Source organism: Anser brachyrhynchus (assembly GCF_964034855.1).
Source record: "Anser brachyrhynchus genome assembly, chromosome: 1".
NCBI classification, from domain to species: domain Eukaryota; kingdom Metazoa; phylum Chordata; class Aves; order Anseriformes; family Anatidae; genus Anser; species Anser brachyrhynchus.
Window position 1 is genome coordinate 199,002,143 of NC_137694.1, and position 72,089 is coordinate 199,074,231.

The following is a 72,089-nucleotide window of genomic DNA, read 5'->3' on the forward strand; positions in this document are numbered from 1 at the left end:
AGTCCTTTGATCATCTTTGTGTCCCTCCTCTGAACCTGCTCTAACAGGTCCATGTTCTTATGTTGGGGGTCCCGGAGCCTCAATGCAGTACTTCAGGTTGGGGTCTCACAAGAGTGGAGCAGAAGGGAAGAGTCAATCCCTCAGCCTGCTAGCTACAGATCAATCATATAGATTGAATAATATGTATCTATGAGTTTTGAAAGAAATACTAATAGCTCTATAAATAGAGCTGTAAGATATATGAAATATCTTCAGCCTGTTCTGTTTGTCAAAATTGCAAGGCAGTTGGTATCATAGATTACTTATATTTTAGTTGCAGATACTGATCATGAGGCTAAACTATCCTGGAACAGCAATATTTAGGCAAGTTTAATTTAACAGGGTCAGGTTCACAATATTTGTATACAGGAGAATTATGCATATGTTGCTTAAGAGTTTTCTTTAAGTAACTTAAAAACACAAGAAGTTAATGTAGACCTGTAAATACACACACACACACACACATACACGTATTTCTTTTTGATGAAGTCCCTCCTCAAAGGTTAGGGACATAAATAGCTATAGGAAAATAGGTAGACAATGTTCTGTCATAATTTAAAATGCTTAATGGAATTCAAAGAAAAAAAAAAAAAGGAGGAATTTAAGGAAGGAAGGAAGGAAGGAAGGAAGGAAGGAAGGAAGGAAGGAAGGAAGGAGGGAAGGAAGGAAGGAAGGAAGGAAGGAAGGAAGGACGGAAGGAAGGAAGGAAGGAAGGAAGGAAGGAAGGAAGGAAGGAAGGAAGGAAAACACATTTAAGCTTATATTGGTAGAAACGCTTTTCTTGTGATGAGTGCTTTTAGGTATTTCACATATTCCCAAAAAAGCTGAAATGTCCTGTCCACTGAAAATAATAATAATAAAAAGATGTTTTTATTGTATAATTCCTTTTTTTTTTTTTTTTTTTAAATGAAAAGAACCCCATAACTTTTTTATTACTTATTTAAGGTCAAAGAGGAATAAAATGGAAAAACGGAAGTAAAGACACTGACACAGAATCATAGAATCATTAAGGTTGTAAAAGACCTCCAAGATCATTTAGTCCAACTGTCCCCTACCACCAATATTGCCCCTAAACCATGTCCCTAAGTACCACATCCAACCTTCCCTTAAACACCCCCAGGGACAGTGACTCCACCACCTCCCTGAACAACACATTTCCAATGCCTGACTAATCTTTCTGAGAAGAAATGTCTCCTAATTTCTGACCTGAACCTCTCCTGGTGCAACTTGAGGCCATTCCCTCTAGTCCTATCACTGCTTACCTGTGAGAAGAGGCCAACCCCAGCTCCCCACCACCTTCCTTTCAGTTAGTTGTAGAGAGCAATAAGGTCTCCCCTGAGCCTCCTCTTCTCCAGACTAAACTACCCCAGTTCCCTCAGCCGCTCCTCATATAGGACTTGTGTTCCAGGCCCTTCACCAGCTTCATAGCCCTTCTCTGGACACAGTCCAGACTTCACCGGACATGCTCCAGGGCCTCGATGTCCTGTAGTGAGGGGCCCAGAACTGAACACAGTACTCAAGGTGCAGCCTCACCAGGGCGGAGTAAAGGGGGACAATCACCTCCCTGGCCCTGCTGGCTGCACTTTTCCTGATACAAGCCAGGATGCCGTTGGCCTTCTTGACCACCTGGGCACACTGCTGGCTCATGTTCAGCTGAATATCGACCAACACGCTCAGGTCCTTTTCCTCTGCACCGCTTTCCAGCCGCTGTGCCCCAAGCCTGAAGCTCTGCATGGAGTTGTTGTGACCAAAGTGCAGAACCTGACATTTAGCCATGTTCAACCTCATCCCATTGGCCTCTGCCCATCAATCCAACCTGTCCAGGTCTCTCTGGAGGGCCTTCCTATCCTCTAGCAGATCGACACTTCCCCACACATTTATCTGCAACTCCTTCCTGTCCCCACATGCACATTCTGCTTATAATACTACTGATTTCTCTATGCCAGTCTCTTTTCCCAAACTTATCCTTCATGAAAATATAATGGCTGCTAATAATATGAATGTGATTCACCACAAGAATACTTATTTCAGCAAGAAAACTTGCCCTTTGGCTATCAGTTTCCACACATTTCTTTCCTCTAAGCCAAGCTTAGACTTCACCAGTAATAGCTACATTTTACTTAAAGCAAAATTAATGTCAGCTGATTTAAACTTCCTAATATTTTAATGTTTTTGAGAAATCATCAGAAAAGATACTGCTGTTTCTTGTATGCTCACTAGCCCACTTAATCTGAAAGCAGTGAAATTACTTGATTATATCTGCTCAGTATTCCTGTTTATAACAAAACAAAGTTTGATTAAAAATATGAGCATAATCTCTCACAGTTTCAAGTTAGGAGTGTCAAGGATCATCTGCAACTCACTTCCACTGAGATCACTACAAAGAAAAGCTTCTTAAAAGGGTAGATCCAGGCCCCAGCCTATCTGATAAGATTCGTGTGGAAAGATAAGCAATTCTAGTACACCGAGTTTAACAAAGAACAATATTCTTCCTGTGAAATTATTACTATTATTATTATTATTATTAGTAGTAGTAGTAGAAGTAGTAGTATTAATAATAATAATAATAGAAAGGAAAGAAAAATAAATATTTGAATCTAAAAAAGGGGAAAGGAAGTCCTTCAAAACCAAGTGATTTTACTCAATGGATGATAAAACTTGTTTTTGAATTTCTCCTTCACTTATACGTTACAGAACTTCTCCAGAAACAGAAACCTAACTGTTGTGATATTCACAGCTCAAGTAGTCTGTGTCTGTCCTCAACATGGATGAAATGCCATTTTGCTGCCATCTAATAGGACCTTGACAGACTTGAGAGTTAGGCTTACAGGAATCTCATGAAGCTCAACAAGGAGAAGTGCAGTCCTGTACAGGGGGAAGAAAAATCCCAGGCACCAGGGCATGTTGGGGCCCACTGAGCTGGAAAGCAGGTCTGCAGAAAAGGACCAAGGGGTCCTGGTGGACATCAAGATGTACATGAGGACTGACACTGCCGGAGTTCAAGAATCATTTGGACAACATTCTCAGACACATGATCTGATTCATATATATATAAATATATATATGGGGGTGGTCCTTTGGGGACCCAGGAATTGAACTCAGTGATACTTGTGGGCCACCAACAGATGGCCACCAAGATGATGAAGGGACAGGAGACCTTCTTGTATGAGGAGAAGCTGAGAGAGATAGCACTGTTCAGCCTGAAGAAGACAAAATACAAGCAAGGAAAAGCTATTAAATGTTGAGAAAAACATTACAAAATATAAAATAAATAAAAAAGGAAAGGAAACTTTGAAGCATATGTACAGAGCAATGCCAGGGCTAGCGAAACAAATGGTAGTCCTAGATTACTTAATGATTTAAAATGTAATAAATAAATAAATAAATGATACAAATTAATGTTTTATAAACCTGGGGGAAAAGACTTTTCGCACAATGAAAAAACTGAAAGCATTCCTTTCTTATCAATGAGTATAAATACTTGAAGGGAGGGTACAAAGAATACGGAGCCAGGCTCTTTTTATGAGATACTTATACACCCACCCCTGCAGCCTGTGGAGGTTCCTTTGGATGGCAGCCTGAGACTCTGCTGAATCAACCACTCCTTCCAGTTTTATGTCATCTGCAAATTTACTGAAGGTGCATTCTACTTCATCATCCTGATCATTAATGAAGATGTTAAACAGGACTGCACCCAGTATTGACCCCTGGGGTCCTCCATTCATTACTGGCTTCCAACTAAACTTTACACCATTGACCACTGCACTGAGTCCAGTTGCTAAGACAGTTTTCAATCCAGTTCACAGTCTGCTCATCCAGCCCATACTTCAACAGCTTCTCTATGAAAATCTTATGGGAGAGTGTCAAAGGCCATACTGAAATCCAGGTGGACAACATCCACTGCTCCATCCTCATTAACAGGCTGGTGATTTCATTATAGAAGCTTATCAAGTTGGTCAGACATGATCTCCCCTTGGTGAATCCTGGTGATTTTTGTTTCTCTTTCATGTGCCTGGAAATGGTTTCCAGAATGAGCTGTTCCCTCACCTCCCTGAGGATTAAGGTGAGGCTGATCAGCCTGTAGTTCCCTGGGTTTTCCTTCTTTCCCTTCCTGGATATAGGAGTGACAATTGCTTCCCTCCATTTTTTAGAGTATTTCTCCCAGTCGTCGTATTTGACCAAAGATTATAGAGAGTGTAATTACATCTCCCAGTTCTCTCAGAGCTCATGGGTGCATCCTATAACGGCCCATGGACTTGCAAATGTCCAGTTTGCTCAAGTATTCCCTGACCTTATCCTCTTCCACGAAGGGTGCATCTTCCCTGATCTACCCTTTCATGCTGGTCTCTGGGACAAGGGATTCCTGAAGGCTGGTCTTCCAGTGAAGACTGAGGCAAAGAAAGTATTCAGTACCTCTCAGCCTTTTAACTGTCTTTGGTAACCAGGTCTCCTGTTTCCTTCAGGAGAGTGCCTGATGTGCTATCATAGCACAGATAGCTATCACTGTCATAGTTATTCAAGGAATACTATTGGTATTGGCTCAAAAGGATCAAAGCTTCACATTGTACAATGGATCCAATATATTACTTCCAAAAGATAAACCAGTCTTTTATACATACCCATACTATGTCGACACATAATCATAATTGATTCAGGTTGTGATAATTCTGATCTTCAATTTTTTTCAGTTGAAGTATATTCCTTGAAGTGAAATGAGTATATTTTGTCACTTTGCTTCACCTAGTATGAATTTTTAGTACAAATTGTGGTGAGCATGTTGTTACAACCTCTCAAAAAAGGCTTAAGACTATTGCATGAATTCTCTAGGTCTCAGACAAATAATTATCAGAAAAAAAATATATATATATATAGCAGCATATAAAGCTCAAGAATATGCACAGTTTTTTATTGGCTGGTCAAGCAAAGTGCATTGATATGCACTCTAAATACAGCTGGGCTGTTAGGAGCATTTGACATAGCCAAAAATAATGTTTTATCAGTGCCTTATTTATGATCAGGGAATACTTTTGGCCATCAGTCTTTGCAACCTAGCCCACAAGCAGCTGAGCCTGACAATTCCATTTACTTTGACAAGTATAATTCAGATATAATTACTTATGGTCTTAACAGTGAACTGGGATTCTAAAGATCCAAATCCCAAATCTACCATTCAGATAAAGGACTTTGGAAAGGTCAATCTCCTCCCCCTGTGCTGAGCCTCAGTGACTGTGTTTGCCATTTATGGGGTATTGTACTGAATTTCTATGTCTTCTACTGGTAAAGACAACGCCAAAGTACAAATAGTTTTATTAGTCCTAGTATGTTAATTAATATAATACAATTAATTTACTGAAAACTGGTATGTGTTTTCAGGTCTTCACTGAAAAATAAAGTGAGACAACTGAGCTTTGTGAGGCAATTAGCAGGTTTTCAGAATTAGTTGCTACTTTTCACATGTAGCTTGTTTTTGCTATTTCTTGCTGCCTGAGAGACTTGTGAATGGAAAACCAAGAAGGCTGAACTGCCTTTGTACTCCTCATGACTGAGGGAAGAAAAAGAAAAAAAAAAAAAACACTGCTCATCTACCTTTAAGATAAATAAGCACCAATGCCAAAGACATTTCTGTATCAGCTTAAAAGTAAGGTAAATGAGAAGTGAATTAGGTTTTTAGATTAAATTCTACCCTAAGGGACTCAAAGGGGGAAGGCAGAGTGGTTATTAACTTAGTAGTGCTGGAATTTCTCCTGCAAACTGTAAGACCTTTCAAGAGCATTAGTTTGTAGTAACATTAAGATGTAAATGTAGTTTATTTTGCTATAAAATTTTTAATCTACTACCAATTCTTCATGAAACCCTGAAATATTGTTGAATCACAGATATTTTAACTTTAAATTTTATAAAAAATATGAATTCCCAAGGTTTCAAGGTCGGAGTTCCAATACATCATAGAATCTCACAAATGGTATGTTTATAAATATATACAAAAGTAACAAAAGAAATTCAACTTCACTGGAAACAGACAAACTGTTATCACCACCACCACCACCACAACAAAGAAAAGCCTAGGGAGGTTTTGAATATAATAAAGGAAAAATGTAACAGCGGGTAATATAATGCAGAACGATTACATTATTGTTTAAGACACTACATGTGATGATGTACTGTGGTTATGTAGTGCAGAGGGGAAGATGCTTTCTAAAATCTTCCAAAAGCTTCCTTGGACATTTACTTATTTATTTTTTCCTTGAGGTTGCCGGTTTCTTCTCCACACATGTCCTTAACCCACAATAATGAGATTTTAATATTGTTTTGTGTTTTAGGCTGTGCATTTGCTGCAGCATGCACAAATAAAGATTAAGTAACAGTAGTAATAATTGAAAGACAGGAGCATCATAATTTCTGGTACTCTTCCATTAAGAGTTGTTCTTCAGGCTTCTGCAGAGAGGAATTTTCACTTGATGAGTACAGAAGAGGAAGTATTCACAGACCCATGGGTTTCTTGCCAATGTTTAGGAAGCAAGGTGTTATTATTTTATATTATTCCCTTCCAACTGAGGCCATTGTCAGAAATTTATAATATGGGTATTATCCACAGAGAGACTATTATTGATATAAGTTATTTATTCTTTTTGTCCTTATTTTATTTTACTACTAAAAATCCCAGTAAAATAGCAGGAGTTCATTCACAGCTGAGTTAATTACCATGCTGCTAGTGCTGATGAACTAAGTCTGATAGAAAGCACAGAATCCTGGAAGAAGCACTGCAGGAGTTTGGTTTAGCTCATAGCAATTCAATATAGAAAAATGAATTTAAATAGGAAATTTAGTAGAAAAAAAATATCTTAATAATTATTAATAATTGAAAGATAGCCAATAAAATATTGTAATATTGTAATAAATTTGAGATTTATAACCTCTAACTACATTTGTTGTGGTTTCTTCAGTATATTATAAACTTTGAGCAAAAACCATCCAGAAGATGAAACACATGAAGATACAACCAGTAAAATATATGTTTCTAATTGGAAAAATGACTTCACTAGGTTTCCACAGGGTAGGGATGATGTATTCCACATAAAATATGTGTCAATCTAAAAGTTTTAGGTTTTGTTGTTGTTGTTGTTATTGATTTTTTTTTCCCCCTAGTGGAAGTTTTTTCTCCCAACATAGGCCTTGACTTAAGAATCAAATTATCTTTATGTTTCTTGTGTCATCCCCAATATGTAGGTTCTGCAGGCAAAACACAGTCTTCTGGGAGCAACTAGACAACTTTATTTCCTGCTGTTTGCACGCTGCATGAGACTGGAAACACAGCTCTGCTGAGGGAATATACTCTAGCTCACTAATCCTAGAAATGCTGACTCTAAGAGCTGCTCTGAAAAAGATGGTAATAAAAGATTCATTTTTCTTGCTCAAGGACACTGAGAACAGAAGGGACCAGAACTCTCTTTCAAAGGGACCATCTGGACTTGTGCTCTGCCTGTACAGGCTGCAGATTTTTTTTATTTTTTTTTTCAGAAACTGGATTAAAATATGTTTTTTGGGGAACAATCTAATCTGTTTTTAAAGACTCCAGACAATAGCAAGGCCATGGCTTCTTCTGGCATGTTGTTCTCAAGGTTAATTACCTTCACCAATGCATCTTATTTCAAGTCTAACTTCAGTCCTCAGGCCCTGGGTCTTCTTAAGCCATTATTTGCAAGATACAGACACCCCACTTATAAAAAATATGGTTATTTATGCATGCTGTATGATGAAGTAACTTTCTCTTCCACAAAAAAAGTATACTCAATTCCATATGCATCCCATTTCAAGGATTGGTTTTTACTACTTGGGTTATTTTTGTATATCTATGAATTCTCCTCATTCTATTCATATCCTCCATGAAGTGCAGACCTCAAGCAGTATAAAAAAATCTTTAAATTCTTACAAATGCTGCTTACAGATTTTATCTTGTCCCCACTTGATGTTCTTTTATGCATCCAGTGACAATATTCACTGGAGATTATTCTCAGCTACCATATTGGCACTGTTGTCTCTGGTAATTGTTATGTCTCACATCTCTTCTGTCAAAGGAGAAATCCCTAGTTCTGCTGCTGAAGTCTCAATATGCAGAACTTTTCACTGGCAATGCTGCATTGAAATACATTTTGCTGAATTATAACTTTCTACATAAGGGATTTGGAACATTGCATAACCACACCCTATTCTCCTCGTTTACTGCTTTCACTGATCTATTCGATGTACTAGCAAAGGTCTTATATTATCATCTAAATGCACATGGTATCATTATTGATTAAAATTGATTATAGTAGTATCAGATCCTGAAAAATTCTCAATGCTACCAGCTATCACAAACCTTAGCAATTATATCTTTCCCTTTAAATGATTTCTTCCCTGAAGTGGTCAGGCAGTTGGACTAGATGATCTTTGAAGGTCCATTCCAAATGAACTATTCTGTCCTAAATTCCATTTGCTACCTTTGAATACTTCAGGTTTTGGACAACTAAGACATATGAGCAATTAATTATATACATTGCAAACAACATATAATTCTGTGTCAAAAACTTTGAAATATTTGATATGTGTAATCACTTATCAATTTGTTTTATTATCTGATCAGAATTATTACAACATTTTCATGCTCTGGTTATATTTTTTAACAGAACATAGCAATTGTATTTTTATATTAATGTCTGTTGGCACATTGCATGCATTCTGAATATAAATATTTAATGAAGTCTTCTGGAAAGAGAACTAGTGAAATTTCTAATTATATGGTAGGGGTTCTAGGTTAAATAAGGTTGTTTTTTATGGTATGCGTGCCCAGATTCTTCTATGAAGGATATAATAATAAGAGGAGAATGATAAAATTTTTCTCTTTTCTTCAGAATAAAACAGAATGAAACCTTCAGAGATAAAAAAAAATCAGAAAGGATGAGTGATGTAATTATCCCAGCAAGTAACACTGTAATTGATAGAGAACAGTATTCTCTTCCTGTGATGTTTGTATTGATAGTGTTTGAATAGCAGTCTATAAGTTGCATATTCTAAAATTAATTATAAAAGAAATCTTTTGTTTCAACATTTGTAAATGAGGCTGAGTATTTTCATTGTCTTTTGCTGCACAGGGCTGCATTTTCTCATTCATGTGACAATGCTCACCAGGTCTTCCATTTCTGTCCTCACCCATGCCAGTGGATTGCTGCCTTCCTGTCTACAATCATATACTTCAGAATGGTGTTTTTATTTATTTATTTATTTATTTATTTATTTTTATTTTTATTTTTATTTTCTTGATAACATTTTACCTCTTTTTACGTTCCAGTTACTGTTACTGTGCTCTTGAGAGGGTTCTCCTCTGGTGTCTGGAGCTGCTGACAAGATGATGAATGTGAGTAGCTGAAAAATTCTTTTACATAGTTTGTTCTCAGGTCCTGTGTGATCATTGTTTTGAAAACTGAAAATAACTAACTTGACTGAGAGATCATTGCTTTGAAAACTGAAAATAACTAACTTGACTGAGACTTTTTGGTTCTATACTACCATCAGGTTGGTGATCTCTTTTTTTGTACAGTTGCCATTTTTGTGCTATAATGCTTGGAGAACAAGTCAAGTATGTTAATCCCCATCTGTTTCTTGTAGTACACATCAAGACTGTAGCAGTGCAAATTCAATGAAGATATTTGGGAACTATATATTTCTAAAATCACTATCTTCCAAACCAGCTATATGACTTTAGGCATAAAATTTTGTACATACAAACACTTTTGCAAGCACTTGTGTTCAGTATGAGCACATATTTTCCAATGGCAATGGTGACAATGATTTGTTATTTCTTGCTTACTTTTCCAAGGAAGTTGTACGAGTCTTCTAATGCGTACATATTTTTTATGATTCTTTTTTTCATTGATAATCAACTGTTTGAAGAAGACATGTGAGGAAGATAACATGCTGAAGAAATTAAGTTAATTTCTATCTTTCTCCAGGACTTTTCACACACTGAAGATGCACTGACAGTAACGGACAGAGATTTTGTAAGTCTTTTAATTGTCTAACACACTTAGGTCTATGCACAGTCTATATAGCTTAGCATTCTAGGAGTCAAATTATAGCTTTTGGGTGGCCAGCTAGCATGCCCTGTCTGAGCCTGCATCAGTCATTTTTAAATAGAAATTCACCTTTATCTCCTGGTTCCATTTTAGTAGAGAAGCAAGTTTTGTTCTTCACCTCCTACAGCATCACCAATGCTGTGTCTGCAGCCTAGACCAGAATGACATTCAAACCTACAAGTTCTGTCAGCATGCTTTGCCACTGATTTTTTCACTGAAGGTTTATTCCCTACTAGCATTTTCAAAATGTATTTACCTGCTGGCACACCAGATGTGGTGAGACATTTTCTTTCTTTCTTCCTGTAGCATTTGCCAATATTCATTTTGGCACCAATTTCTCTTTTATGAAGTCTGTTATTATTATTATTTTACCTGATAATTTGATAATTTCGTAGTAATTAGTATTTGTACTTATACTGCTTTAAATGAATTGGCTTTATGAACTTGAGGAGAATTTCATGAATTTCACCCATTATCTATCTGATTATCCAATCAATGATTTTAGTACTTTAAGCAGCAATGACTTATTTTCTCATTTTATATATTTATATATATATATATATATATTTTTTTTCTTCTATCAATACGGTGGAAACTCCATGTGAGAGTAACGATTTCGGCACATGAGAAGAACTGCGTGCTCTCACGACTTTGTTAGTTAAGCTAAGAGATTGCTAGATATCACAGGTTAGCAAATTTGAAGAACGGTTACCAGATAAAAGAATGTTCATATTACGACTGACTGCTGTCTGACATCTTCCCCACAACCAATCTTGACATATACATACACACAATTAAACATTATTTAAAAAACCTCTCAGATGTATTCTGGAAAAATACTAATGGTAACATAATTAGTCACATCTGTGTATAAAGGACCAGAAACATGGAAAGTTTTGAGCACTTAATAGCTGATAACAATACTAAAGAATTAATCACTCTGTTGTGAGAAGTATAAGAAAGCCGGAAGTATAGCCCTGTATCTGGTAAAACACTGTAAATGACAACTTTTGTTCAACTTGATAAAAACATGCATCCAGGCAGAAGTATTGCTATTCTGGAAACACTTTAAAAGAGTATCATTGAAGGACACCAAACAATCAAACAATAATTTAAAAAATGGAAATGTTTAGACCACAAAGAACACATTTAAAAACTGCATAGTAAACCTGAGATGTATAAACAGGAAATCAAGTCTGGTTTAATTGAAATAATTGTCAAATTTGCAACAGGTTTGTGAAACAACTGCAACCATCTGTTCGGTCACTCCCCTTCTTCCAGTGGGATTGTGAGAAAAATCTCAAATAATTTTCTTCGGACAGGATCTTCTGTGAAGCTATTTTATTTGCGATTGCAATGGCGGGCGTCCTGTCAATCAGGAGCGCATTTTAGTAAACAAATCATAACCTTTTATTCCCTATTACCTGATGCCTGATCACCTCCCCTGTTTCCTTATTGGCTGAGTACTACAGGTGCACAAGCTACTTGATGCTCCTCTATACCATATATGTACAATTTTTCTTTTTTTCAACCCTTTCATTTCTCCTTTCTTATGTTTTGAGAACTTGTGATTGTTGTTTTACTGTTCTCACACTGCTCATCCTGTTTTTCTCAAGCTTCTACCTTATTTTGGAACAGTGAGGCCTTCTACTGTCCACTTATCTATTTAGCATTTCTCGTTATTATGACTACACAACTACCTTGGAATACAGAAAAGTAATTCTCTACTGCAAAAACACAACTTTGTTTCTCACAGAGGAGAGAACCAGGAAAAGAAAAAAAAAAAAAAAGTAAAAATTATGTGTTAAGATAAAGACAGTTTGATAGGACAGAAAATGAAGGGAAAATAATCACAATAATTGTGATAAAGGAATATGCAAAACAAGTGATGCATAATGAAATTACTTACCACCCATTGACTGAAGCCCAGCCCCTCCCAGAGCAGTGCTCACACCCCCTCCCTGGCCAAACACAGCTTTAATTACTCAGCATGCCACCGTATGGTATGGGACTTCATTTTGGTCTGTCTGGATCAGCTGTCCTGGCTGTGTCCCCTCCCAGCTCCTTGTGCACCCCCAGGTACCTCACTAGCAGGGGAACATGAGAAGCAGAAAAGTCCATGGCTCTGTGCAAGTGCTGCTCTGCAACAACAAAAACATTAGTCTGTTATCAGCATTGCTCTCACCCAAAATTCATAACAGAGCACCACACCAGCTACTAGGAAGAAAATTAAATCCCAGCTGAAACCAAGACATCCTATTTCCAAAAAAGGGAACATAATGGACATGACAGTCTGGTATCTCCTTCCTCTTAACGATCTATCAAATATCATTTTCAATATGTATATATGTTGCCATTTATAAAAGGAGGATATTGAGAAAAATCTATATTGTTCAAGAAAAAAAGACAGTGACATAACACACTTATGCTGGAATGAGTGTCAACTATACCTTTACTTTTTTACAGATTTCAAGAAAGCACATGAAAAGCCTATGTGTGCTACAGGATATGTTACATGCAAGAATGTGTAGTACCCATTTAAATTATTATGTTGGTACAATGTTGCATTTGCATTTAGAAAATCTAACATGAATAATGAGTGAAACTTTTTCTTGTTATGATTTCAATATAGGATTAAAGACAGAAAATGATTTATCCGCATGACTTACTAATGTGAGTAAAGAAAAAGAAATGAAACATGAAAAACATCAATGTAGAGAGGATTTCAATTATTACTGAAAGAACTGAACACAGAGTTATAAAGATGGTCAGAAAAATTGAAAAAGCAACAGGAAGTAATGTGTGTGCAATTTGATTCTCTACCTGGATCCATACAAATCCATGGGTCCGGATGGGATTCATCCCAGGGTGCTCAGAGAGCTGGCTGATGTCATCACAGGACCTGTATCAATTATTTTTCAGTGGTCTTGGGAATCGGAGAGGTCCCAATTGACTGGAAGCTGGAAAATGTTGTACCAATTTTCAAGAAGGGCAAGAAAGAAGACCCTGGCAACTACAGGCCTGTCAGTCTTACGTCAGTGCCTGGTAAAATTATGGAGAAGATTATCCTGGTAATTATTGAAGCGCACCTGGGGGACAATGAAGTCATTGGTCCCAGGCAACATGGGTTCATGAGGGGTAGGTCCTGTTTAATAAATTTGATTTCCTTTTATGATAAGATTGCCCATCTAGTCAATCAAGAGAAACCAGCTGATGTAATCTTTTTGGATTTTAGTAAAGCTTTCGACACAGCTTCCCGCAGGATTCTACTGGACAAAATGTTCAGCATACAGCTAGACAAAAACATCAATGCAGAGATCTTCAATAAAAGAGTTTCTGTCCCTTGTTTTACATTAGAAGATAGAAATCCATAAAGACATAAGCAATTTTCTTCACTAATGCTTGTATACAGAAAACCCGGTCAATTTTGCATACAGAATCATAGAATGGTTTGGATTGGAAGTGACCTTACAGATCATCTAGTTGCAAGCCCACTGCATGGACAGGGACACCTCCCACTAGATCAGGCTGCCCAAAGCCCCGTTCAACCTGGACTTGAATGCTTCCAGAGATGGGGCAACCACAGCTTCTCTGGGCAACTTGTTCCAGTGCCTCACTACCCTCTGAGTAAACAATTTCTTCCTTAACTCTAACCCAAATCTACCCTCTTTTTGTTTAAAGCCATTACTTCTTGTCCTATCACTACACTGCCTGACAAAGGGTCCCTCCTCAGCTTTCTTGTAGACTCTCTTTAGGTACTGGAAGGCTGTTATAAGGTCTCCTTAGAGCCTTCTCTTCTCTAGGATGAACATCTCCAAATCCCTTAGCCTATCCTCATCAGAGAGGATATTTTATCATTAGTAGTCTAACTTTATAGTCTATCTAAATACATACCTTCTTAAAAGAACCCCGTCTCATTTTGGTTTCAAGACACCAAGAGACAGAGAATCCAGTACTCTCACTGAAAATTATTTTGTTTCATATACATAACATAGACAACTTTCAGTTTTAAAACACTCAGTTTTTTTTTTTTTTTGGTTTATTCTTTGTCTTACTTTAAAGATATCATTTACTAATATGATGTTTAATAACATGTCTTTGCAGGGTGCTTCATACATTATATTTAACTAAGTATACATTAATCACCTGTTCTTGGAATTTGGATTATAGCTATATTTCTAAATCCTGGTAATTTTAAAAGTGTTAATGAGCACTAAAAATGAAGATGGAAGATTGAAGAAGATTATTTCATGGTTAAGGTTATTCGGTATTGATAAGTACATTTTCAATTAAGATAAACATTGACCTGCCACAAAAGCCACAGGGCAAATTCTGAAAGTTAGATAGAGCTCAGAGATAGGAGACAACATATTTGTGATTATGAAATATAGTGAAATATAGATGAAGGGTTCAGGTTTCTGTGATTTTACCTTGTTTTATTCTATAGATTTCTACTTTTTTTTTTTTTTTTTTTTTAAGTTAGTCATGTATATTCAGGAGACAGCATGCTCTGGAATTTCTTATCTAATCACAAGTGAAATTCTGTTTTACATTAAAGAACCATGCATGTTTAACAAATTTCATTCTAAAATATACAAAATAAAGCTGCAAAGTGAGCTGCTAAAATTATGCAAACCTTAATTCTGGTATTCTCTGGTTATTTCTTTTATCACCAAGCATATACATTTCTATACAGTTTCATTCCTCCCCTTTAACAAGTCGTTCATCTGTCATTAAGAGAGCATACACCTGATTTTACTTGTCATCCAAGTAATAATATCCAATAATGCAGAAACTGCTGATGCTTTTTGGTTTGGTTTGGTTTTGGTTTGGTTTATACTGATTATAGGAAGAATGTTTTGCATGATACAGAGATTTTCTGTGTGACTTTGCAACTACAGAGCACAGGCAGACATCAGGTGGGCTGTATGCTGAATGAAGTACATTGCTTCTTCCTTCATCTGTTATCATAAACTCATATGATATATTGCTGAAATGTCTCACAAAAAAAAAAAAAAAAGAGGGGGAACAATGACACAAAACATGCCATATGTTTATTTCTTTTCAATTAAAAGAAGGGAGTGCTGTCGATTTATACAATATGATCCTCATTAGCCCTGGAAGTATATACTTATCTGTCCAAGCTTATTACCCTTAAGGGTTTTCTCTCGTAATTTGCAAGATGAGGTCACAAGTTATGTGGCTTTTTCTTATTGAACTCTGAAAACTCCCTTTTACTACTGTAGCACTGGGAATAAAACCTGTCATTCAATTGTAACGATCTCTAATCTTCCACTTGTAGCCTGCCATCTGGTCCCATGTACAATGTCAGCCTCGCATGGCTCCCTCTCTATTGGAGTGTTTGGAGCCTACACTGGCTGGCATTTTCTGCACGCAAGCCATTCTGAGGCAGAAGGATGGTGCAAAACCCTTCCACAATTGAAGGGGGAATGGCTTTAAACTGAAAGTAGGGAGATTTAGATTAGATACTAGGAGAAAATTATTCAGTCAGAGGGTGGTGAGTCACTGGAACAGGTTGCCCAGAAAAGTCGTGGATGCCCCATCCTTGAAGGTGTTCAAAACCAGGTTGGATGAGGCCCTGGGCAACCTGCTAGGTGGCATCCCTGCCCATGGCAGGTGGTTGAAACTAAATGGTCTTTAAGGTCCCTTCCAACCCAAACCATTCTATGATGATTCTATGATAAATTCCCCATTTCTATAATATAATTTCAAGTTAAAATAAACAAAAACATAAATGAAGAAAAAAGTTTTACCTGCCACATAATCATAAGGATCTCATTTCCTCATTTTCAGTCAGGCCCAGTTATTTTCCATCCAATACTTCATGTACTTTATGACTGAAGTATCTTCCAGAGACCGTGTTCAGGAACAGGACGCTCATTTTATCAGGCAGCAAGATGACAACTAGAACAGAGTGTTGGGAATCTATAAACATTTTTATGTGGCATAGTGTTGTGCCATGTAAGAAATTCTCAATTTGCCTTTGAGCTAGCTGAGAGACATAGCTACGTGGGACAAAGCAACACTGATCTGTTGTTCCTAAAATTGCAACAGCAGCGTTAACACACAGGCATTTAGAAGCTAACCATTGAGCCTCTAAGCAAAGTTACTTAGGCAAGGCAAGGTGCACTCTGCAGAAAGCTGCTTGTTTCAGAGCTGTCTTCCCTTGTTCAGTTTCCATTAAGGTTGCTCTGCTTATACCACATATAGACAGATAAAAAGTGACACAAATACAGCATTGACTTTTTTTTTTTTTTTAACAATTAAAATGTAACTGCCTATCAGCTTTTTTTTAAATGTGTTTTAGGATTTATACATGTTAGGAAATCATACTAGTTTAATATATTTCAAGAAAAAGTACAGGGACTACTGTGAAGAAAACTGAAACCACAGGTGAGTGAGAGAGAGGTTGACAAGAATTTCTGAGACTTTTCTAAACTCAATTCCAATACATTTTCAAATGTCCTTTTCAGCAAGAAGTTCAAGAAGAACAAACAATCCTCAGCCTTGAGGCTTATTGTACCAAAATGAGGCACAATTTTGTTTTCAAACCCAGATGTGTGGAATTTAGAGTGCTTTCTGTTTATCCAAAGAAGAACTGACTGTTTTTGTTAGGTTCATATTTTCAGTAAACTTCTTTGTAGTTTTCCTAAAATAAAATACCTTACAGCAGTGGAAAATGCTATTCTTAAAATTTCTCCCTATGGCTAGTAGCATAAAGACTGCCCTTGCTTTAAAGTGAATCTCTACTGGATTTAGAGATTCTGAATTTGATTTATCTGAAAGTAAACTGGTTCATCAAGGCTACTCAGATGGTGATAGTGGTATAGATCAGCTTAAATAACAATTCAGCTTGGAGAGATATAGTAATGTTACATACACAGCTGCTATTAGCTATATTCAGCAAAACTGTAGAAGACCCGTTCCATTTTACAGAGGTATCTGAAGACTTCATGGAAGACCAAAAAAGCATGGAATGGCACTAGACCTCTATGTGTTGGTGAATGAACTAAGCCCAACGATATCTGTAACTAATCACAGTTTTTATATTCATCCAGTCTTCTAAGACCTCAACAGAAACCAAATGAATGATTCAGTTGATTAAACATGGTGTCTAGTGCCATTTCAAGACATCTTACAGATACACAATTTGTATATAGCTGTTAGATATGACACACAAGTATAAGAATATCTGTGCCCTCCTGGAGTGGGAACATAAGCCAAAGTAGATTAATAAATTAGTGTAAAATATAAACTAATAAATTAGTGACAGCCCCAAGTAGATTAATAAATTAGTGTAAAAATAGATCCTACTTAAAATACCAACAGACATGGCCATACCAACAAATGTTTTTAGTCAGCTACCCTATTCTTTCACAATCTGCAAAGAAAAATATGCACTTAAAGGGAAAAGCCATTCTGTGTTAAAGTAAAATGGTTAGTTTTGTTCTATTAACTATGAAAGGATCCATGGTGACTGGCTCATATTCAACACCCTTAGACGTAAGTGTCTATAGCTAAATCAGAAGAATCATAGCCAACATGATGAGAAATGCATATTCAGTCAAGATGGGAGCAGAGTGGATGTATTTAATTGCATATCATTGTTTTCTGTTGACATCTCAGCACCTTTCATAATAACTGTTAATTTCATTTGCATTTTTCACCACCATTAAGTATTTAACCGGTGTATAAAAAGTATTGGAATAAATGTATATACCTTTCTTTGAGTGTTAACTGAGTCATAAAAAATACATCACTCCATTTTATCACTTGGCTTTATTTTTAATAATTATATTACTAAGAATTTAGGAATGCTGAATTTTATTGTACATCTATTTGGTACCATGAGATCTTCCTGCAAGCTTTTGAATTCAGATTCATGCATATCTATTGAGACTAAATTCATATTATCTTCAGAATTTATCACTATTTACCTCCTTACCAGATCATTTACTGAGGATTCCATAACATTTGTTAAAAGATCTATATATAACAGCTATAACAACATAACAACAGAAACTTATGCTTATTGTGAAAATCAGATATAAAATTTCTTCTTTAATTCTCATCCTTTTAGCCACTCATTGTCTATAAAACACCTTTCTTTATAGTTGTTCACATTTTCTTTAGAAGCTTTTGGTGAAGGTCTGAGAGATCTTGGTGAAAGCTTTTGAAAATACAGGCACACTGTATCTACATGTTCATATCCTCTTTCAAAATTTGTTAATGTTACTTCTCTCCAGAACAAACAAACAAACAAAAACCTACAGATTTAATTTTGGAAATACATGTTGTTCTTATCTATAGTATTTTGATGGGAGTATTAACAGTACAGAAGTTGAAACAAGGAAGGAAGCAGCCAGTAAAACATTTGTAAGTTCACCAACTTGCTTGCAATAGCCTGTTCTCACAGATCTCATTGTATCTAATTTCTCTGGTATGTTTCCTCTTAGCATTTATTTGGAGGAAGTCTCAATCTTTGAAAGCAAGACTGAGAGGCAGTGAGATCTCTCAGTAGAGGGAAGAGGGGAAAACTATGACAGAGTAACAAGTGCATGAAGAAATTGACCAGTGAGCAAATAATCAATAGGGAACAGGGATGTAGTAGGAGACAGAGTAGAAGTGAACAGAGGCAATTTGTCAAATTGACTTTCTCCCATACACAGTTCACCCTTTGTGGATAAACATGACCGTCCAATATAAGTATCAGGCTAGCTTAAACACAAACAGTGCATGAGTTAATATGCTCTCTCCATTAGAAGCTCAAATGAAGATTTAAGGAAAACCTGGGGCAAAAACTCTTTCTCACTTTGAAGTGAGAAAGAGAGAAAGATGTTATTTAGGCTAAATGGCAGCAAAGAGTCAGACTGAAAAATAGTCACAGACTACCAAAGTATCCAATACTGGAAGGAATAGGGATGAAATGGGAATCACAGTATCATAGAATGACTTGAGTTGGAAGGGACCTTAAATATCATCTAGTTCCAAGCTCCCTGCTTGGAAGTCCCTCTAGTGGAAGGGACACCTTCCACTAGATCAGGTTGCTCAAAGAACCATCCATCCCAAGGCCCAACCTGGTCTTAGACACTTCCAGAGATGGGGAATCTACAGCTTCTCTGGGCAACTTGGTCAAGCACCTCACAACCCTCACAGTAAAGAATTTCCTCCTTATATCTAATCTAAAGCTACCCTCTTTTAGTTTATAACCATAACTCCTTGTCCTATCCCTACACACCCTGACAAAGAGTCCCTACCCGGCTTTCCTGTAGGCCCCCTTTAGGTACTGGAAGGCTGCTATAAGGTCTCCCCAGAGCCTTCTCTTCTTCAGGCTGAACAACCCCAACTCCCTCAGCCTGTCTTCACAGAAGAGGTGCTCCAGCCCTTTGATAATCCTTGAGGCCTTCCTTTGGACTCATTCCAATAATTCCATGTCCTTTTTGTCCTGGAGGCCCCAGAGCTGACCACAGTACTCCAGGTGGGGGTCTCTCAAGAGCAGAGTAGAGGGGAGAATCACCTTCCTTGACCTGCTGGCCAAGCTGCTTTTGATGCAGTCCAGGATAAGGTTGGCTTTCTGGGCTGCAAGTGCATATTGCCAGCTCATGATGACCTTCTCACCAACCAACACCCCCAGGTCCTTCTCTTCAGTGCTGCTCTCAATCCATTCTCCACCTAGCCTGTATTTATGTTTGTGATTACCCTGGCCCAGGTGCAGGACTTTGCACTTTGCCTTGTTGAACATCACGACGTCCGCACAGGTCCACCTCGTAGGCTTCTCAGTGTCCCTCTGGATGCTCTTTTCCAAGCTGCATATTTTCCACTGTGGTAGTGTACTCCCCCTGGTCCCGCCCCAACCTTGTACTTGGTCTTGTTGAACTTCATGAGGTTTGCACAGGCCCACCTCTCCAGCCTGTCCATGTCCCTCTGGATGGCATCCATTCTCTCCAGTGTGTTGACTGCACCCCTCAGCTTGGTGTCATTGGCAAACTTGCTGAGGGTGCATTCGATTCCACTGTCCAAATCACCAACAAGATTCTAAACAGTGCTGGTACCAGTATTGAACCCTGAGGAACACTTCTTGTTACTGATCTCCACTTGGACATTGAGCTGTTGACTGTAACTCTTTGAGTGTGACCACCCTGCCAATTCCTTACCCACAAAGTGGTCCATCCATCAAATCCATGTCTCTCCAATTTAGGGGCAAGGATGTCATGTGAGACAATGTCAAATGCCTTTCACAAGTCCAGGTAGATTATGTCATTTGCTCTTCCCCTACATACCAATGCTGTAACCCTGTCGTAGAAGGCCACAAGATTTGTCAGGCACAATCTGCCCTTCATGAAGCCATGTTGGCTATCACCAATCACCTCCTTATTTTCCATGTGCCTCCGCATATTTTCCAGGAGGATCTGCTCCATGATCTTGCCAGGCACAGAGGTGAATTCTCTGGGCCTTCCTTTTTTAAATTTTTTAAAAATGGGGTGTTATGTTTGCCCTCTTCCAGTCAACGGGGACTTCACTGGACTGCCACAACTTCTCAAATATGATGGATAGTGGGTCACCATTCCTGAGATCCATTTTCACTTTTAATTTTTCTGCCACTGAAACAGGGGGAAAAAATCATCCATTGAGGTCCCAGTGGCATGTTTTGGAATGGAACTCAAATGTGCTTTCCAGTTAACTGTTAATTGAAAGTTAATAGTCATCAGTGAAAACATGGTAATTTAATGTATTTCTATTCTTAACTTAAGGGAGGTTTAATGTCACTCTCCATATGTAAGTCTTCCACTCCTGGCAAAACTGAAGTGATTTACCTGATATTTGCAAAATGTTAGATCATACAACAGGTGTTCACCAGCCAAGTGATTGCTGTGGTTTTACCCTGATGTGCAGCTAAACACCAAAACTGCTTTCTCACTGCCCCTCCTCAAAGGGAAAGGGGGAGAAAATACTATGAAAAGAGCTCAATAGTTGATATTAAGAACAGGGAGATCACTGACCAATTATCTTCATGGGCAAAACAGACTCAGCATAAGGAGATTGCTGTAATTTATTGCCTATCACTAGAAGATTAGAGCAGTGAGAAACTAAAAGCAAACTAAAACCACCTTCTTCCCAACCACTTTCTTCCACTTCCTCCCCCTGAATGGCGCAGGGGAATGGGGAATGGGGGCTGCGGTCAGTCCATGATGCTTTGTCTTTGCCGCTCCTTCACAGTCCCTCTCTGCCCCTGCTCCACGTAGGGTCCCTCCCACGGGATGCCGTCCTTCCCGAACTGAGCCTGCGGCGGCTGCCCACAGGCTGCAGCTCTTCAAGAACTGCTCCCACACGGCTCCGTACCACGGGGTCCATCCCCCAGGAGCAAACTGCTCCAGCACGGGTCCCCCACGGGCGGCAGCTCCCCCCAGACCCCCTGCTCCTGCGTGGGCTCCTCTCCACGGGCTGCAGCTCCGGCCTGGGGCCTGCTCCTGCGGGGGCTCTCCATGGGCCGCAGCCTCCTCCAGGCCACATCCACCTCCTCCACCGGGGGCTCCTCCAAGGGCTGCAGCATGGAGATCTGCTCCATGTGGGACCCGTGGGCTGCAGGGGGACAGCCTGCTCCACCAGGGGCCTCTCCACAGGCCGCAGGGGAACCTGTGCTGTGTGCCTGGAGCACCTCCTGCCCTCCTGCTGCACTCACCTTGGGGGCTGCAGGGCTGCTTCTCTCTCAGCTCTCACCCCTCTCTCCCAGCTGCTGTAGCACAGCAGGTTTCCCCTTTCTTCAATCTGCTCTCCCAGAGGCCCAACCAGTGTTGCTCATGGCTCGGCTCTGGCCAGTGCCAGGTCCCTTTTGGAGGGTCCTTTTTTGATCTGATGTGGAGCAGCTCCTAGGTTCTGCTGACAGAAGCCACCCTTGACCCTTTCAGCCTCAGTCTGCTACCTAAACCTTGACACATAAATTCAATACAAGGAGTTTAGGGATTTGTTTTAAATCTACAGATTCTCTGCACTGTTAAAAACAAACAAACAAAACAAAAAACAACCAACCAAAAAAACTATCCTGAGTAAATAATACAAATACTTTTGGTAAAATAAATAATCAAACAAACAAGCAAGCAAACAAATAAATAAAAATCCAGGGTTGGGAATGTGCTTTTTTTTTTTTTTTTTTTTTTTTCCTCATCTGCTCTTATGTTTGGGCTACAACTGTTCATTGTCCTTAGACCTTGCCACTTTATCTTTGTTTCAGAAACCTCTGGTCTGAACGGATGGAGGGTCCACAGGGAAAATGCAGGAGTCCTTTGTATACTACTAACCTGTGCATACAGCTCTGGTTATTACGGCACTCTACTACAAGAAGTGCAACAGACTTTTTGTGTTTCCAAATGCTGAATTAAATGTTTGTTTGCACTTATATTTTTCATTACTTTCTGAAAGATACTCTTAATGTAGGACTGTCATTCCCAACATTTAAGAGAGCCTTAAGATAACAGTTCCTAACCTCTTGTCAAGGTTATGGCTGGGATGGAGTTAATTTTCTTTGTAGAGGCTCACACATGCTGTGTTTGGGATTTTTTATGAAAATAGTGGTGATAACACAACAATGTCTTAATTGTTGAAGAGCAATGCTCACACAGAGGAAAGGACTGTTCAGCTTCTTGTACTGCCCTGCCAGCAAGGTACCTGGGGGCTGAAGCTCTGAATTTCAGCTGAAGCTCAGCTGAAGCTCTGAATTTCTCTGTTTAAACAATAGATGGTTTTGATTAAATGGCTAAGGGACTAACTGATTTGTTCTGGAGGAAAAGATACTTCCCCTGTATTAGTGATAGCAGAATGCAAAACATGTAATCACCAATTAGAGCAGACACATTCCTCCTGTTGTGGTATCATTTCAGGACCAGTGGCTATATTTGGTAGAGGTAAAAGGAGGACAGTTAAGGAAGGTGACACTTTAAACGGACACAACCAGATTCACTCAGATATGTCTGTCAGTGCACAGTGTCATGACATTTGCACTAGTTCACATTGCTAGTCTGGAGCTATCTATTGGATTTGATTGTTTTGACTATATAGGTTCCTAGAAGCCAAACAACATATGTAATGAACAGAAAGAAATAAAAATGGCAATTTGAAGAGTTTAGTTTAGAAATCAAGAGGAAAATGTTACCAGCTTATTAATAAAAAAAATAATTAAAATCTAAGTATTAAATTTAATTCTCATGGACTAGGAAGTGCTATCTCTAAATAACTGTACTTCTTGAAATGAAGTGTTAGTGCTGGCACCTAAGTATTTGCATTATTGATGTATTTCTTCAGATGTTCTTCTTCCAAAACTAGAAACGTCCTGTTTAATGCTTCCTAAAAGAATTAGTGTTTGGAATGGGAAACAGACTGAAGACACAGTTCTGCTATTGGCAACACAGATCTTTTCCTCGTAATAGTTCAGCATATACCATTTGTTAAGCAGTACAGAGTTTTTAATTATACATATGTCAGTAAATGAGCCAGACGTACTCAGATCTTTGAGGGATATACATGAAATTGTTGTATAGCTGTATATTACCGTGTATACATGAAGATGTGTGGAAAAAGATTTTCATGACCATTTGAAAATTCCTATCTTCTCTACTCAAAAACTGGATCTCAAATGCAGTGTCTTACATACAAGTATCACTAGTAAAAACTAGAATTTCTGTCTTCAGATCAGCTTACTTAACCTACTGAACAGTATACTTGCAAAACCTATGTACACACTTTTTTATACCTTTGGTTAGATGAAACAAACAAACAAACAAACAAAAAAGAATTTGTAGAATGTATTTTACATTAAAAGCAGCAGTGCACAAAGGTAGATGTGAAAACTTCTTTTGCTTAACCAATTTTAACTCAGTCCTAGAGTGCAAAGTGAATATGACTAGTTAAATTTTCACTGTACAGAATTGTTCATATTAATGCAATATATTTTAATCTGAACAAAGCAATTATCTGAATGACTTAAGAATGGTAATAGAATAAGAACTTAAGAATAGTAGTACTCTATGAGTAATAGGGTAGGTAATTCTCGTGAGTTATAGATTTCTGTTAAAGTCAGGTGCAAAGTGGTATGTGTATTAGAGAGATAAGAATCACAAAAAGTATTTGTAAAATACTCTCTAGTATTTTTCTATAAGCTTTGGGAAGTCTTTTGTTGACTCTTTGTATTTACCATCTTTATTTCTCTTTCAGTGAACATTTCTCCTATCAGAATTTTGCAGGACAAGCTGGGTGAAGTCTCCCTGTTCAGTGTCTCACAGACAACAGCAGTTTCGAAGAGATATTGCAAACTAAATTTGTCAGCAGATAAACATAGTTATGCTATAAAATATTAGATAGAAACAATCATGTTAAAAATCTTAAATTTCATAAGATAAAAGACAAATAATCATGTAGAAAAGAAAAAGGAAGGAAGGAAGGAAGGAAGGAAGGAAGGAAGGAAGGAAGGAAGGAAGGAAGGAAGGAAGGAAGGAAGGAAGGAAGGAAGGAAGGAAGGAAGGAAGGAAGGAAGGAAGGAAGGAAGGAAGGAAGGGAGGGAAAGAAAAAGACAGAAAGAAGAAAGAAAAAGAAAGAAAAAGAACGAAAAAGAAGAAAGAAAATGAAAGAAAAAAAAGAAAGAAAAAGAAAGACAGAAAGACAGAAAGACAGAAAGACAAAGACAGAAAGACAGAAAGATAGAAAGACAGAAAGAGAAAGACAGAAAGAAAGAAAGAAAGAGAAAGAAAGAGAAAGAAAGAAAGAAAGAAAGAAAGAAAGAAAGAAAGAAAAGTTCATGTTCATATGGAATTTCCTGTTTATTTTATTTTATTTTATTTTATTTTATTTTATTTTATTTTATTTTATTTTATTTTATTTTATTTTATTTTATTTTATTTTATTTTATTTTATTTTATTATTTTATTTTATTTTATTTTATTTTATTTTATTTTATTTTATTTTATTTTATTTTATTTTATTTATGTGTGACCATTCACAGAGACTGGCTCTGTCTTCTTAAAGCCCCCATCAATACGTATAAAACTCCACATTTATATACATTGATGAGATCCTCCCTAACCTTCTTTTCTTACAGGCTGAATAGTCCCAGTTCTCTCCATCTTTTCTCATATGACTGATACTCCAGTCCCTTCATAACCATGAGCTGGACTTGCTTCAGTATGCCCATGTCTCTCTTGCACCGGGGACCCCAACACAGGACACAGTTGTGTCTCACAAGGGTTGAGCAGAGGGGAAGGATCACATCCCTCAACATTTTCCCTTGTTGAAGTTCATGAGATTCCTCTCTGCCCATTTCTCTAGGCAGTCCAGGGGTCTCTGAATGGCAGGACAGCCATCTGGTCTATAAGTCACTCCTCAAAGTTTTTTAACCTCTTGGAACTTGCTGAAGGTGCACTCTGTCCAATCATCCAGGTCATTAGGGAAGCTGTTAAACAGTATTGGCTGTGGTATTGACTTGATGTATACTGCTAGTTGCTGTCCTCCAGCTGGTCTTCATACCACTGATACTGGATTTTGTGCTACAGATTTCTCCTACATCAGTTTTCTGGCATGCTTTATAACATTTCAATACAACTTCTTTATTAGCTGTATGCTTGTAATGCTTGTTTAACTATCAAGAATTTGATCATACTCCTATAATATATGATGTTTTTATAATGTTTTCAATTAAAAAATAAACTCTGTGTGTTGGGGTAACTATTTTTTTTCCCCCAGATTTTTACGAAATACCCTGCAAAACCCCACAAAATGGATTATTTTTAAGGAGGTCTCAAGATATATATGGACCAGTTACAGAAATATGGAATTCACCAAGAAAAATTAGAGGTTTGGAAGACATGGCAAGGATGAATACAAAGACAATTATGTCTTTGAGTACAAAGACAATATGAAAAAAAAAAATGAGAAAAAAAAAAAGATTTGAATACAAAGACAATGTGTCTTGACATGGCAAGGATGTAAAATTCCCTAATTAATTCAATTACTGACAGAAGACAGTAAAGAAAGGAATAGATGCAAAATGATAAAAAAAATCTGGAAACATGAAAGAAATTAATTGTTCTTAATTTCTGTTCTTCCTGGTGTAGGTACAATGTGGTAATGTATTAAAATAATTCAATTTCTTTAGCCATCAGAGAAAATTTTCTGATGGCTATAATACTGGTCAACTAGAGCAGAGATTGTAGTCTTCAGTGTTGAAGGCTTCAGAACAGGTTAGGCAAATATTTTAGGGAGGTTTATATATTAGGGACAGAGATACTCTCTTGAGGATGGTTTTGGCTTTAATTCCTATCATTTTTACTGTTTCATTTCCATTTCTTGCTCACAGTTTATCACCTCTTAATTTCCGAGAATCTAAGTATTAAGGGTAGTCATTAACAAAGGCTAAAATGATGTGAAACTTAGAGCAAAAAACAGATAAGCCTTTTTTAGACTAAATCAGCAGTTATGTCAGACTGATGAATATCTTCATCATCAACACTATTCATGCCGATAGCTGAACTTTTGGTATAAACAGAAATTTATAGAATCATAGAATCATTAAGGTTGTTAAAGACCTCCAAGATCATTTGGTCCAACCATCACTCTACCACCAATATTACCCTCTAAACCATGTCCCTAAGTACCACCCAACCTTTCCTTGAACACCCCCAGGGATGGTGATGCCACCACTTCCCTGGGCAACCTGTTCCAATGCCTGACTACTCTTTCTGAGAAGAAAGGTCTCTTAATTTCCAACCTAAACCTCCCCTGGTGCAACTTGAGGCCATTCCCTCTAGTCCTAATGGTAGTTATCTGCAAGAAGAGACTGACCCCCAGTTCCCCACACCTTCCTTTCAGTTAGTTGTAGAGAGCAATCAGGTCTCCCCTGAGCCTCTTCTTCTCCAGAACAACCCCAGTTCCCTCAGGCACTTCTCATAGGACTTGTGTTGCAGGCCCTTCACAAGCTTTGTAGCCCTTCTCTGGACACGCTCCAGAGCCCCTCTTGTACTGAGGGGACCAAAGCTGAACACAGGACTCAAGGTGCGGCCTCACTAGAGCAGAGTACAGAGGAACAATCACCTCCCTGGTCCTGCTGGCTACACTATTCTTGATATAAACCAGGATGCCGTTGGCCTTCTTGGCCATGTGGGCACACTGCTGGCTGATGTTCAGGTGAGCAGCGACCAACACCCCTAGATCCTTTTCCTCTGTACAGCTTTCAAGCCATTCTGCCCCAAGCCTGTAGCACTGAATGGAGTTGTTGTGACCAAATTGCATAATTACGTTCAGCTCTAATTCAGAACAGGCTGAAAAGAGTAAAAAGTATAGTTCCCAAATTTACCTGAGCTGCTACTTTTTTTGTTGTTGTTGCTGTTTGTTTTTTTTTGTTTGTTTTTTCTTTTCTGCTGAGCATAACTCTGATTTTGATAATCACCTTTTAACATTCTAAATGAAACAGGCTGCACAGACAGATGAGATTTTAGTACATAGTAAAAGAGGCAGAAATCGGATACATGGTGAAAATGGCAGTGTAGTGACAGAATGTAGATAGCAGCAGTTAGGAACTCCAATTAAAGCATGTAAGGTCAGAAAAAATGTTCTCCTGATATTAAATAAGACTTGAGGAGTTTTCAAATAATCTTAGATTTTAAAAGAGAAAAAAAATCAATAGGAAAATTCATTTCAATGACAGATAACTAAGAAAAACGAGTATAATGAAATCACCGCTAGGACTGCTAGCTATTTACTAATAGCAAACAAAACTGAAAATGAGATAAATAAAATGTCTGTCTTCTCTTCATGCTACAATTTTATTCCTGGAGTGTTTTCTCAGAGATGTCATATTTTTATACATGACAGTTTAGGGAATACATTTCTATTGGGGACAACAGATGTCTTCTTTTTCAAATAAAGAAAACGAAAAGGCTAAAATAAGATTGAAAAATTAGACATTTTATATAACAGTCAAATTTTAACTATCTTTCCCTTTGACACTGAGGGCATGTTTGTATCTGTTCTTCTTATTCTGTCCTTAACACGTGTCTGTTTTTACATCAAGTTCAAATTGCAGTGTTCACACCTTCACAATCCTTCATAACTTTGCTATATTGTGGTGGTGCACCCCACCCACTTTGGGCCACTCAGTGATCTCAGGTTTGCCTTTGTTACAAGCACAGTGAGTTGGAACAATTAGGTACTCCCTAACTGCATTTGGAACTCCTGCGTACAAGAAATGTACAATCTGGAAGATCCTGGAATTATATAGTTGGTGGAAAACACAAGAATTACCTAACCTGAATAGTGGCCAGGATGGAAAAATACTGACTAAAGCCAATCATCTTGCAGTCCGATAAATATTAGTCCTAAACAAAGAGCTTATTCACTTTTTTTTGTGGATTATACTCAAAATCTTTTTTATTATTATTATTTATTTTATTATTTTTTTAACGTTTGTTTTGTGTGCAGGGCCAGGGGAGGGGTAGAGGAAATATTTAAAACATTTTCTGTCTTCTTTTTGGGGCAAAGAGAAGGTCTAGAAAATTCTACCTCAAAGCTATGCTACTGAATCAGGGTCCCATCATAATATATTGTTCCTATATTCATAGTAATTTGGATAATGTGTATACAGCATACAGGCCATTGTACAGCACTGCAACAGAAGATTTCCCAAACTATGACTGCATCAAAGTATGACTCCACATCCTTATATACTGACTACAGTACTTGCTATTAACTCATCAATGTTTATAAGTTTGAAAATGCCTAGTTCTTTGCATAGCTATTTAGAAGATCCAATAGTCAGATTGTTTGTTATGGATTAACCCAGAAAGCAGCTAAGCACCACATAGCTGTTCACTCACTCTCCACCTTTGGGATGGTGGAGAGAATCAGGAAAAGGTAAAACTCGTGTGTTGAGATAAAGGCAGTTTAATAGGACATAAAAGGAAGGGAAAATTTTAATAGTAATAATAGTAATAGCAATAATAATAATAATAACAACAACAACAAATATAAAGCAAGTGATGCGCAGTGCAATTTCCCACCACCCACAGAGTGATGCTTAGCCAGTCCCCAAGCAGCAGGAGACCCCCAGCCAACTCCCCCCAATTTTATTGTTCCCCATTATGTTATATGTTGTGGAATATCCTAGTTTGGGTCAGCTAGTTTGGATCGGTTGTCCTGGGTGTGTCTCCTCCCATCTCCTTGTGCAACCCCAGCCTCGCCACTGGCAGGTCAACATGAGGAGCTGAGAAGTTCTTGTCTCTGTGTAAGCACTGCTCCACAACTAAAACATCAGCATGTTATCAGCTTTATTCTCATCCTAAATCCAAAACACAGCACCATACCAGCTAATAGGAAGAAAATTAATTCTATCCCAGCTGAAACCAGGACAACCTCTTATTCTATACCATTTATGTCATGCTCAGGTCCCAGACTTTCCAATACATCCCAATTAAGCACCACCATCTTTTAATATATACACACAAATATCTTTTCCTTAGTCTATGGGCCACGCCTCTAAAATATCTGTTGAATTTATTTAGCCCATGACTTTGGGCTCCATCATAACAGTCCTTCAGGGCAGAAGAGATGATGTGTGGTGTTGAATTGTCGCATGTTGAAGCCAGCTGTGGTTCCATCACCACTGCATTTGCTCTGTTCAAAATTTTTCATTAATCTGGGTGATCCTTACTGTAATACTATCAGTATGGAATGTAGCTACCTTAGCAATGATGGTGTACAGTCTAATGTAGTAATTAACATCACAGAATTCAAATTATTGGCTATTCTCACCCCAAATCAAATCCCCTTGAAGACCACATCAGACTTACCCATTCTTCTGCAGAAGAATGCTGGGGTGCACCCAGCATGTGCAGTCAGGTCCTTCAGCAAAAGCAATCCCATGGGTGGGTTCACCTTTGCCCAAAACAGGAATAACCTAAACCATCCTCTCCAGCATGTTTTTTATGTGCACTACAGGGACTTTATCACCTTATACAGTACATAAAATTTTTGATTGGGCAGGGCCAGCTCGGTTGGCAGATCCCCTGGTGTTCACTAACCATTTATCCTTTCCTAAAGGTGTATCACAACATTTTAACGTTCCAGCACCCATTGCTCTCAGTTTAGTCTTTAACAGTCCATTGTATCATTCAATTTTCCCAGAGGCTGGTGCATGGTAGGGGATGTGACATATCCATTCAATTTCATGCTCTTTGGCCCAGGTGTCCACGAGGCTGTTTCGGAAATGAGTCCCACTGTCTGACTCAGTTCTTTCTGGGTGCCATGTCACCCCCATAAGACTTGCTTTTCAAGGCCCAGAATAGTGTTTTGGGTGATGGCATGGGGCACAGGATAGGTTTCCAGTCATCCAGTGGTTGCTTCCAACATTGTAAGGCATGGTAGGTTTTTGCATACGAAAATTTATTTCCCCTTATTGTTATTTTCACAAGTGCAAGATAACAATTTCAGTGTCTGCCAAAAAATAATAATAGTAATAATTAAAAAAAAAAAATCCATGATTTTTTTTTTTCCTGAATAGATCTTATATGGAAGATGTCATATGAATCACTTGAGAATGAGTCTGTTAAATATCTAGATCCATCATCACTGCTGAAACACTCATATACATTGGAAAAGAAGCTAGAAACTGGATCTCCAACATTTCTGTAATTTCCCAACACCTTCTTTTTCCAGCAATTTTGAAATTTTTGGAAAAAAGACCACAAGTTTTACAGTGCAAATTCTCAAGGAAATATTATAAAACAACGTATTCCTAAAGAATGAGTGAAACCTAACTGAAATTGAAAAACAGTGTTTTTACAATTGTAAAAATTATCATCATGAGCAAAACATATATTTTATATACTGGGAATACCAGTAAGTATTCTATAGTTGGTAAAATATGACCATCTCATTTTACAAATAAAGCAAATTTTTTTCCTCCTTTTTTTTTTTTTCCTAATGTCTGAGAATCTCCCTTCAGAAGTCTGTAGTGTTACATACCTATTTATGTCAGAGCTTCTAGAAGACTGATGTCCTCATTCCATCTGCTTTGTTGAAAAGCTTGAGATCAAATATAAAAGCCACCAAATTTAACATATGATTGGATATAAGAAATTTTATAGTTACAATTTTGACAAGACTCTTTTTATTTTCATTTAGGCAATCCACCATGGATTGAAATTAATGAGGTGAGCATTAAAGACTATGAAACGAATGTGTCTGGAAGCAGATGTATTACTGATGAGAACAAATAAAACTATTTTTCATAGGACTTCCCATCTGGAGAAGACAACTACTGCATGTTCTATATTATATCATCATCTACCATAGGCTAAATTTGTAGCAAAGTAGAGACATTATTAGCCCTTAACAACATTTCTTTAAGTCCATTATGATTTAAGAATCAGTCATATCACAATCCTGAAAGTTACTGCACTTATATAACATCCAGAGAGTTATATTTAAATCTATGAACACCATAAAAACACTCCTCAAATTAAGAGTCATTAATTTTCAGCTCTGGAAATGTGAAATTCAAATGGTAAATCAGAATGCAGAGAAGTTGCAATTTGTAAATGCCTCAGTAGTTTATTTTGTTCATGTCACTAAACCCAGCAGACTTAACTATGTGATACTCTAACAGACAACCCTGACCAATCTAAGGAGCAGCAAAGTTACACAGAGATGACTCACTGTTGCTTAGCTTAATGATGTATTCTAAGGTTACATTGAATGTAGCAGAATGTACCTGAAAGAATGGTTGGCTTACTGATTCTCCTGAATATTTGCCAAGCAATAGGCTTGATTTTGCATTTTATGGACTTGAGGAGCCACCATAAAGATTTCAACAAGAGTTGAGGGATTGGAAAAAATCGTTTCCAGAATGTTATTTACATATTGGAAAATGCAGATTTAAACATATATATATATATATATATGTTCCTTTTTGCAATACAGAAACAATCACAGTAAAAAACATAGCTATAGGCAATGCCATGTATTACTTTCATTATTTGCTGGGATGATTAACAGGAAAGGAATTGGCTTGTCCACGAAACTTAAGAAGTAATGAGACAGGTTCTTTCTTCCACAACTAACAAAAAGCAACTCAGTTAAAAGAGGTGTGATCATTAGAAGAACACATTAGTTAAGTAACAAATGAAACTAAAAAACTAGCCATTGAAATTGATCGTTTCTCCACTTGAACTGATCTCCTTTGATTTTTGATTATTTTAATATTTAGACTTACCTCTGAAGAAAGAGGTGGATGTCGAAAAAGGAATTTATGCATTTCACTTGTAAGAGAGAAGCAGCAATATATTTATTGATGAAAACAGTGATTTAATGGGGCTTAGTTGTGAACGAGACAGTGATTTAACAAAACTCTAATGTTAAATGTAACAAGATTTTTGATGGCAAAGTTGCTTGATTATTTACTGCATGAAGGACAGGGTAAGACTAAAGGCATCAGGGAGATCCCCAAGTTGAGTCACCAGGTTCAAAATGGAGTCCCTTTTGCCATCCAAACTCCTAGTAGTCTAGATATGACCAGATCCTATACCAATCCCAGATTTAACAGTTTATGCCTAAAAGATTATATGTACAATAATCCTCTCTATTATTTAGCTAAGATTACAAAATTTCAGCATGCTTAGCAAATTACTTGCAAAGTTTCAACAAGCAACCTATTAGTCACTGAGTATGTCAAATACAAGGAATCTCTTGATCTCAAGGAGTAACCATTGAAAGGCAAAAAAGGGGAAGATCCTGGTACACAGCCGGCTGCAATAAAGGAGACCTTAATGGGCTCTGGGTTGTCCCCTATTTATGGGGTGAGATGATTGACTACTAGTCATATTTGCAGTCCAGACATATTTGGTTGCTACATGTTGCGCTAGCCCTTGGATCTATCTCCCCCAAATCTACCTTGAGCACATCTGGCTATCATGACTAAACGCATTCGTCATGGTCACCATTAATGATTATCACCCAAGCAGGGTTGCAGATAAAGGGTCAGGTTGGGGGCAGGACCAGGGGGAGTACACTACCACAGTGGAAAATATGCAGCTTGGAAAAGAGCATCCAGAGGGACACTGAGAAGCCTACGAGGTGGACCTGTGCGGACGTCGTGATGTTCAACAAGGCAAAGTGCAAAGTCCTGCACCTGGGCCAGGGTAATCACAAACAATGAGTCCAAAGGAAGGCCTCAAGGATTATCAAAGGGCTGGAGCACCTCTTCTGTGAAGACAGGCTGAGGGAGTTGGGGTTGTTCAGCCTGAAGAAGAGAAGGCTCTGGGGAGACCTTATAGCAGCCTTCCAGTACCTAAAGGGGGCCTACAGGAAAGCCGGGTAGGGACTCTTTGTCAGGGTGTGTAAGGATAGGACAAGGAGTTATGGTTATAAACTAAAAGAGGGTAGCTTTAGATTAGATATAAGGAGGAAATTCTTTACTGTGAGGGTTGTGAGGTGCTTGACCAAGTTGCCCAGAGAAGCTGTAGATTCCCCATCTCTGGAAGTGTCTAAGACCAGGTTGGGCCTTGGGTTGGATGGGTCTTTGAGCAACCTGATCTAGTGGAAAGTGTCCCTTCCCATGGCAGGGGGCTTGGAACTAAATGATCTTCCAATCCAAAGTATTCTATGATTCTATGAAATAATGTGTATATTAGCTCAGAGATGCAAAACTTTATAATTAAACCAACAGATTTTTTTATCTTGCTTTTTTATGAGAAAAACAACTTCTTTATATGAGGAAAACAACCCTCCTAAGGAGGATGATATAAAAACTAGACCTTCTCTACTTGATGTTGAACCCTTTGTAAGCTTGCATTTAATTTATCTTGTTTCAAATAAACATTTACCTTTTAATATGTACAATGAAAGACTATTTTTAAAACATATTTTAAGATTGGTAGCTCAGTCTAGTTGCTGGGTTTAATAAAGAGGTATCTGGAGGTTAGTACATGTGATGGTATATTCCATTTATACTTTAATTCTATGAGTGCATGAAACACAATTTGCCAGTTTCTAATACCCCATATCTCTTATTCTTCCCCACAGTCTCATTATCTTTACTTTGAAATTTTACTCAAGGAATGGCATGATAAATTTGGAAAGCTAATTCAGTGAGTATTCTTAGGTTATTAACTCCATGACCTACTCAGGATTAGTTAACCTTTTTACTTAACACTTTTCATTAAATGATGCAGCATTAACTTTAACACCTTTGATTTAAATAAATGGCATGTATACAGTGGATGTGATTTTGCACTTGTCACAAGGTATAAAACATTACATTCAAATAATAAGTGAAATTAAATCTTTCCTTATAGAAATCTCTCTTAGAAAGACTTCTACTATTCATATAAGATCAAAATCTTCTAAGGACTCTGTATAAACTTTCCAGGGATTTGGTGCCAGTCCCTCAGCTGAAACTTATGTTAGAATCTTTTCAGTAGACAGGCTGTATTTTATTTGACTCAGATATATATCTCCTGGGTATACATCTCATATTTGACTTGCACCATATTGATCTGGGTCTACAGAAGACAACCTCTTCCTGGCCATCAGTCTTTTTCATGTTGTACTGTTCTATTTATTATTTACTTACACCAGGAGTTGACAAAATAAGTAGCACTTCATGAAACCCTCTTCTCTCACATAATGCCTTTGTGAACGTTTTTGCTTAGAGCAGTCTGCCTTGCTTCCATCCTGCCTCACTCCTCCTTCAACATTTTTACCTGCTTACTTTCTGGGTACCAGGCTAATATAGTGCCTAAGCTCAGGATAGAGAGTCTTCATGTTCTCCCTGATGGTGCTTTGTGGCATAAGCTCATGGACCTTGGGGAAAAAATAAATAAATAAAATAAAAAAAATCAAGGAGAACCAGGAGGTTTAGGCTTGGCATAGAGTCAGAACAGTCATGCAAGGAGAAGTTTATTGCTCAACGAATTTGGTGACAAAACCCATAAGGATGCAAATGTGTAGACAGAATTTTTGGAGACCTCAATCTTCCACAGTTTTGCATGTTTTAAGGACGTTTAAGAAAAAGTACCCTCACAATTCTGTTACTTGGCTTTGAAATAAAGAACATTATTTTGAAAAGGAGAGGTTTGTAACATAAGTAGTTTTCTGAGGGATTTATTTTATTTTACTATTTTATTTTATTTTATTTTATTTTATTTTTTTAACCATACTCAGTTTAAGGATTGATTTTTATCATCTTTGCTAATACTCACGAAAATAATTGATCCTCCACTGAATTTAACTATTACTACATCCATGTAGCACACTTGAAAACTTGTAGGAAAAGTTGTATCTAAGAGTAGCATACAGTAAATTCTGCATGCTATGTGAAATAGAGGTCATGTTGATGTGGACCTTCAGAAGATCCTTCAGATAACCAGAATGAAGTACATGAACCTTTCTATATAGTATAAGTGTAAGTATATGAACCATTGCAGATCTAGTCATTTGCATCCAGGTGATCTATGCTGTGTTCCTTATTTCTCACCTATACTGTAAGAATATCTCTTATATTTCCTGGCAGTGCTGTCAAGACTGAGTATTATCTCACCTACAAAATTGTTACCTCTGCACAGCATGGAAAATGCAAGAAAGGGGAACATTGAGATTGCTGGGAAGTAGGCTCAGAGGAGGAATCAAGCAGGGAAAGTGCTCAAGAAGACACAGCAGAAATGAGATTCAGAAGAGCTCCCATAATTTGACTAGATATCTGGATAGAGGTAAAGAGTTGCTGGATCAGAAGTGGAAGGAATATCTGAATCAGGAATAATCTGAGTTCTGGTCTCCATCCTTGTAAATAGTTATGGAGTTTTCATTAAAATTACATTAGGTGAAATATGTAAACAAGTATTGGAAAAAGTTGTCAGAATCAAGTTCTGTATTTCTGCTTTTCACTTTTCTTCCTCTTGACATACACACATATGCTTACTCTTTTTTACTTCTGACCCTATGAATCCTTAACTATTTCTGCAAAACATTACAGTATGAGCAGGAGAGATGATTTCTCCCCTTAATTACACATCTGTTATTACACACACAGCTTTTAATTGCAACTGACTGCTTGACAGATGGGGAAGGAGGTGAATTAAAGTTTCCACAGAGAGGAGATGAACCCAACTCTCTCACGTTCCCAGTGAGGGGGACACTACTAAAGTAAAAATGTAGGTTTGCTTTCCTTCCCTAGCAACCTCAGTGTTTTCAAAGAAAAGCATGATCTTTGTTACCTTTTCCTGAAAGGAAAGATTCTGATATCTGATTAGACTGTTTGCTTTTTTTTTTTTTTTTCCAATTTCCAAGCAAAGGTCCAGGTGACTCTCCACAGCCTGAATTTTAACTTTTAGCCTCAGGGAAAGCTGGGATCTTAATACACACCTGTCTGATCAGCATTCATTATTTGTTACTTAACCTTTCTATGTCTTCCACTCAGTGCCCTGAATATTATGACATTTCATTCTCTCCTGTAATATCCAACTGGCCTCATGTAAAACATAGGGAGTCTAAACACCTAACTCAGAACTTTATCCGATGATTTCTGGAGCCCTTGGAGTACACATTGAAATATCTAAGTCCTTCATGAATCTATCTCTAATTGCTTAAGATACCATGGAAAATTTATAGCAGACTAGGTAGTTAAACTCTGGGTTTGCAACATGTCATGCTTTCTTTCCTTACAAATAGTCCACCAGCTACAGAATTCACAGATGCAAAATATAGTAAAGCACAGGTATAGTAGATGGGAATTATAGTCAGTAATATAGCTTCAGAAAGTCTTTTAAAGTGAGTGTTGCAGCAAGCAAGCAAGCAATAAACTTCAGCTGACTGCTTTTCCTACCTTTCACTTTATCTCTTGAGCTGTAGAAGATACTTCTTTTCTGCTTTCTGCTCAGGAAAAAAAAAAAAAAAGTATGATTGCTGTCTACTTCAGCAACTTGTGTGCTGCTTAACCATCTCTGGAGCTACACACCCAGCTCTATTATCCCAACAGTGCAGGTAGCAGAAACCAGTCAGGAGGGATGGTATAACACAAAGCCAAGATTGGAGGCCAGCAATAACTAGAATAGTGAGGGAGAGCATTATTTTTAATGAGGGAATCTAGTGAAGGAAAAAATTGCTACCCATAAAGAGGAAAGCAACCAGAAGCCAAAACTCTGGGAGCTAGGTTTTCCTTTACACAGCTGTTACAAAGAAACAAAAGAGAAAGGCTAATCTGTAAGACAAAAATGAGGAAAGGCAAGATGTGATTTCTTTCTATAAAAATGAGGGATCAGCTATTATCTGTGGAACTTTTCAACGTAAATATGCACAATAATAAATAATTACTAGATTATATCCATATACGTCCTGGTTTTGGCTAAGATAGAGTAAATTTTCCTCCTACTAGCTAGTATAGTGCTGTGTTTTGGATTTAGGATGAGAATAATTTTGATAATATGCTGATGTTTCAATTGTTGCAGAGCAGTGCTTACACCAAGTCAAGGACTTTTTAGCTTCTCACACCGCCTTGCTATTGAGCAGGCTGGGGGTGCACAAGGGGCTGGGAGGGGACAGAAGCAGGACAGCTGACCTGAACTGGCCAAATATTCCATACCATGTGATGTCATGCTGAACAATTAATACGGGGTGGCTGGCCAGGGTGTGTGTAGGGAATGCTGCTCAGGGATGGGATGGGCATTGGTCCATGGGTGGTGAGTAATTGCATTGTGAGTCATTTGCTTCATACATATTATTATTATATTAACATTATTATTATTATTTCTCTTCACTTTCTGTCCTATTAAGCTGTCTTTATCTCATCCCACAGGCTTTTATTTTTTTTTCTATTTTTTTTCCTTATTCTGTCCTCCATCCTACTGCAGAAAGGATGGTGAGTGAACAGCTATGTGGTGCTTAGCTGCCTGCAGGGTTAAACCAAAACAATATATCATACGTAGAACAAGGTATTCTCTACAGCTTTCCTCCAGTAATTCAAAGAACTTGACATAGCTCTGTTTCCTATAGGTCTGGTTTCATTTTGGTTTAGAGCTTTAGGGGTATTTGGCTAACTCAACACACACATCACAATCATGAAAATGGTACATGAATACTTTTGGAGGTCCACACCTCATTTTCTCGTATTCTTTCTGAGTCTCAGCTTTATGAAGTGAGAAGCAGTGTGCTGCATCCACTTGGTACAACTAATAATAAGGTTATTTTAGAATGTAATTTGTTCACATCTTAGTGTCTATTGAGGCACTTCGAAACAGTAATTCATCTTGTCCTAAAGTAAACACCTGAAATTAATCGGGGAATCAGTATCCCGAATTTGTTTACTTTTTTTCTGTTAACTGTCAAGGAAGTTCAGAGCAACCACATATAAGACATCTTCATGTCTTCAGAAGAATCCCATCCTCAAGGTCTAGGAGTCTCAGTTTTTACTATTTCAGGATTTCAAAAGAGATATTAATACCCATGTGAGATTAATGGTTTGTTGTTGTCAGCATAGTATTTAAAGTTAAGTAAGTGCCTTAGACAATGATCCAGCCTGAAGATGAATGTATACATGTATTATCTGCATGATATAAGTCACAAAATCAAACACAATAATTTCCGCATCAAAGTTATGGTTAATAACTTTGCTATATTACATTTATTCAAGTATGGCATTTACTTGAATCCACAGACTCCCTGGGCAGCTCGTTCCAGCATTAGACAAGCCACAAGTAAAATAATAATAATAATTTCTAACATTTAAGTGGAATTTTCTGCATTTCCTGTATGTTGACTGTGTCTTCCTGTATACATTTTTTCCCAGTATTGAAGTTAATTCCTATAATAAAAATTTATTCTTCATCAAAATATGTAACGACTATTAACAAGTGACTTGCGTAAACTAAATGGACTCCTTACTGTCTTACAGTAAAGAAAGTTTTTTGGACCCCAGGTCACTCTTACAGATTTACTCTGATCATTTTATTATTTATCAAAATCCTGTCAAGAATAGCTGACATAAGAACTGTATTATCTCCAAATTTCATCAGCATAATAAATGGTGTTGATCCAAGGGTACAAGCTTGCAAGATAGTCAATAAAAATAGTGTTATTTTGTGGTTCTTCTGCTTAATTTTAGAAACGCATCAGATAATAAATTTTACTCCAGTTTTGCATTACACAGTTTTACATTTAAAAAGTTAAAATCAGTATCTTCTGGGACTAAGTCAAATGTCTTAGAGAAGTTGATTGTATCGGCATAGTAAATTTGAAAATTTCATGGTTAAGGATGAATCTGTGCGTCATAAAACCGTTGACAGTCATTAATTTTGCCTAATTCTTTACTGGTCTAACACATTTAAAATCTTGCCTGGAAGGCATGTTATGTTAAAAAGCATAGAGACCACATACTCTTTAAAAAATATTGGTATAATTTTCCATTCTTACCAACCTCTGCAAACATCTAAGGTTTTCCAAATGTCTTAGAGAAATCTATACTGATATGATTATTCTGACTTTCTAGTTCCTTTAAAGACATAATTGGATTTCTGGGTGCACAGTATTTAGGTCTTCTGATTAAAAAGCTATTGTGTGTCTTGTCTGAATAATAACTAAAAATTTATTCTTATAGGACCTGAACATTTTCTTCTTTGTCCTTAACATTTCAAGTAACTTTGTTTCATTGTTCTGTTCCCTGCTAACCAGGAATTTTTCATTGATGTAATTTCTTTACTTTTAAATAATCTTTGTTCTCAAACTTATTTATTTATTTATTTATTTCTTTAAATGAAGTACTTCGTTTCCATTGCAAATATAAGAGGGGGAGCCTTTATTTAACTGTTACTTTCACCTCCCCTCTTGACCCAGATTTTTAAATAAAAGTCCGTTAGGTGTCTGAAGAATTGGGAATTGTAGATAATTAGAAAAAAACATCATAAATTATTTTAAAACTTTTCCAAATCATTCAAAGTTTTTTTTATTATTGTCATTATTATATACATATATTTTTTTTCAACTGAGTTTTGTTCATGACTATTTTCAGCTTAGGAGATAAATCATTTTAATGTATATGGCCCTGATCCTCAAAGGTTTTTAGGTTCTTAGCTCTGACTGAAATAATGGGATTTAATTGATTCAGAAACACAGCTGAAAAAAAGAAATTGTGTCTATATCTTGCTAGTTAGGGTATTTGGTTTGTGTGTAGGAAACCAAATTAATTCATGAGCAGTTACAACTGCCTTGTCTTTAACTGTCACAATGAAGTTTCTTAGAGAATTGCCCTGTGCTGCTTCTACTTACTTTTTTTTTTTAAACCACTCATTAGAAATGCTTCATTGCTTTTTTAAAAAATCTGTATTAATCACTGAATTTTTTTAGTCTTGATAATCATTTTTTGAACATTCTATGAGATTTCCAGCCTATCACGTGGCAGAGATGTTCCATTTGTGCAATGATTTTGTGTAGAGATGCAGTGTGTAGCATGCCTCCTTGTCATCTCATTTGTCCTTCCTTTATGAGGGTCAAGGAAAAGTCGTACTAGGGCTGACAGCTCTTTGTACACTTCTTTTCAACATTTTCTTTCTGAGCTCGCAGACCAGCAAAACCTCTACTCCTTCAGAAGATGTGTGTGATACATCTAGTGAAACAGTCTTCTTTTGCTGAATGTGGAGAAAAGTGCCCATCCCTGTCACCTGTAGGACTGAAGATGTTCAAGATCTTTAACTATAGGTTTACAAGCATTAAATCTTGCCAGGCAAGTCTGATTGCTTTTTGGTGTTATTACAGAGCTAGTGAATGATTTTATTCTCAACACTAATTAAAATCAACTTATAAAAATAATCATTCATATTGACAGAATCTAACAACAGGACTCTAAAACAAAGTAATGAAGAATAACATTGTATCAAAACTTGATGAGGTATGGTCCTTTGTTTAATTGGGTGCTATTTCAACATTTTTATTAATAAACTTAGGTGGTACCTTGGTCTTACTGAAGTCAATGCCAAAACTCATATTCACTTCAGTAGGCTAGGAAGTTCAATAAAATTGTATATTAATGAAAGTCACAGCTGATATTACTCTGAGGTCCAAATAACGCAGAAAATAGAAAATACACCAAGAAACTCTGTTGCAGACAACAAAACATAAAGAAGGAAATAATGTTAGGTTTAAAAAATTCAAAATATATTGCTTCATTAGTATTAGTGAGTGAATGGAAAAACAAACAAACAAACCAAAACCAAACACAAAGCACATTTATTTGAGCTGGGGGAAAAAAAGGTAAAAACAAAAAGACCTCTCAAAAGAGTTGTAGAGATGGCAGAAAGATCTTAGGGTGATATTGAAAAATACATTTGCATTTTATATATGAAACATCTGAAATATTGGATAATACAAAGATGATGATAACATTAATTAGTGATTTTCTTAATAACTTTCACACATACAAATGAACACCTACCATTGTTTGTGGGGTGCACAATCTATTATTTGTATTTGCTGTTATTGTTCCTGAACTGCAACTGAGCAGAAACAAAAGGATATATTCTACATGAGCCAAGGTCTTATTCTAGATTCAAAGAAGTTGAACATATTAATCTATATGATTGATGAAAACATGACTGAGACTAGACTTTTTTTTTTTAACATCTAAATAAGTCATGAACAAATATATACATATATGTCACTATAAATATTAACACATACTTTGTCTACATTTAATATCAAATATGAATATTCTATCAGGAAAAAACAAACAAACAAACAAAAAGAACAAAACCGACCAACCAAACAAAAAAACAAGTATCAGCAAGTATCAGTAGTGTCAGGGAATGACCACAGATGAAATCTGAATTGTTAAACATGAATTTTATAGATTTACTTAATTAATGTACTTCATTAGTTGGTAACATTGTTAAGTAGATTAAAGACTCAGTGGAAGATATTTGTCCAGTAAATGTATTAACATTGGCTTGACCTCACACCCACTCTTCTACTTTGCCCTATGTCATGTCATTAAAATGTGAAGGCCGCATTTTCATTTGTAAAGACTAAAACAGCAAAAATGTTTTTCAGAAGATACATATTCTATAAGCATATTACATGGCAATAGCTATTATAATGTTAATACCTAACGCTTATACCGTGCTTCTCTTCTGATCCAAAGACACCAGAGATATTTACAAAGAAAGAAAAATGTTAAAAAAAAAAAAAAAATCCTTATAGAGACCCAATAAACCTTCCCTAGAGAAGTTTTATGAGGAAATAGAATATTTGCAATAGCTAAAATAGGATATTTTAAATTCCTCTTTGTACAAAATCAGTGTATTTGGAATGAATATGCAAAATCCAGTCAAGAGCATGTATTGGTCTGACAAATAGCCCTCACTGAAAATTGATGTTCTGGTTTGTAAGATACCTGAGGCCTGCCTATCCTGTCAAATAATTTGGCTTCTGAGTGAAAAATTAATCCCTGACTCCTTGATCTTCCTAACTGCATAAATGTTAATTTGTTTCTAAACTTTCTTTTTGGAGCACTATCAGTCAGTTCCTTATGATCCAAAATCCATCCACTATGAAAAGGTAGATGGATCTTTTATAGAGATTGTTTTCAATGGAGAGAGTAGATGAGGGCTGCAGCTGATTAGGCTTTTTTTCTGCTCTGTAGCACCCTCCAATGCTACCTGATGGGCACTGAGACTTCTTAATTAGCATAATTTCATGTGCCTTGGGACATGCACTATGCATTCTGAATTTCACACTATTGAAAAAAATACACCACTCTTTAGTGGGTCTAAACGGAGATTTATTTTTTCAGAGACAAAAAAAAAAAAAAAAAAAAAAAAAAACAGGACTGAGTGTAGTTATGGTCAGTCTTCCTGCCTTGAAGGCACCTACCTCTCTGTGGTGTATGTGAACCTGTGCCTCTGCTCACCATGGATCAAAGACACTATCTGTCATAGATACATATATCCGTGTAGACATACTTTCTTCCTCAGATAATTTGATCCAACGCAAAACAAACCCTAAAATGCTGGAATTTTGAGCAAACCACAGTTAACTGTGAAACTGTGTGTGTGTACAGTTGTGATACACAAAAACACTGAAGTTTGTGGCAGCATGTGGTACTGCTCATGGCCTGGTGCCAGACACAACATCTCTTCTTCAAGATGATTCATATAAAGTCCTTTGAAGCCAAGACTTTTTAAATGAATACCTAGGGCTCAGAGGATTCAAACCAGGCATTCAAGCAAGTTCACAGAAAGAATCTAACACCTGAGATGAAAGGCCTCTAAAGATGTTAAGATTTTAATAACCCTGGACATTACGGTTTCTAAGCCCACACATTGATCTTGTAGATTTCTTACATGTTCCGTATTCAGTATATAATACTGAATCTTCTTTTTCTGTCTACTTGGATAGATATTATACTAGTGAATGAAGTTCCAGTGTAACTTCAATAGGATACAGGTGCAGTCCAAAAGTAATTATCCTTAAAGTTTTGGATATTGATTCAAATTTGCCATGTGCCTAATCACTAGGTTATACTCTGTTATCACCAGAGTAAAAAAAAAATAATAATAATAATTGCAAAACGTTTGACAAAATCATACATTTGCAATGACAAAAGGGTACACCATTCAAAAGTGTTATGTATAAGTGTTAGAATTTACTTTGAAGAATTGATGGGAACACTAGATTATTTTTATATCCCCCTCCATCCCTCCATATTTATGCAGAGTAAATTTACTGAAAAAATACAAGAGGTGACAGGATGAGTAAGTTTTTGGTTACTATAGTATTTATAGTTACTTAAAATACAAGAAAGCCAGAATCTGATCTGGCAATACAATAAAATATTGTACTCCACAACCTCAGTTTTTGATTTTACCACCAGGAAGAAAAAAACTTGAAAATTGATCTTTATTAAATAGTGCAAAGCTTTGAAGTGTAAATTGCCCCTTTTCTCTCTCTGAGAAACAGACAGTAATGCCTGACACATTTGAAAAAAAATGAAAAAAGTGCTGTTGTCTCTTTCCTCCAGTAAAACCACTTACAAAAATGATTGGAATAAACCAAGTAGCAAAATATCTAATATAATAAGTCCTACATTTTGCTGCTCTTAGATAAACATTTAGCATTTTGAAATGAAAACAAATTGTGTATATTAAGATTTGGATGAAAATAGAGGTAGATGATTTATTGACGGGAACACATGAATGTAGTTAGATCATAACTAGATCTGAAAACAATACCAAGAGGTGACTGACACAGCACAGCTACGGATCCTGTCCCTGGTTACGTGCTTACCAAGTCCCTCATCTCCCACTCAGCCCCTGAGACCCCGAGGAGGTGAAGTCCTTGTGTTCACTATGACTAATACCCATCTGCAAGGACGATATGTCCAATGATGAGGTTTACAGTAACTGAACTCTTTGGGGATTATACTGGGCAGCATAAAGCCTCTTTCCTCCCCATTGGTCTCAGCTACAGCTGGGAAAAGTATATAAGAAACTGACACTATTGTTCTAGTTACTGTGCTTACACAGAGTCAAGGTTTTCGTTTTTCTCATGCTGTCCTGCCAGCGAGAAGGATGGGGGTGCACAGGTGTGGTGGTTTTACTCGGGTGGGCGGCCGAGCTCCACCACAACTGCTCTCTCACTCCCCCTCCTCAAAGAGGAATGGAGAGAAAATACAATGAAAAGGGCTCAAGAGTTGAGATAAGGACAGGGAGATCGCACAGTAATTATCGTGACGGGCAAAACAGACTCAGCACAGGGAGGTAGTAAGATTTATTGCTTATTACTAACAAGCTAGAGAAGTGAGAAACAAAGGACAGAAACCAAAAGCACCTTCCCCCCCATCCACCCTCTTCCACCTCCTCCCCCTGAGCGGCGCAGGGGAACGGGGGAATGGGGGTTGTGGTCAGTCAGCGCTTCTCCGCCGCTCCTTCTCGGTGACTCTCGTCCCCTGTGCTGTGGGATCCCTCCCACGGGATGCAGTCCTTGCTGAACTGATCTGGCGTGGGCTTCCCACAGGCAGCAGTTCTTCAAGAACTGCTCCATATATGGGTCCGTACCATGGGGTCCATCCCTCAGGAGCAAACTGCTCCAACCTGGATCCTCCACAGGCAGCAGCTTCCAGGTCACCTGCTCCTGCGTGGTCTCCTCTCCACGGGCTACAGGTCCAGCCTGGAATCTGCTCCAGCAGGGGTCTTCCACAGGCCGCAACCTCCATCAGTGCAGGTCCACCTGCTCCACCATAGTCTCCTCCACGGGCTGCAGCATGGAACCCTGCTCCACCGTGGTACTCCATGGGCTTCAGGGGGACAGCCTGCTTCACCATGGTCCTCACCACAGGCCGCAGGGGACTTCTGCTCCAGCGCCTGGAGCACCTCTCCCCCTCCTTCTTCACTGGCCTTGGTGCCTGCAAGGCTGTTCCTCACTCCTCTCACTCTCTCAGCTGCTGTGTGGCACAACATTTTTTTCCCTGTCTTAAATATGCTCTCACAGAGGCCCAAACAGCTCTGGTCAGCAGTGGGGCCCTTACCTAACATGGGGCAGCTTCTAGATTCTTCTCAAAGAAGCTACCCCTATGGCCCCCTGCTACCAAAACCTTGCCACGTAATTCCACTGCAACAGGTAGGACAGTTGACCCAAACTGACCAGCAGGCTATTCCATACCAGATGATGTCTTGCTCAACAATAAAGGCTGAGAGAAAGAAAGGGGGGTAAAGGGGAGTGAGGGTGTGTGCATTCAGAGTTATGGTGTTTGTCTTTCCAAGCAACCATTACACAAAATGAAGCCCTGCTTTCCTGGAAATGGCTGAACATCTGCCTGTCAATGGGAACAAGTCAATGAATTCATTATTTTGCTTGGCTTGCACCAGCTTTTGCTTTACCTAGTAAACTTTATTTATCTTAACCCATGTGTTCTTGCACTTTTACCTTTCCAATACTCTCCCCCATTCCACTGAGGGGAACTGGGTGAGTGGCTGTGTGGGGCTTAGATGCTGGCTAGAGTTAAACCACAACACAGGGAGAACAGATAAATTTTCCTTATATTGTCCCATTATTCCCTTTTCAGACTACTTAACTCTTTTCAAATTATTGTCTTAAAAAACCTACCCATGTTTCTATTCAGATTCAGCTGTAATGTTCCTCTGTGTCACAGATGCACTAGCCCATTTTACTTAGCAGATGAAAACCACACTGATGCACAAAACAGTGATAACACAGTCATGGCTAAAGCAGCATTTGACACACTTCCTTCCATGAGTCCCTTTCATCTGTTAGGGAATTTGCTCTTTCTAAGAGAAAGGCCTCATATATTGCACTAATAAGCAGTAACACAAAATCATGGGATAGATAGAAATATGTAAGCTGCAGTATGACATTTTAAAGGCCAAATAGAGAAATATATAAAACCTGTGAGCTCAACATCAGTTTAACTTTTCTCTTGATGAAGAGAATTATAGAGATTTTTGTAGGCAAAGTTAATCTCCTGTAGAGCAGAGCCTTCTAGCAATATATTTAATCAATGGAGTAAATGTAGTTGGTTTTTTTTTTTTTAAAAAGCAGATCTATGGCTATTTACGTTAACTGAGATTCTCTCCTCTTGAATGTTGCAAGATTAAATAAAAATGTTTTCCACTACTCAACTGAAGTCTATTAGGTTTCTCTCAGAAGTCTTAGTTTGAGTGTGACATGAACAACGTCAACTCAGAGGTAACCTATAGTAAAAAGAAGCTAAAATGAATGTTATCCATCACTTTTCCCTTCAGAGTGAAAGAAAACAGAACACTGCTTTGTTCATGAAAGCCTAGTATTCACAGCTCAGTAGTCAGTCTTTGATTTGGAGCTGGTTTGCACCAGGGGTGCCATGACACTGATTTTTTATGGGAAAAAAAAATGAGGATAACAAGGCACTTAATAAGATTAAGTGATTTAAAGATACATCTGTGAAGCACAGTTTAAAAACATCAATGTATTCTTTTTTTCTCTTTCCTTCCCTTTTCATCCCCTACACAGGAACAGAGAAACAGACTTTGGAATTGCTGCGTTTTTCATTTTTTGTTTTTTTCCTCAAAATCTTATTATTTATTTAAATGATAACAAAGAAATCTTTTGTAAGCAGTTGACATATTTGTCAGTGTAATCATAAAAGCATATTAAAAATCCATAGCAGGAAAAAATGAAATGGTGAAAAAGTCTTTATTGACAATTAAGTATCACTAACGTGGAAAAAAAACAAAAACAAAAAAAAACCTTGCTCCTGTGTAAACTAGAATTAATGGCACCTAGCCGTCTACAGATTTGTTTCCAGCATCCTTGACTAATTCTTTTCTTTTCTGTGCCCATGCTCACCCTCATATTCTCAGCTCCCTTCTATGTCTCCATCCTCAGAACACCTGTTACTCTTTCTCAAATCTCCTGTTTGTTTGTCTGAATCAGAGGCAGCCTACACTTTGACTGATTTAAAGGTTCACTTATGTATGCATTGGTCAGGTGGTTGTTATCTCTTGGAGAAAATTAGGGGATGAGTTTTTCTTCCTTTAGTGGGTACTAACAATTACAGAAATTACAACCTCTTACTAACAGTATTCATGAAACCTAAAGAAATTTCATCTCTTTAAGACCTCTTCTGTTATTTTCAATAGGCTTGGAAGCTAATTTCAGTGAGGGTTAAAAAGAGAGATACAGGCAGTGTGATCACATAAAACTTGTTGCCTTATAAAAGCATGCTAACAGATACAAAGATAGCTTATTTCTGACTTAATATAGCTTAGTGTTAATTCCAGAAAGATTTAAACTTTAACAATAACTGAGCAGTAAAAATGTGTTAAAGTCCTGAGCAGAAATTGAATTTTAGTGATTTCTGCACATAGGATATCTTTGAAATTTATTTTCAGTTTTGCCTCAGTTTCATTCACAGATAAATTAAGAAAATCAAAAGAATGTTCATCACTGAAAAGATATTGTTTTTTTTTTTTTTCCCCAATAAAAATATAATGAAAAAATATTATATTAAAAAGTGGAAACAAGGAGAAACATAGCAGGGAAATATGTTTCAGAAAAAATTACATTGTTTTGTACATATTTTTATTCTGAAACAGAAGGTGCTCTTTTTAACATTTGAATTCCTCACACACTCGTGCATCAGTATACAACTTCCCAATCTGCTACTTGTGACAGAAAGAGCCTAAAAGTGGAAAGAACCTGTGGTGATCTTTAGGGAAGCCCTGATATCTACTTAGGAAAAGAATATATATACATATATAGTTGGCACAGATGTATTAAACTCATAGTTTCCAGTCTGAGGATACTGAGACAATTTAAACTCTCTCAAAGTCACAAATTTTTCAATTTATAAGACAAGGGAAAAAAAAAAAAAAAAAGAAAACTGGATTCTAATTTTGAGTTTTCTTGCAGAAAACTGGTTGACATAATTTTTCTGAAACTTATGGAATTCAAAATTTACTCATTCCCATTTTTTCCAAGGTGAAAGTCATCACAACTACAGATACAAGTCCAGTTCCAGCATCACGCTAGTGACTAGACAACCTGACTCCAATGATGGTCCAGGGATGTCTTGTGAACCAAAGTAATTATTTCTTACTGATATTTAAGGGCTAATAAGATTAGGACTTGAAGCTGATGTTTCAAAAGTTGAAGTAAATACATAAAATATGTAGATCCAAACCTTATTTCATTTGCTTATCTGCCAGATTTGGAACTATTATTGAGTTATATAACATTTCTTAAAATTAAAACATTTCCAGAACCTATAAAACAGCTTGCACTGCTGAGGATATCGTTCTTTATAAACTGTTTTCAAAACAAAAACAAAAACAAAAACAAAAACCTATGGATCTGGCTCTTTTACAATGTATTTTACTGAGCAGTCATCCTCTCTTTGAAAAAGAATTAGAACAATAACAACAAGAAGAAAAGCTGTCAGTATTTTAAATGTTTTGATCCCAAAGCATTTGGCATGGATTTTTCTCATGTATTATATACCAGAAAAACATTGAATTGATCTTACTGCTTTAGAGTTCTGGTTATATTTTGGAAGCAATTTTTGGCACTTCTGTGATAAATGCACACTTTCTAGGAGACTAATAGTTAAGAGGAAGAAAAGTTTTTTGGATTAACTCTGAGTTACTGTGATCTTTTAATTTAAAAAGGTAATTTCTGTCAGTAAAATAAAGTCTCTGTGTCTATTACTAGCTGAAACACTCAACACTTACTTTTGGAAGCTCTGCTTTCATTGCAAAAATAAAGAACAAAACTGCTGATTATTCAACTGACAGTGTTTTTTGTAACTTGAAAGGTGTTAATTGAAAACACGTTAGATTTATTTAGAAACATGGGCCTCGATTACCAAGTAAAATTATGGATAATTAAAGGAGTATTTTACATGCAACTTGAAATGCAGTTTTACTGCAGTGAAATAGGAGCTTTGCTAGTTGTTGGAGTGAGGCTGGATTTCATCCTTACATATTTATCAGTTATCAAAATGCACAATAAGTGCCAAACTCTGGGTACCTCTGTGATGTGTTTAGAGATATCCACCTCCCAGATATTATTTTCTACAGTATATAACCTGAAAATAAACTGCTTGCTTATGCAGTGCTTATGCTCATGTTTGTAAAGACCTTTTTGCTGAACTTGAAACGCAAACTTACTTCCTCCTTTATGTGTCTTCCTAATTAGAGCTGTGTCTTGCAGAGGATTGAAGTGTACTTTGTGATCCAGCACAATGCTGCCACATGCCCTGCAGAAGACGATACTTAAGGAAACTGAGCCCAGGTCCCTGATAATGTTTTGGAAAGCTACCTCTAAGATAAAAATGAAGGAGATGCAAATAGACCTGTATTCCTTTTAAATGGAGTCACAGTCCTTACTTTGCAGTCTGGTACCTAATACATATCAGCTACCGCAGGAATAAATAAACTAATGTTTCCTTTAAAGAGTTATGGATTGCAAAGAAGCTGAATTATGCATCTTGAATTTTGTCTGAAAACAAACATTGTTTCTATTTCAGTCACAGAAAGAACTGAGCAATGATATGCCCTCATCTCATCAAAATTCATTTTCTGTCTTTCTTGTTGTGGAGCCTCCACTGCCATCTGGTATATTTTATTTTCTTCCACTTCAGATGTGTATCCTTAAGAGCCAGCTGCTATACAGCCCTCAATTTCTCAATGCCTTTCTCCAATAGTTCCACAGTTGAGTTACACCAACTATCTTTTTCACTGCTGGGGTGTCTTTTAACATATATTGGCTCACAGAGCCCACCATCACAGGTTGTGATTTTGGATTAAATCATTGTTGGTTTCTTTTAGCATTTATTATTTAATCTAAACATGAGCCAGGTGGGAAAGCAGAAGTCAGGACTCAGTTCTTTACAAAAGAGTTGATTGTCCTTCAATCAAATTTTTCAGAATCCATATCTTCTTAGCTCTGTATGAATACTGGAATGATCCTTGCAGTTTTTAAAAAAGGCATTTTGGATCCTAATTGTTCTATACTGGTTATTAATGTATGTTCAGTGTTTGGAAGAGATGCTAAGTAGACTGTCAATTAGAATATCAAATTAACTTACCTGATTTGCCATGCAAATGGAAAATCAGAAGGCATTTAAAAGTAACTTCTCTGGAGTTCAGTATGGGCCTGTTGTCTTTCTCCCTTCTCCTTTATACACATGCATTTTGCAGCAATGACAGTAGCAGAAGCAGTTCCAGTCTGGATACCAGATGTCACCTATATGCTGATGACGCTACATAATAGACTTGGCCGAGCACCTCATGAAATTGGATCACCTTTGCAAGCAGACTTTGTGGTTTTTCAGAAGTGCTTGATGAGTAATAAATTAGCGCTAAACTTTGAGGAAAAGTTATAAAATTCACCTTTAATTCAAAATTAAGAACATTAGTGGCTCAGTTGCTGTTAGGTAATACATATATTAATTTATTTTTTTTCCCCTTTGGAGCTATCCAATTTCTTTAAATACCTTGTTATTTGCCCATCTAAATTGGTTTTTGCCTGGCCTGAAGTTAAGAATTTCAACATAGTCCTCTGTATCTGAATACATTATCTTTCAGGAACAACTGTCACTGTCCTTCATATAATCACTAGAAACTGATTTTCTGAGCAAATTCAAATAAAGAGCTCCAGATCTAAGAATCACATATTGATTCATAGAGGGAGAATACTTGATGTCTGTTACAGTGGGTATAAAACCTTTTGAGCTAAAGCCCACTGCAAGCCAAGAATACGTTTGCTGTCTTACAGATCTGTGACATGGCTGGACCATTTGTACTTCCCTTTATATACTGACATGTTAAAACTTTAACAGTGCCCTCATCCGTGGCACAGACCTGCAGGATTTCTGCTTTCTTCTGCTTTATTTTCAGTGTAATAAAAGTACATTTTCCTGATCTTTGCTTAAGAGCTTTATAAATCAGGTTGGAGGGGAGCAAGGTTTTAATGCCTATTCCGTTTGTGCTAAAACAGTTCTGGGTTGCTTTGCTGGACATATTAGTTAAAACTGTTTTTCTTGAGGCTGATATGTTTCTTATCTTAGAGTATATCTTCATGGCTTACATACTCACATCAAAATTCTTCTGTTTCTCAGTTATTTTTTTTAATTTTATTTTATTATTTTTTTACAGAAAGCAATGATAAAATTCCAGAAAGTTAATTGATTATTAATTTTCTGTAGTGTCACAAAGGATTCTAACCTATAGAATTCTATAAAATAAACACAGAGATGTGTAGAAGGCATATAGTTTCCTATTCTTTGATTCTGTTGGTAGGCAGATTCTGTTGATTTAAATCATACTACATTCATTAAACATTTTTTAATGACATTTGTGACGTTAAAGATCTCTCATGAATATTAAATGTGGTGGTTGCAATTACACTACCCAAGCAGAGAATGTTTCCATAGTTAATACAAGACTCCTTGAGAATAAAGTTTTCATTATTTCTATTGTTATTTTAAATAAATTATCATTTTCCGGCAACAGTGTGAAGAGTATTAGCTTCAGTACTGACGAGAGGAGAGAATTATCAGAAAAAGCATGGAAAAGAAAGGGGCGGGGGGAGGGAGGATAACAGAAAAAGGTGGATATTGGGAGATCTACTTTGTGAATATTGGGACGGTGTGATGGCAAGACAAAATATATGTACCAGTATGAACCATTCTAAGGGATTTACTGCTACATTCACAGTCCCACACTTGTCTGATTGCCTGAAAGCTACCCCAGAAAAATGAAAACCAAAAAGAATGATGATCAAAGATAAAACTGATCATTCTGAGTATATGTCTTTACAGGAAAATGGAAATGTCCTGGTTTTGACTGGGATAGAGTTAATTGTCTTCCTAATAGCTGATATAGTGCAGTGTTTTTGATTTAGGATGAAAATAATGTTGATAACACACTGACGTTTTAGCTGGTGCAAAGCAGTGTCTACACTAAGTCAAGAATTTTTCACCTTCTTGTGCTGCCCTGCCAGTAAAGAGGCTGGGGGTGCACAATGAGCTGGGAGGGGACACAGCCGGGAGCTGACCCAAACTGACCAAAGGGATAATTCATATGGTGTCATGCTGAACAATAAAACTTGGGGAGTTGGCTGGGGGATTGACATTGCTGGGCATCAGTCAGACGGTGGTGAGTAACTGCATTGTGCATCACTTACTTTTTATATTCTTTATTCATCATCAATATTATTATGTATTATATTTATTAATATTATACTTCCTTTTCTGTCCTATTAAACTGTCTTTATTTCAATCCATGAATTTACATTTTTTCCAATTCTCTTCCCCAACCCACTGTGGGGGAGTGAGAAAATGTCTGTGTGAGGCTCACCCACCTGCTACATTAAACCAGAGCAGGAAATAATACTTAAATTGAAATAATAATAATACATGAATTTCATCATAGAATTACTCTTTAGTCATAGTCCTTCTGTAGAGAATAGGACAATACAGAATATCTCTACATTAGCTAGTAATTAACTAGTAATTCAGCACAGTAGGAACAGATAGGTCATGCAGTTGATGGAGATGTCCCATTATATGCAGTTAAAGGTATGTAGGTTTCCTTGAATCAACGATGTCTACTAGATATTAAGTTTGAAGTTTTCAAAAGGAAAGCAATTTTACAAACTGAAGTTTCCTCAGCCATCATCCTTCCATGGACCTTATTAAGAGTTCTCACCCTGTTTCAACATCTCAAATCTCATGCAGGCGATGATTTCATATGGTGGTCCTTGACAAGGGGAAAACTGTATTTCTGCATCTGTTCCAATTCCAATGACATTGAAGTGTGTGCTGTTTAACCTGTCTCTATTTTGGGTTTTAGCAATGTTCAAGCAGAATGTGACTGAACAAACAACTAAAAAAATTGTATAATACAATGATACACTTCCCAAACTAGAAGATAGAGCATGAACACCTGGGGTTAGTGATGTATGCTCTGACCAGGGGTGGACCAAGGAACGTGCCTCTTTGAAGTGCCTCTTTGAAGGACACAGAGCATGAAACCTGGAATTGTGTTGGAGGGTACCATCTCTGGCTTTATTCTGTAACAGATGGATGTCTGCAGCTGCACTCCACAAGTGCAGTTGCTCTCTCCTGTCCTCATGGACATCATCTTCATCTTCTTGAATATTCTGTGTAGTTTTCTACCACTTCTCTTGCACTCAGCAGTAGTCATGTAGTTAGCAACCTCTTCATTCTATTTCTCAAGAACATCTTGGTGCTTAAATGCCAGGTGTCCATGTGCAATGGTGTTTTTTTCTGGATCCATGTTGTAACTTGATGGATTTTCTATATGTGACAGGGCAGACCTTACTATAAAGAAATGGAATAATAGAAATTATTTATTAAAATGCAATTAGCAGGAATAATTGGACTATTGCTGAAGTGACGGCAATAGAGATAAGATAGGTAAAGGGAGGAGAGGATAGGGAAGGACTTCAGGAGTTGCAAAGTGTTTAGGCTGATGAGAAACATCAGAAATGAAGGTACAAAAGGATCTTCCTTTCTATAGAAGAAGCACTTCAGGGTGACACAGGAACCTGAGGCTCCAAAAGCTCTTTAAGCACAAATACGGGAGGTATGCACATGAAGAGGCTGAGAATTGTATTGAGAATTGGATCAACATGGTTAGTAGAGAGAGAAATAGTACTTCTCTGAAACAACATGAAAAATTATGGAAGACCTCTTATAAGCCAAGGCAACAGAATATAGGCCCCTCTCCCAAAAGCAAATGAAATATCGGTAAGCACTGATGTGCACATCCATGAAAATATTAATATCAGTAACATTTGCTTTACCTTCTTACTTTTTTTTTTTTTTTTTTAACAAAGAATATTCTAAAATTGCTCTGTAGAAAAATTTACTTCTTGGGGAACATAGATGCATCATCCTTGGGGGCCTTTAGGCAGTTGATGAGTTCAGAACAAGTATAAACAGTAGTACCAGTAGTACCATGCCTGCTAGGTCAGGCAACTTCTGAGCTCACCCAATCCCTCAATTTCATAAGTATGCCTAAAATAGTCATCGCTTTAGTTCAAAGCTTATTCTTTTGGGATTACTGAAAAATTGTATGCAAGTACTATTAAATACAACCAATTAGGGAGATATCCAGTGTAGATTCACTGTTATGTAAAGCATATTAAATGTCCCATCTATCTGTATTAACATTTATATTTGGATTACAGCTTTTGGGGGTGGGGGTGGGTGGGGAGAGCAGGGATGAAGAGGTCTTTGTTTTTGAGAAATAGTATGAAAAGGTTTCACCACCAATTATGAAGGCTATTTTCTCTATCCTTCTGTTTAGCTGTGTGGAGTGTGCTGAGCAATATAGCACAGGAGTAGCACTAGGAGGGAATTTGAGGCAATCCTCTAAGAGCTGTGACAGAAGATTACCTGGATGCAAGTTCCTACTCAGAATAGATTTTCTGTCTATCAAATGAGATCCAAGACAGTTCTTTCAACAATCATTAATTCTCATAGCATTCAGGCTTTTTAGTAGTTCACCAGGCACTGAATAAAAGCTTTTTATGAGACTGACTGACCAGGATTGTAAACAGCTCTGAAGCTTTTATCAGTAATTAAACAGAAACACGCAGGCTGAAGGTTCCCATGAGTGACAGGGTAATGATTTGCCCTCCCCCCACTCTCCTCTCCTCTCCTCTCCTCTCCTCTCCTCTCCTCTCCTCTCCTCTCCTCTCCTCTCCTCTCCTCTCCTCTCCTCTCCTCTCCTCTCCTCTCCTCTCCTCTCCTCTCCTCTCCTCTCCTCTCCTCTCCTCTCCTCTCCTCTCCTCTCCTCTCCTCTCCTCTCCTCTCCTCTCCTCTCCTCTCCTCTCCTCTCCTCTCCTCTCCTCTCCTCTCCTCTCCTCTCCTCTCCTCTCCTCTCCTCTCCTCTCCTCTCCTCTCCTCTCCTCTCCTCTCCTCTCCTCTCCTCTCCTCTCCTCTCCTCTCCTCTCCTCTCCTCTCCTCTCCTCTCCTCTCCTCTCCTCTCCTCTCCTCTCCTCTCCTCTCCTCCTCCCTCTCCTCTCCTCCCCTCCCCTCCCCTCCCCTCCCCTCCCCTCCCCTCCCCTCCCCTCCCCTCCCCTCCCCTCCCCTCCCCTCCCCTCCCCTCCCCTCCCCTCCCCTCCCCTCCCCTCCCCTCCCCTCCCCTCCCCTCCCCTCCCCTCCCCTCCCCTCCCCTCCCCTCCCCTCCCCTCCCCTCCCCTCCCCTCCCCTCCCCTCCCCTTTGTTTGCCTTTCTCTGGGTCACTGTTCCTGGACACAGCAAACACTCTGAATTTTCAGCTCACTCCCAAATAAATGGAAGATGGAAGCACACACAGTGTATCTGTGCTATGTCCTCTCTTGTATTCTTCACGATGACATAGAAGATACTGTAGGAGCTGAGGAAAACCATGAGACAAAGAACCTACATTACAACTGTGCACTTACTTATTTTGTCAATTCCCTAGCTAGCTAAAATATTAAAAAGAAACTCTTTGGGGCAAGATTTTTTTTTTTCCTTACTGTTACAATAATAAGATTTCTTTTTGTTTAGTTTTTAGTTGAAACGTTGTTGTGGTTTTATCAGTGGAAAATTTCTGCAGAAATTCATTTCAAAAGAAATAATCAACATGCCAAAAATAGATATTTTACTTTTACAGCTTTTCATCCTTTTTTTTTTTTTTTTTCTGGCTGAAACATTGCAACACCCAACATGAATTTGCAAGTAGTCACATTTTTCATTGAAATAAATAAAAACAAATCCATTGAGTCCAGTTGGTAATCTCAATCTGTATAACATCTTTGCCTGAGGATCTGAGTGTGCATGCAAATCTTCCTGCTAGTAATGATACATAATACCCCTGTGCAACTAATATTGTTCTAGCTCCTAAGACTAGTGCTATTTAATGCGTGCTTAAAATAGACCCGTGTTTTATGGGTGAGCTTAGCAAAGTTACAAACACAAGCACTGTGCTTAGAGGTTCACTTACACCTCTCTCCGTTTGGATTTTTTGCTGTACTGAACCGATTTTGGGGGCTCTTATATCACCTTCCAGTATCCCACATCTTTTCATACTACTTTTTCTTGATGGATAACTAGAGTTCCTTCAAGTATAAACTGGTATTGAGAATTTCACAAAATAACAGACTAACTTACAGGATTAAAAACATCTTCTGAATTCCTTCTCGAATGCTTTTTTGAGCACATCTGTCAGGTACCTTTGCTATTTGCCTTCAAATGCTCTTTCAAGGGGGAAGAATACACAAGTTGTTGTGTTTTTATTTTATTATTTTTCCATCTGAGAGATAGCAAATCATTTGACAAAATTTGCCCATGTTGCAAATAGATAAGCAATGAATCATTAAAACAATCTTGGGATTAGACATTTTGGAAGCAATATCTAATCTTAGAAAGTAAATTACAAATGAATCCAAGATGACACAGATGAATTGATTTTCATACAGTGGTATAAGCATGGGAATTTAGCCAAGTGATAACATTAGGAGTCAATTTACAACTTTAAAAAAATATTTTCTTGATAGTAATACACTTGAGGTTTAGGAGTTAAGAGAGGTGAGCCAGGCAGACATAAGAGGGTTATCTGTTGCTGGGTGGAGTCTTTTTCTTTTTTCACTTTTTGTGATGTGAAACAAATCCAGAGAAAGTTCAAACTCAGAATGAATTGATATTCTTTCCCTAAAGCTTTTGAAATAATAAATTATAGAAAAACAAAAAAGTCCTACCACAGAGCTGGAAGAAGATTCTGGAAAGCAAAACAAAACAAGCCAACCTTTTCATATTTGTAGACAAAGGAACAGTTAGCACATTAGCTAAGGCCAAGAATGGTTTCTTCCAGACCAAGCTATGACAATAAATCACTATTCTAGTTGCTCACCTTCAGTGCCCTGCTAGAAGTTATTGCCGCCACCGATCTGTCAGGACCTTAATTCATATGTATACCTTGCAGTAGGCTTCAATTGAGAGCAATCAGACAAGCTGGAACCAACATATCCTGTGTAGAGAACTCTGGCTGATTTTCGCCTGAAGAAAATGAAAGACACTTACTGTTCTGCTGGCAAGAGTAAAGAACTGGAAGTAATCTCTTCCACTGGCATGTCTGTGTCCATTGGGAGGGCATTTGTCAAGGTTGTTGGATAGACTTACTCTGTTTCCCTTGCTCTTACCAACTAATACCATTTAATGCAAGTATTTTCATAGAGGTAGCACTGTGACTTATCAAGAAATTTTTCTTGATAATGCAGTCACCTTGACATAACTGCTATTCTTCAAACAGTCCCAAGAATGTCAGTACATAACATTGTTAGAAATCTATCAAATTCAGTACCAGAGCCAGAACTATTAATCAGAGGCATAATCAAAATATTACATCTGAAGAACTTTCAAATATTAAGGAGGTATTTTTCTTAAAAAGAAAACATAAAAAAATCTTATTCTACTAGATTTCCATTTTCACTGTCTAAGGATATGTATTGGTAAATTAAACAAAGTAGTCTGAACCTTCACAGATGAATGCAAGATCCTTAGAAGCCCTGAATTCTTCAAAGTTTTGGGGAAGGCAAAGAATGATGTGTATTACGGGCCTGTAAAGTGGATTCAAATACAATTTCCGAAAATATTCCCTATTTTTAAGGCATAGTCCAGTCTTTCTTTAGAGATATAATTAAACCAAATGAAATTCAGGGGGCATGGACTTGAGAGAGGGAATGAAACAGCTTAGATAATTAAGGGCCCGACTGAACAGATTTTTTTAGGATCATAGGATAATTCCTGCTAGAAGGGATTTTAGAGATTCTCAAGTCCAATTTCCTGCTCATAGCAGAGTCACCTGGGAGATCAGACCAGGTTGCTCAGGGTTTCATGAGTCAGCACTTGAAAATCTCCAGGGATGGACACTGCACAACCTCTCCAGGCAACCTGTGCCACTGCCTGACTGTCCTCACAGGGAAGAAAAAACACAACACAAAAACTCCTTGTCCTTATATCTTGTTTCAACTTATGCCTGTTGCCTCTTACCTTCCTAATCTGTATACCTGTGCCCAGAGAGCAGCTCTGTCTGCTTGATGACTTCAGCATAAGCAATGGGGGCTGCTGTTAGGTCCCCTGAAGCCATTTCTGCTCCAAGCTGAACAAGCACAGCACCTCTCCTTGCCTCTCCTTATGGGGCAAGTGCTCCACATCCAGCTCCCATCTCAGTGTTCTCTACTGAGAACATCATCAGTGTCTTTCCTGTATTGGAGGGTTGCCCACTGGGGAGCCAGGAGAGTTCTGGTCAGCCATGTGGGAGTGAGTAAGATGGTCTGTACCTACAGCTGGAGTGGCAGCTGGCCCTGGCTCTCATATGTCCAGGTGCCAACAACAGGGAGACTGGGATACAGGGCAGATTGAGAGACTGAGCACAGCAATAATTTTGTTTAGGGCAGTAAGATGCATTTTTAATTATAAATTTATTTAATTTTTTTTTATTTTTTTTTAGAGAAGGAAGAGGGTTGACCTGATCAAAGAAAAAGTATGCATTAGATCATAAGTTTATATAAATCAGCAAATCTCTTCTAATACCATATATATGTTAGATAGCATTATATTTCAAAAACATCTGTAATAATGTGATCTTTGATCAGACACAGGAGGATGGAGGTATGAGAAAACATGCTATGATTTGGTAGGTGAGCAAATGGATTGTACGTCTCTCATGGTTCCTAATTTTAAATAACTGAAAGAGAACACAAAGCTCTGCAACTGCTGTTTTTTAAGCATTCTGTCTCACAAAGAATAGATCTAAATATATATATACACTAAAAAAAAAAAAAAGGAAAAAGAAAAAGAACATAAGCTTACTAAATAGCATGTCCTCTAATTTATTCAGGTATTCACTCTCCTGAAAGGGATTATTTCAATGCACATTTTTAATATTAGAATGGACTCTGGCATGTGAAGTTTATTTCAGCAACACATGAAACTAAAGCTGCAGTAGACTAAATTGTACCCCCAAATCAAATACTACTAACCTAATTAACAAGTAGAATTAAGAACCATCAAGTAGTCATCAAGAAGATTTTCCTTTTCATTAATCTCTCTAATCATGTAATCCTCAGAGTACCAACCAAGTTGCTTGGTCACATCAAATATTATGAGGATAATTAAATTAAAGAGAGAACTGAAATTCTTTTTAGTATCCACTCATTCCAAAGTGATAAAACCTAGAAGTGTCAGTGTTTCACAGTAAAAGGGTTTCTGAATTTCCTACTAAATCTTCCAGGCCACAAACTGGATGTATCCAAAATTCAATTTTCTCCAATGTTTGGTAGAGTAGTACCTCCCAACTGATAGATGTGAGCTCTGCCTGGGCAGTCAGACTATTCACATTTTCTAATTGCTAAGGGGTGTCTTACTGACTTAGATGTAATCTCTTTCTTAAATGCTTGCTATTAATTGCAATTCTGTTGTATATTTATCTTCATATTTATGTTCAGAATTATAAGTATTCAATCTGTCTTTCTTTCTTGGGCCCAGAAATAACATGAGAGTTTCCTGGTTCCAAAAGTCACATGGAAGATGTTTCTTTAGTCTCCTTCAAGGAACCAGGAACTTTTATTTAAGCTTATTTTCATGTAATTCTAAGAAAATAAATAAATAAATAAATAAAGTGTTAAAAAAAAAAAAAAAGTAGTTTTACTCCTTTAGCTTCTAACTTCTCCAAACATATAAACCTGGTCTAGAGGTTTTCAAGACCAGGTTGGATGATGCCCTGGGCAATCTGACCTAGTGGCTGTTATCCCTGCCCATGTTAGAAGCATTAGAACTAAGTGATCTTTAAGGTCCCTTCCAACCTGAACCATTCTATGAGTCTATGAAAATGACAGGAGAAGAATTTTCTGAGATAGAGCACTGCCTAAGAAGTAAAGGAAAGAAGAACTCACGAGTTGAGATAAGGATAATTTAATTAAAGGGAAAAAATAATTATTAAGGGAAGATTATTGTTAATTAAACAATTTAACTAAGAGGAAAAAGGGAAAGGGGAAAAGGGAAGAGAAAAAGGGGAAAAAAAAAAAACAACAGAACAAAACAAAACAAGTAAAGGCTGTGTGGAAGTGCAGAGGAAAGAAATTACTCTCTACTTGCCACAAATGAGCGATGCTTGACCACGTTCTTGAAGCAGGGCCTCAACGCACATAGCCGATGTTTGGGAGGACAGACGTTTTCACAAAGAGAGTCCACCCCTCCCCTCTTCTTCCTTTTTCCACCTTTTATTGCTGAGTGTGACATCATATGGTATGGAATATCCCTTTGTTTGGTTTAGGTCAGCTGCCCTGGTGATGTTCCTTTCTCACTTTTTTGCCCACCCCCTAGGAGGGTTAGAGAGAGTCCCGATGGTGTGCCAGCACTGCTCAGCAGCAGACGCAACACTGGTGTGATACCACTGCTGTTCTAGCTACAAGTGCAGAGCACAGCACTGTATGGGCTGCTGCAGGGAAAGTTAACATCCCAGCCAGACCCAGCACAACTTAATAAAATACGTAAGCCTCTTTCAAAAATAAAAATAAAAATAAAATAAAAATAAAAATAAAAATAATAAAATAAAAATAAAAATAAAAATAAAAATAAAAATAAAAATAAAAATAAAAAATAAAAATCTGAGGGATTGACACTGAAGATTGCCTTTTGCTTTATTTAGGGGCCTAAAAAGTTGACAGAAAACGTCTGTCAGTGATGTCTGCCCAAATCAATCATATGTGACAGCTAGGACTGCATATCTTTTTCTAATATTACTTTCACTTCATAGAAACATTATACTCCATACAAAGTATTCCTACAGCATTAAGAGTATTTTACCCCTATGTATTTTGTTTAGCAACCTGAGATGTTCAACAATGTTGTATTAAAGTAGCTATTAGTATAGAAAAAATATATTAATGCTAATACATTTTGCATTTTATTAGCTAAATATTAAATTAAAGTCATATTTATATATTTCACAGTTGTATTTGTGTGTCATGGACTTTTACTTCTAGTTACTATGTTAATTATAATAAATTTTGTAGTTATGTCTAATAGTGTGTCTAGTAAGTACATGAAACTAAGTATTATATGGAATACTAAAATTTATAAAACAATTTAAAAACTCATTAAAGATCTAATAAAAGCTTTGGGTCAGATACTTTCATACGTATCAGTGTACATTCCTTCTTAAGTGGAAAAACAAACTAGGATCTCATGCTTAATATTGTCTCTTTTATTTGTACAGCAAGCCTCAAGTTTTTATCCTGGATCATCTCTATGTGTTGCCTTCCTTTCAGCCACTGCACAGTGTAACAGTGTTTATCAATTTATCCTGGATGACTGAGAACTTTTAATCTTCTTTGCATTTTCTAATCTTGCTATAGGAACTGACTGTTTTTACCTATGGCAACAAAACATTTTCTACTTTTTTTTTTTTTTCCCAGAAGCAAGCAAACAATCAAAAAAGCAATTTTTTCTACTTGTAGTTGGAAGAGTGTGGTGTGTGTATATAATCATACATACATATTTACATATATATGTATCTATATGAAAGTATTTTGTAACAAGGTCTCTATTTTTCACCCAAATCAAAAATGTCAGTCACCTGGATTTGGTTCATCTTTTGCTTCTCACTTGACCATAAATCAAAGAAATTAGAGATGGAAAAGATTTATCAGTTCACATACTTCAAACCCTGGGGACAAACACAGTATTGTTGCTTATACTACACCTTGTGTGTTACCTTTTCTCATTTTAACTGTCTCAAGTGACAGAGTTGGAACATTTCCCTTGGGAAGTTGTTACATAATTTGAAATCTATCACTGACAAGTAGCTTTTCTCAAATGTAGTATTTTTCCTGTCTTTACTATCTCCCTTTATTCCTGGTAATGACACATTGTACTCTCCCAGATCACTCCTATTACCTCTAACTATTCATATCTCTCAAAAAATGTACTCTTTACTAAGCAGGTTATGTTATTTCACCTTTTAAATTTCTCATTCCAACAAATCTTTTCTATTTATTACCTTTTAATATAGATTTTGTTCACATGAGAATGAGTGAACAATTATATCAATTGAAGAAAATGGAGAAATTATACAGTTCAGTGCAACTGTAGGTTTAGATTTTTTTTTCACATCTTCCCCCAAGTTGAACAACTTCTTTTTCTTGCTCTTTTCATAAATATTGGTTCTATAAATTTTACTAAACCCTGAAGTGACATCAGCCTTTCACTGTATTTTTCACTGTGTTCTTAGGATGAGAGCATCATAAGGGACTCCATTCTTCCTAAGAACTGTAGGAAATTTTTGATTTTTCCCCTTAGCCATGAGAGAGATGTTGTCTAATATAGTAAGCTAAAATGACAATACTGGAACATCATCTTGTTGTTCTTGCTGCTTCTCCCTTACCTGCATAGTGACATCTGTGTAGATCCAGCTCTTGTCTCATTAGCAGCAGCTTCTGAAACCTTGAGTTTTCAGGACTCTGGCATAAATAAAGTAGGCAGCAGGCTCATGGCTGTTTTCCTGTCCTTGGTTGTATGCTGTTCCCTACATCTGCTTACTTTTCTTGTGCCAACGGAGAGCTCTGGATATTTTCTATGTGATTTTATGTTATTTTACTTCCATTCTAGATCTTTGACATCTTCTGTATTTATTTATATATATATATATATATATATATATTTCTTTTTGGAAGGGTTGTCACTCAAAACACCCCACAGTGCTTATCAATCTTTCTGAATTCATCAAATATTCATAGAGTCTCCCACTGACCACATCTCTTTCCCAGCCTCAACCCCCACTCTGCCTTTTTGTCTGTGCACTGCTCTTACCTGTGTTTTCCTCTCTGACAAATATTCTCTTCTGTCCCTTCTACAAGGAGACACTGTTGTTCTATAACTTAATAATATTATTAATACTCTCAGGATGAAACCGTACCAATATATGCAATCAACACATGCTTCCAAAAAATTAGGCAGAGATTTCTTTTTGTTATGATATTACTATAGGTAGATAGCCCTGTTCTATAAGATAAGTGGGACAGATGCATCCTACTATTAAAGAAAATCTGATTTTGCTAGCCTCTGAATGCCTTCTTTCGAGATTTCTCTGGCTAGATGGAAAAGTATATGGCCCTGGAGTACTCCCCATCTCCCAGACTTGGTTTCCCACCTTGGCCACATATGATGATGAGATCTACATGTAGATCATTTCCCTCCTACTTCCTCCCTGTCCCCATTTCTGTCTCCTACAAGAACAAAATAAGAATGAGGATGGGGAAATGGTAGGCTATAGTCTGTTTCAGGACCTCCCCTCCAATTCTGAGCAATTAAAAGATTAACATAATATATATATGCTAAAATACTGTCTTTGTCAGAATCTTGGATTGCAACCTGAGGTTTATGACTATGTTCATTCACCTGTGCGCTGGTTACATTGAAAGTAAATGTTAGGGCACATTTTCATTATAGAATCATAGAATCAGTAGGGTTGGAAAAGACCTCCAAAATCATCTGAGGGTTGAAAAGACCTCCAAAATCATCTGATAGAACCATCGCCCTATTGCCAATGTCACTCACTAAACCATATCCCTAAGCACCACGTCCAACCTTTCCTTGAACACCCCCAGGGATGGTGACTCCACCTCCCTGAGCAACCGGTTCCGATGGCTGACTACTTTTTCAATTCTCAATGTGGGGTCTATGACTCCATCATAGGTATGTTGCTATATGATGCAATTAAGACACAATTGATAGCAATTGAGACAAAGGCTCTTTCCTTTCCTTTTGGCTGACAATGAGTCTACCACTGTGAAGAAATCTGAAGGCCACTGAAACAATGGAAATGAGTTCCCTCACTCAGGGGAGTGTGTGGTAGTAACTATAGGTGTTATTCTGTAGCTATCTGCCTTTTCTTCTTCTATGCTTCTAAAGCAGAGCTAGACTCATCCTCATGTCAGCTACTAAAGCTCTCTGAAGGCAGAGCCAGTGGAGTGAGACATGCTGCTGAGGAGTCTTATGTTTGGGCACTTGAGTTCTGCAAGGTAATTTGTCTGTGGGAACATAGAATTAATATTACTATTCATTCTACTTACTTTTATTAAGAAGATGAACCAACCTAAAAAGAAACACTAGTTGAGAAAGAAAGTTTTGGGGCTATGAGTCCTTATAGAACTTGTTTCCCTTAATTCAGCATTTTGAGACAAATAATATCTGTTTTGTTGTTGTTGTTGTTTGTTTGTGTGTTTGGTTTGGTTTGGTTTGGTTTGTGTTTTTTTTGAGGGATGAAAATTGGTACCAGAAGTAGTAACTGCAAAGATAGCTTGTGCAATCCTTGCTCCAGGGCTGTTATCAAAGGAGGCAAAGCCAGGCTCATAGACCTTGCTCTGCACCCAGAGGAGAATTTACCAGTTACCTGCATCTTTCTAAGAAATAAAGGTAGGAGACTTCTGAAAAGGACTCAGTCTCCTTACACTGTCTTTCAAAAAAACTTAGAGACATGAAACCTGTTTATTCTTTGAAGTATGTCAAAATATTCTGTCCATATTGTAATTCTGTAATGGAAAGTTAAAATAAATAAATAAAAATCTTCTCTTACAGGAAAAACAATCTTCTTAAAGCGTAGCTATTTATTTTGTTCTCTTTCTGTTAACAGTTAGATCTAAAATATTTTTGTACTTAGTGAACTAAGGCCACTAATAGCCATTCACTGTTGAGAAATTTAAATTACTACTGCTTATGGTCATAAAAAAAGTCAACTGATCATATTTCATTGCCATCTCCTGTTGTGATTCTGCTATTCTTGTGAAAAGTAATCATTAGCACAATAAATCTGTATGATCTAATTCATGAATGACCCCTGGCACACAGTTGTAAAATCTAAAGATGCCAAAAGCTTATTTCTTCATCAAGATTGTTTCCAATTGCACATGTTCAGTAGTTTATTTTTTAATTTACATTTTATAAAATAACAGCGCATCCACCATACTGCCTCAGAACTACTGTGCATAGCATGGTATATTTTATGCTCAGGAAAATTTACATTTATTTAATCTGTATTTTCCATTTATTTGTGTAAAGAACAGAGATGGTACAGAAAGTGTTTGTTCTCACTTACTATATACAGTATTCTTTTGGAAATCTTTGATCATACTTTCTGCAAAAAGAGTACTATGATGAAAAAGTACAGCAGATGCTTTTAAGGAAGGAGGAGATATACATTTCAATAAAAGTTAGTTAGACTTATTGGCTAAAGAGCTAAGTTAGAACAACAGTGCTTTTGTTGTTGTTTTTGATAAGAAGGTATCTTCCTTGTTTACAGTGATTAAAAAATCTGAAGAGATCAAGATAATTTTAATGGAACCAGTCATTGGTTTATTGTTATTAATAATGATACAAAAAAAAAAAAAGAGTTTACATTCTCAGAATTTTAATTCATAAATATAACAACACCAATATAACATAACATTTACAATATTTTTCCCTGTCAAGGATTTGAAGAGAAGGAAGGGAAGGGAGAGAGAGAAATAGCTTTGCTAAAGTACACCTGACACTAATTCTTCCTTGAATGTTCTTGAAATCTAAATAATTCATTTTTTATGACCTAATTATTCCCAGGTCAAATATGGCAATGTGGCCCAGAAAGCCAACCGTATCTTGGTCTACATCAAAAGAAAAGTGTCCAGCAGGTCAAGGGACCTCTACTCTTCTGAGACCCCACTTGGATTGCTGTGTTCAGCTCTGGGGTCCCCAGGATGAGAAGGACATGTAAGTATTAGAATGAGTCCACAGGAGAGCCACAAAGATAATCAGAGGGCTGGAGTACTTCTCCTATGAAGGCAGGATGAGGGAGTTGGGGTTGTTCAGCCCAGAGAAGAAAAGGCTCCAGGGAGACCTTACAGCAGCCTTCCAGTACCTAAAGGGGGCTACTGGAAAGCTGGGGAGGGACTCTGTCAGGAAGTGCAGTGGCAAGGGGCAATGGCTTTAAACTAAAAAAAAGAAAAAAGAAAAAAAAGGTAGATTTAGATTAGATATAAGGAAAAAATGCTTGACTATGAGAGTGGTGAGGAACTGGAACAGGTTGCCCAGAGAAGCTATGGATGCCACATCCCTGGAAGTGTTCAAAGGCAGGTTGGGCCTTGGGTTAGTTGGGGCTTAGAGCAACCTGATGTAGTGGGAGGTGACCCTGCCCGTGGCAGGAGAGTTGGAATTATATGATCTTTAATGTCCTTTCCAAGCCAAACCATTCTCGTCCTGTCCTGTCCTGTCACTGGGCACCACTGAAAAGAGTTCTATGATTCTATGTATAAAATTAGGATTAAAACATGGCATTTACAAATTCATTTATATCTTTAGTTTTATTACTGTCTTCCAGTGCTATTCAATTCAAATATAGTATTAATTCAAAAATGGAAAAAAGAAAACATTCACTCCTATACTCAGTCCTCTCCATATCTTCTTAGAGCTATGCAAAGCGGGAAATAACTGCTTTAATATCATTTTCTGAAATTTGAATACTTAGAAAGAGCTGTGGTACCACCAAAATAATTTAGATTTTTTTGATAATATTTCAATTTTGATAAGCTTTTAGCCTGCTGTTGTCTTTCCTTTTACTAGTTTGAATGCATTCATTTTCAGGCTGGTTTAAATTGGATACTTAAATTAATGAATTGTCAATTTTCTCTATGTCAGAATAAAATTAAACTAGGAAATTGTGGCGTAACAATAATATAGTTTTAAAGATGCTGTCATATACCAAAAATACACATTGTCACTAGCCAAGTAAACTTAATGTTACTCAGAAAATAGTATTGGCAAATGCCATTAACAAGATGTTCGCTTTAAAAGTTAAATTGTTGTTCAAAAAGAAATTAAATTATTGAATTTGAATGGCTGAATGCACACCTATTACTTTTTCAAGCACTTTAGATAAGGCAAATACAAGAACAAAACATAATAGCATCTATTAACTCAAGTACTTGTTTCCTTGATATTTAAGTTTAATATTCTTGGGATAAAAACTGGAAAATCTTAGAACACCAACATAGTGTTTAAACATTAATTCAATTTAACTCTAACTGCATCAATTTGCAAGCAGAAAGAAGCCTGGAATTTAAAGTGTCACAATTTAATCTCAGGAAGCATTGCATTGTTTTGTATCAGCCTATCTGGTAACCTTTTGCTCTGTGCAGAATCGCTGGTAGCAATGCTTAGGTATCAGCACATCAAATATCACTGCCTGTCTGATAGAAACTCTTGCTCTGCATTGCTGAATTGCTACCTTGCAATGAACCACAGAACTTATATAACAAAGAGGAGTTTTTGTGTGGAGACCCTTCCTTCTTTTAAAATCTCAGTGTGCTATTGACAGCACATAAGAACTATTTGGATTTTACAGCTGAATTTAAATTAGGATTTCCAAATGTTCTCTTTAACTTTATTAAAGAGATTTGTATAAAATATTCACATCTGATCAATATAAGGTTTTAGGTTGTTATTCAACTTCTCAACTATAGTGTTGCTATTCAACTTTTTTTATGATAAAGACCAGCTGTCATAGACAACTTTCTTTGTGCATACCTTTATGTTTGAAAGTATAAACACCATCCTGTGTTGATTGTATGTGTGGGTCATGTCATCCTTATTTGTGTTAACAGAGAAAATACTGTTTATCTAGCTGATTTCAGTGATGGCAATGAAGTTAACAGTATGATGCCAAAGCTCTGACAGGAGGGACAAAACCATCTGAGGTCCTGACACTTCCTATGGTCTGGCTGTGTCCCACTGTACATGTCTGGCAGGTGTTGAAGGTGTTTGCACACATCATTTGCACACATAATCTTTTCAAACTTAGCCCCAATTTTGCTGAGAGCTGTACATTTTTTTATTATTATTTTTTACATAATACATAATATTGTATTTATTTATTTATTTTTAAGGAGACAGACACTAACCTGAAGAGTTTTAACTTACTTTTTCAAATACAGCACTGAATTACTCCGTTTCTGGAGTGTCCTGCTTGAGAACTGTTAAAAGATTTTAGCTTTTAGGTTGAGTGACTGCTTTGCACTTTATGGAGAGAACATACTCCTTTGAGGAGTCACAGTTCTGGCATCAGCAGTTCAGTAAAGGTCTGCCTTGTCTTGGATCAATAAGTCTGTGGACAAAGCAAAAGCTTGGACACGCGCTTTCACATAGTAGCTGAATACCTATCCACCATTTTCAAGAGAGAGTAAAACATGCTGTGGTGACATGTTTTTTCTTAGTAGTCCAGTTACACATCATGTTATTTTTGTTTTCCTGTTTAGGAGGTAGAGCTGACAGTATACTGCCTCTCCAAATTCAAAGTCATTCCTGTTTGAATGCTGCAGTGCACTATGCACTCTTTTTTAAAAATTCAAATTTGCTTGAGTTAATTCATTTAACTACAGACAATCATCTTCCTCTGGAGATTAGTGGAAGAGGTCACTTCTTCCATGTCAGACATTTTAATCACTGCAATAGAACTTGTCTCTGGTACTTGCTGCTGAGATAGTGTCATTTTCCTATCTTTAAGTCTTTGTTACTTTATGAGGATTATGTTGTCACAGTCTTTTTATTGATTTTTGTTGTTGTTGTTGTTACATCTTGGAGAAAATCACTGTTGTTTTTGTGTGTGTGTGTTTCTTCACACAATATTATTATACACAAGCAGTTACTTCTATACACTGAAGTATAGAAGTTATAGTACAATACCTAACAAGAAAAGATGTTTCTAAATGTAGTGGAGTCATTTTCTTGTCATTTTGAAATTGTAGACAAGTCACTCTAAAACTCTTTTACCAACTCAGGCGGAAAAAAAAAGGAAAAAGAAAAAAAAAGAAAAAAAGCATAAATCTGAATGAAATACTGATGTGATACGAGTAAGAAGAGCCAGTGATGCTGAAATAAATATCTCTTACTACAAACATTGAAAGTCTTAATACAAATTTAAAAACTGATAAATCACTTCAAGTTTATTTTTCATCTTATTTTCCCATGAAAAAATATTTTAACACTAAGTGTACCTGTAGTGCTAGATCAATATTATGCATGAAGTTAAATATCTAATTGTGTATGATGTCTAAACCACATATAAAATTTTTAATTGCATTTGTTTAATACAGATGCATTCACATTGGAGAAAGGATGAGACGGTCTATAAAGATGAGTAAGACAAGTGGGACCCCATTTTATGACAGAACTAAGGTGAGTTTATTCGAAGAACTATGCTAGAGCTACAGTGCTGTGGATGCACCAAGTGAGCTGGTATTTCTAAATGACACAAAATATGTTGTTTTCAGTAGCATTGTACTCATTTTAGTCATGTCTTGAAGGAGAAAAATTACCCTGGGTATTGTTCTGTACTCTGTGTCTTCTGGTCCCAGAGCTAGATGGTTTGATGGAAGTTCAGGGACCTGCACTGTGCTGTAATTTGTGATGTGGGCAGGCCCCACTAAGATCTGTCTTATTTGTGCTAGCATAGCAGAGGTCAAGAGGGATGTGATTGCTTGCTATAAATATATAAGGGAGATAAATGTCAAAGAAAGGAAAAAAAAAAAAAAACTTTCATCTAAAAGACAATATTGGCACAAGAACAAAGGAGTTTACATATCCCTGAATGAATTTAGGCTGAAAACTAGAACAAGGTTTCTTGCCAGGAGAGAAGTAAGGTCCAGAATACATTTCCAACAGCTATAACTAGGCTCTAAGAATATTACTTGTTTTATGATGGAGAGCAATCTATTTATGCAACACATTCCTTTACACAGTTACCTGAAACATGAAGGGCATAAGATGTAGAGGATTTCTTCAGTTCTTCATACCGCCTCCCCTCAACCCTGCCCCCCCAAAATACCAGCTGCGACATCAACCACATTCAACAAGTTTAACTTTCAGCCACTAACAGAATCTTATCAATTATTAGGATGGTCTTTGTATTTTCAGTGGAGAAAAGCAGTGACGTGCTGTGGTGGTTTCACACTGGTAGTGTGCTAAGTTCCACCGTGGCGCTATCTCATTCCCCCTCCACAAAGGAGCAAAGGATGAACACATGATGAAAAAAGCTCACCAATTACCATCACAGGAAAAACAGACTTAATGTAAGGGACATTAATGTAATTTATTGCCTATTGCTGTTAGACTAGAGCTGTAAGGACTAAAATTAAACAACAAACACCTTCTCCCCCATCCACCCCCTCCCACCTCCTTCTCCCAAGCAGTGCAGGGGAATGGGGAATGCGCTCTGCAGTCAGTCCATGACGCTTTGTCTCTGGTCACTCTCTGCCCCTGCTCCACGTGGAGTTCCTCCCGCAGGATGCCGTCCTTCCCGAACTGAGCCTGCAGGGGCTGCCCACTTGCTGCAGCTCTTCAAGAACTGCTCCCACATGGCTCCGTACCACGGGGTCCATCCCCCAGGAGCAAACTGCTCCAGCACGGGTCCCCCACGGGCGGCAGCTCCCCCCAGACCCCCTGCTCCTGCGTGGGCTCCTCTCCACGGGCTGCAGCTCCGGCCCGGGGCCTGCTCCTGCGGGGGCTCTCCGTGGGCCGCAGCCTCCTCCAGGCCACATCCACCTGCTCCACCGGGGGCTCCTCCACGGGCTGCAGCGTGGAGATCTGCTCCATGTGGGACCCGTGGGCTGCAGGGGGACAGCCTGCTCCACCAGGGGCCTCTCCACGGGCCGCAGGGGAACTTGTGCTGCGTGCCTGGAGCACCTCCTGCCCTCCTGCTGCACTCACCTTGGGGGCTGCAGGGCTGCTTCTCTCTCAGCTCTCACCCCTCTCTCCCAGCTGCTGTAGCACAGCAGGTTTGCCCTTTCTTCTGTCTGCTCTCCCAGAGGACCAACCAACGTTGCTCATGGCTCAGCTCTGGCCAGCAGTGGGTCCTTTTTGGAGCCGTCTGGAGCTGGCTCTGATCTGATACAGGGCAGCTTCTGGGCTCTGCTCACAGAGGCCACCCCTGCAGCCCCCTCTGCTATGAAAAGCTTGTCACATTAATCCAATGGATATGGAGAAAGAACTCACTAAAAATGTGAATTGTCCTGAATAATTACTTATCTTTCTTTCCTGTCCATCTCTAGCTTTTTTTTCATGCTTAAATTAAACTTTAATTCAGTGGGATTAATGTTGGCTGTTAGGTCATGTCGATGGTTGGACTTGGTGATCTTGAAGATCTTTTCCAACATAGATGATTCTATGATTCTATGATCTCCTAGCAGACTGAAGATTATCCTCTTGTTTTTCCACATCCTCTTGTTTTTCCCCAGCTTTTAGTTATTTCTTGTTATGCTTTCGAACAACACAGCTTTATTCAGAATTTGTCATGGCTTCAAGCCTCACTGCAGTAAAAAAGAGTG